Raw genomic sequence first — 72,089 nt, 5'->3', positions numbered from 1 at the left:
AAAATGTAAGGGTAATATCTACACATATATATTTAATAGATGTCATATACAACCTGGGAAATATACATAATCAGCGCATATATTAATTTAATAAGTCAGTTAACATTTTTATTAAAAGTAAACCTCAGGATTATTCTCTATAAGGCTGTGTCTGACAAAGAAATAAACACAAGCTACTTCACTTGTTTGTCAGACATCGAGCTTTTGACATAGCTGAGGTTTCTGTAGATCATATCACTTGTCAGTTCTTTGACTTAAGGTGAGAAGAGGGGAAATAATCTATTGGAGAAAGAGCTGCATACTTTTGTGGTCCAGAATGTGCATCAGTACATTCTTCTTTTTGTGCATTTTTCACCACTTATCTACCTCTTCCCACCCTTCTCTCTTACTCCCCCTTTTTTTTTTTTTTTTTTCCATCTCATGAATATTTCTTTAGCTTCACCTCTATTGTTTTGAGGAATGAAAATTTCTTTGGTTGCTTTTTCTTTTTGTTCTTTGTTTGCTTGTTTCTCTGTTTGTTTTTGTTGTTGTTGGTTTTTTAACTGCAACAGAGATGTAAATTTTTCCTCTCATTTCTTTTCTTCCACTTCCAATATTTGGGATGTTTTCACAATTGAGCATCAGAAGTGGCATGAGAAGTTTTAAATCCTTTGCCTTCTTCCATATGCCAATGAGAGCTACATAATTATTATGAAGCAAGGAATTCAGTCAAGAGAAAAATAAGCTGCAGAAGAAAAAGCGAAAGCATTCTTTAAAATTTTATTCAAGTTGCTATTCTTGCATTGGAGTTAAACTATATTCAGTTTCAATTTAGCAGACTCGAAAATGCCAGGAAAAGAAGTAGATTTTATTAGCCAGATGTAACATTTTGATTATACTTAGAGTCAATTCTAAATATAGGTTTGCTAATACCATAATGTTTACGCATTATATTTCCTTATACTTTTGAGATACCAACTTTTGGTTACAGTAAGCTAGGTACTCAAGATAACATTTTGCTGTTAAGGGCTTATTGTCTTTGTTTGGAATGCCAAGGGGCACAAGGCACTATAACTCTGTTAAGAATCCCTCTGTGCTAGAAAATGTTATTTGAGAAATGGAAAAGAGATTATTATTCCAACCGCCTGCATAGTGGAAAAGAGTTTAGCAGAAAGCTACTGAACAGAATAGTCAGAAAAGTTTCTGATATTAAATGTGTCCCCATACTCATGCCAAGACTCCAGAGATGCAATGCAATTACTTGAAATGTGGCAGACGCAGAACTAACAAATGCAGGGTATTCATACTTTTTATATAAGTTTTTCTGTGTCTATTATCATAGTACTGTTGTTCATTATTTCTGGCATGAATAGTTCTCAATGGTAAAACTAAGACGACATCAAATTTGAGTGGAATGTAGTAAATTTTAAAGTCAGACAAAATCACAGAATCACCAGCTGGAATCAACCTTCAGAGGTCACCTTGCCCATCTTGCCTCTGAAAGCAGGTGTAGGGAAAGCAGACTGCTCTGCATTTGTGCAGTCAAATTTTGATTATCTTCAAGGGCAGAAATTGAACAACCTCTGTGAGTGACCTGTTTCCATAAGGAAAAAAGTTCTTTTTTAATTTAGTTAAAACTTTTCACGTGTATCAACTTGTGCTCTTTGTCTCTTGTCTGTCCGCTGTGTGCATCTGAGAACACTGGTTCCAGCTTCTTTGTACTAAGTAGTTGTAGAAAGTATTAGAGTACACTTGAAGGTTTCTCTCCTCAAGGCTGAACAAACACAGTTCTCTCAGCCTCTCCTTGTATATTCCATATTCCAGATCCTGACCATCTTGTTATTTGCCATATCTTGGAGCTAAAATTAGATCAATGCAAGAATCATGTGTTGTCTGTGTTTAATTCCCCATAATCCACAACTATCAGCTCTTACAGCTTGGCTTTTTCAAGCTCCTGCATTCTGAAACATGTGAATATAGCCAGTTTTTAGCAGAGAACAGTACTATGAATGACTCCTAAATTTCTACCCAAACATATAGACATATATATGCAGAGAATATATGTTCCATGAGTCTAAATATGTGTGAAAGAAGCCCTCTTCCTGGTAGAAGTACGTTAAATGTCCTGCCAAACTCCCCCTGCAGACATACATGAAGGAAAACGTAATGCTATGACTGCAGGATAATCAGTCCCAGCATTTAACAAGCATCACTGTCATATAAAATGAAGTGATATTTTAATTTACTACTTCTAAGTCAGAACCTTGCCAAAGTTTGTTTTTTCAATCATTTTTTAAAAGCGGGAAAAAAGAGCACGAGACCAGAAGCTCTTCAGGCTCTGACTCATGAGCAGCAATCTCTGATATGAAAGAGGTGTTCTGCTATGGTCTGTTTGACAAAACGAAGAACAATGCCCTGCCCAATCTCACTGTTCATTGATGTACTCAGTGACTGCTACTTTTTGATTGAGAATACGTTCAATCATGTAGTAAGCAAAATTTCATCTCACTGAATGATCTGTTGAAGTGGAGATTTTCTGTTTAGATAGATTCAAGAGCAAGTCTCAGGAGCTTTCAAGGAATGATTAACGTGGTTACAAAGAAATTGGTGTGCTGAGAGTGATCTTTCTACCCTTTTATAAAGCAGTAGAAGAATGGGCTATGAAGCGGACAAACTGATGTGGAAATTACATTATGAGTTCATGAACATATGTACTGAAATGTCTATAGAAGAAGCTGATGTTGTGATATTACCAATCCAAGTTTATAAACCCTCAAAAATTTAAAATTTCCATCAACCAAAACCTTGTGGGTTACTAGTAGTGCATGTTTGGAAGTTTGCGTGTCATCTAAATATTCATGCATGTTTTATTTTTCACATGCTAATTTCAAGAATTGTCATTGTTGAAGAAACATAGAAGCCTCTTTTCCTCCTGCAAATTCCTGACAAGTGAAACTTATTTTACCTTCAGTTCCAGGACTACAACCTTTGCCTTTCCAAATCTAAATGCTAAACTCTTTGTGGAGCCAGCCAGGAAAAAAAAAAGAATCTTTGCTTGTTTTTATGTTTGTTGTGTTTTCATACTGAAAAGATAACTTATATTAGGAAATTTGACATTCACGTCTTTCACATCTGAATTAGATATAGCTGTGCAAAGTCATCATTCAAATGCCCTATCTGCACAACTCGCATATATGCTGCTATTGATAAGTGTCTGTTGTTATTACTGGTAGAAGAATTAGCTTTTGCGAATGATTATGCCCACAGACAAAAAGTGTAAGGATAGTATGGGTATTAAAATACAAACAGTGGCTACATTTTGTTAATCTTTTCAATCCACAATTAATTGAATACTTGGAGAAAAAATTTCGGATGAGAAGGATGTTCAAAGATAAACATTAATTGAAACATTATTTTTTATAAGTAGTTGATTTTATCCTACATTGAAAAATGGTTACTTAGAGTTGTGTGTACTCAACTGTGCTTAACTGAATCATGGGAAAAATAATCAGAAGAAAAATGTGAGATTTATTCCTAAAATGACCTCCAAAATGTTAGATTCTCTAGGGGAACAGGGAAAAAGAAGAGAGTGTTTGTGACTCCTTTACATTATCATTCCTTCACTCGGTTTTCGTGCTTGTGTTTCTAAGCATGGTGAAAAAAAAAATTATTTCACTTGCAACTTGGTGCACTTTAATTTGTAGTAGTTGCAATAAATGTATTGTTTAAATACAGTTGCATTTCAGCATTTTTGGACTAAAGGCCTCTTTTCAATCTGAAAGAATGAAAAATAGCAGATAACATGGAGGTACCTCTACTGACCTCTGAAAAGTTGTTCTGTATTAGTTCTGTTAAAAATGAATATGAAAATTTAAGGTAGAGTTTCTAAATTTCATAGAGCGCACTGCCCCTACAAACTTGAATAGTGGCAGAGACAGAGAGAGTTTTAGCCTTCAGAAATGCTTATATTTTTTTCAAAACTTTCATTTACTTAAATAACAAGGCAGAAAAACTCGGGACAATACCATCTGCTCGAATCAGTACTGTCAGTACTGTTTTCTCAAATGTATTCCTCTTGTGTCAGAAATTTCCTTGATTTCTGACCATGAAATGGCTCTCATATCCACAGGTATCCCATGGGTGTATTTGGATGTGGCTGTGCTGCCTGACCAGGAGACAGTGATTGTTGGCTCAAAAGTAAGACACTTTAGTCTTTCAGCCAAGTAAAGTTGTCACAGCAGTGATGTTGCCATGCATGGCATTTATGGAATAATGTGTATTTATCCACTGTTGCTACTAAGCAGCGCAAGCAAGCTAGTAAAGCTCCTATCAACCATAACAGCTGTTAAACCTTTAAAGCATTACTTCAAAATTAGACCCTGTGTTTGCAAATCCAGTGCAATGCAAAAAGTGCCATCTGGCTTAGATCTGTCTGAGTAAATCAACTTCTTTTGTGAGATCACAGAGAGACATCTAAAATAATCCAGAATGAGTTTGTGTCAAGAGGTTACAGTAGTTGACAGAAGCGTTAACTTCTGTGCAGTTGGATAGTGCTACACACCGCACTTGATTATTATATGGACCCAAAGTACTCTCAGCAATAGGAAAGAGATGGGATCTCCTGTAAAAACCTGTTGGGCCTTACCAGATATGAGCATGCATGATGAAGAGATGGAGTTCTACAAGTCATAATAAATTAGAGAAATTTTCTGGAAACAAATGTCCTCACTTTATGTTCTGTAACATCTGAAGACAGAATCAACCACCTTGTGGTGGGAAAAGAATTTTCAGGCAACATAGAAGTCATCTCCAATCCATAAGCACCTAATTATCAAAATCACTGCCCAAAGTTGAGCAGTGATTACAGTTCATGGAAAAGGGAAGTGCTTCTGGAATACTGAAATGGACGTTTTCATCTTGAGGAACTTCACATACAAGCTTAGTGCCTGAATATTTTTTTTCTAAACAATGGTTATGAAAGACTAGAAGTTTAAACTGTTTGTCAGTTATTTTTTTAGACTCTGTTTAGAGATGGGAGACCCTGGACACACAGCATTCAAAGACTAAAGAGACCCAAAGACTAACATTAAAGGAGTGAACAAATAACATACAAGATATTGGTAGCGAAATACTCAAATTTTATGGCATTTTCTACTGATTGAGTAACATCTTAGGATTCAGCCTACACACAAATTAGGTGTGTGATGCACTCATTTTAACTTTTGGGTTACCACGCTCAGTGAGACATAGTGCTACTGCAGTAAGAATTTGTTTTTTAATTTTTACAAATTGCCTGTATAAAGCTCAGGCATAATGTAATTTTAAATCAAGCAATTTAAAATCACTGATTCAAATTATATCCCTACTGTTTTGACTTTTTCTGAAGAGACAGGATTAAATATAAGATTTTTTTATGAGAGAATATTTCATAATGTTTATGTGACTGGTTGGTAAGGAACTTGTGATTTGTAGTATTAAAGAAAAAGAATAAAACATCTTACAGCAGCATTGTTGCAAAGCTTTTAGAGACAGAACATTCAGGGCATGTAAAACTGCAGTTACTATAGTAACAGATCTTAGTCCTTTATATATAAATGTGGAGAATCTGGGGAGGCACAATCTGACATTGCAGGGCTATGAAGATAGTCACATTTGTCACTGTTATCATAAATTTGAAAAAAGCCCCATTTGCAGTGGAGCATGTAGAGAAGGTAAAAAGGAATATATGGGGGTTAGGCATGTGTGTGAGAAGCTCCAAAATTGTTTGGGAGAGCGTGTAATAGAATGGAATCCGTTGATTTTAAGTAGAGAGTTTTTCTTTAAGAGGACTCATAGTTTAGAGTAGTACGTAATGGACAATCGGTACTATTTCCAATAGTTGTACAACTTTCTTGCTCATTTTTAGTCCTATTCTCAGTATGAATGAAATATGTAAACTTTTCGCATTAAAACAGTACTTGAAAGCCAAAAGCAGAGCCTTGTCTGGATTGGCTGCTGGGAATTTTCCTGAAAAGCCAGTCAGGAGATGAATATAAATTACAAGTTTGAAAACAACAGCAATATTGCAGTGGTGTGTCTCAGAGGTAGATATGAGCTGAGATACTGTGATGACTTGCCATAGTTGAATAATTAAAGACACATAATATATGGATTAGCTAATTAAACTGTAATGCATATAGTTTTCTTGGACATCTAAACAGTGATGTATGGGATTATAGAGCCAATTGGCCTTCCTTTCTTGTCTTCTTTTCCTGGCTTTTCTCTAGATAGAACATACCAGCCTGCCATTAATATTTCAGTGCTTGTTGTGGATGGTGAAGCTTTGAGCTGAATTAAAATATCCTTTAGTATCTGGAGCACTTTAGTTATGTGTTTACTAGAAGAAGTTTGAAGAGTGACACATCTTTACCATATAGTTAATGTGAAAGAAGGAGAGAAAGAAAGAAAGAAAAGAAAAGAAGAATTCCCTTGCTACTATTTAGATAAGATTAGGAAAGGTTTAAAGTAGTAATAAAAAAAACATTATGAGCTGTTCTATTCTGACAACACAGTCACTTACATTTCAATATGATGAGAATAGAAAGCTTAAGAAGATAATAAGGATGCTATCTATCACCATAAAGTAAGGATGTGTTGACAGTTTTACAGAACTCAGGTTTGCCACCTATCAGCTAATGAATGCAGTGGGTATTTTAAACCAGCATTAAATTTAGATGCATGAATCGATTGAAGCTGCTGTTGTTACTTGCTTATTAAAAATAATATACAGACAGTGGTCTCTAAGTGTTCTGGGGGGGATCTTTCCAGTACTTCCATTCAAACTATTTCACTTTATATAACTAGAGCACATAGACAACAATTATGACTTAAGCTAATTCTTCAGTTGTCTGGAAATCTCAACTTTACTATTATACATATAAAGGTGATATCAGTCTTAGACATAGAAGGTACAAATAAGAGATTTTTAAGATATAAATTCTGCATTAAAACAAAACAGTAATTTTGAAGGTCTTGAGGAGAATCCAGGCAATCTAGTACCTGATCCAACAAGTAATATCTTCTGTCTTTTAATTCTGTCATGTTATGGATATATTAAGATTTCAAATAATAATGAATACTAGAAATCAGAAGAATGCAACATTTAATTATTCTGACAAAAATGTGATGATTTTCTACAAGAAACATTAGAAAACAAAGACAGTTTATACACATACTTAAAATCTCTACTAGATGAAGTAATGTTAAAGATTACAGCATATGCAGACCAGCTCATAATGAATTTATGATCACATCAGATTGGCAAAAATCTTTATTCACTAAAACTTGAATTTTCATGCAGTACAAACCTTTTGCTGTCTTGACTCAATTTCAAGGAAGAAATTAATGCAAAAGAAAGCAATACATTTAGAAAACAAGGAAAAAACATTACTCAAAAAGGAAATATTCTTTTTTTTTTTTTTTCCTTAACTGATTTCCTAAGAGACCTAGGCGCCAATTCTAGAACTACAGTAGAACTCATATTCCATCTACTCTTAAATTTTCTCAAGATGCGAGAAATATAGATTCGGTTCTGCTGTCTGTAAAACTCAGCAGACAGACAGGAACTTAGCTATACTGCTTTTCCATGTCAAGTGATATGAGGTATTTGAAGATGGGTTTCTCTTAATCTTTCCTATTTAAAGTGTTCCACTTTGCAAAAATAATGAATAATTCATTGGACAAGAAAAAAAGAGAAAGTAAGAACTCTGAACTGAAGCATCAATTATTCATACAACTTTATATCCCATGACTTTGAGTGGAGAGGTGAATAGTAGTCAAAAGTCTATGTCGAAAATCTTCTCAAAGATTATCTTTTTTCATATCTGTATCCAAACTGCATATGTGATATGAGAAAATTATATCATTTCTATGAAAAAGTCAAGATCATGTATTAATAAAATACGTAGTTTGGTGTCATCATTTAGTTGACTCTTTCTGTATGTGTACTTTTAGTTCCCTTTTATTCGTGGTAATATTGAATCTTTCACTACTACCTGCTCTTGCTACCCAGATTTCTTTAGATTGTGCAGTAATTGCTTTTTTCCCCAAGGACATTCTGATTTTAGATGTGGGGCTGATTTAAACAAAACTTGAATCTAAACTAGCGTATCAAAAAGTTTCTTTAACAAGAATAAAGGACAGTGAAATCATACACAACTGATAATTTGATTTAGGTATTCTTTTTCACAGGCTTATAGTAGTTTCACAGCCTACCGGAGCCCCACAGAGTACGTTAGCCAGAATACTATACAATCTATTGACTCTTTCCAATAAATCTCATTGTATAAACTTACCATTTCTTTATGGTGTGAATTAATTATCAACTAAAATGTGGTATGTATAAGAGTTTTAAATGGTAAATGGCAACATGATGCAATCATTTGAGTTGTGCAACAACTTTTTGAATAATTTTTTATACTGATAAAAAGCTACTTGATTTAAAAATGATTCATAATGTATATAAAAATATATAAGTACAGCATCTATAAAATCTTAATACATATTTTATTATGCATTTTTAGTACATTACGAATGATAAGTATGTGACAAAAGGTGCCACTATGAAACTATTTATTAGGCACTCTGTTTTTAGTTATGCTATATGCTGCTCAAGAGCATTCAACAGAAAGTGAATAATGTTATCAAGGTTACAGTAAGCTATTTATAATGAAATATGGAAGCTTATAATTAAGTACTGCAAATGATGACAATAAGTTGACAAGTTAGAATTATACAATAAACTGTTGTCAGATACAGAATAGCCCCCTGAGGTGTTCCATCTTTCTTTGAAACATGGCATATGGAGCACTCATTTCAAATTTTCAGCCTCTGGAGTGTAACAAAATGAAACTGTATCCATCACAAATCCTCTAACGAGTCTTTGAAGAAACATATGTAGTATATTTGAAAGAATAATTTTTGGAAATTCAAGAGCTACTTCTGTTGTTAAATGGTTGATTGATGTCCTACATGTCATTTTGATACTGACAAAACAATTCAAAATATAGAATTCTCAAAAGATGGATGAATTTATTCTCTTTATCCAAGTCTGAAGAATATAGGTTTATGGTGTAAACTTTCTAACTTAATATAATCTAATTCTTCTGGATTTTTCAAACGAGTACTCCCTATTACAGTATAATTTGATACTCTTAAATCTTTCTTTTCTTTAATCTGTTCAAAGAAACAGGCTTTAAGGGAATTTCAGATATAAATGATGGCAGAGCAGTTTTAAAGTGAAAAGAAATGTTGAAGTTCATATTTCATTCGGGAGAATAAACCTGCTCTTGCTTAATATATGTGATTTTTTTTGAGCAATGACTAACAAAATATTTCTTGACATACAAGAATGCAGTCTAGAAAAAAATCAGTCTAGCATTTGATCTACAGATACTAACTTGAATACAGCCTTTGTTACTTTGCAATTAAATGGTGATATTTGAAAATACATTTTTCTTGGGAGAATTCTTATCACTGTATTGCTGCGGGCTCTACAGTGTAGACTATGTGGAAACCTGGAAAGTTATTTTTAAAGAAATGTTAAGATGACTTTTTAATTATAATAAGTGATGTTTTGTTAGCATTTGGAACTGAATTTTTGCTAAAAAAAAAAAAAAAAAAGGTTTTTCTTCTTTTTGGGTCCATTCAGATTTCAACATTCTTACCGAAACTTACATTACATCTGTAAAAACAATTCACCTGACTTCATCAACAGAGTCTGGTGTTCATATTCTCATCCTGCGGGAGTATTGGAAATGTCTATAGTACCATTTAAAAATATTAGGAGGAAGAAAGCGTGCTAAATCAGGAATGTCAGTACAGCTTCTTTTGTTGCAGACATGTGAAACTTAAATGTCATTTCACATACAGGCTTAGACAAGTTTTTCTTATTTTCTGCTGTTTCAGAGATAAAGTCACTGTTACAGAGTTGTAGATTTCCTCACTTCTCATTGTATATTGTTCTGTAAGTCTGAATGGCTATAGATTCCTAAAATATTTACTGTCTTTTTGATACATCAGTGTTTGCAGAAAAGCTGCCCAGAAGATCAGTTAGTAAAAACAATAACGAAATCAGGAGGTCCTTGAGTTGAAAACTGTTGGATGACGGAGAGCATTTGTGCATCAGATAGGCTACTCCCCTTATTTTGTCTACTAAATGTTTTATCTTACACCAGTAAGATAATGGTCTGGAAGATGGTGTTTGTTGTTAATTCAACTTTCGGTTTGGCCAAGCAGGATCCTTATATCCTCCTCATGTCTACAAATGCAAGTAATTTTTAAATACAGCTTTTCCTTCTAGCTGTTGAATCTACCAGCCTTACAACCAACAGTCAGTAGCACTAAAAGAAGAAATCTGCCATGAATTTCAAATGTTCTCCCTACTGCTATAATTTCCTGTTTCTGATTGAGTATAAATTTTTATTTTATTGTTTTACATTATTTTTACTTTATTCACATCTAAAATCAGATAACCTGCAAAAAATAAAATAACATTTTTTAACGATTTGGGTTATGGTCCAGATTTACCTCAGCTGGTTTAAATCATTACAGCTTCTAAGACTTCAAATTATGTGCACCAAAAGTCCCGATAGGGAGATTCTATTTGCTTAATGAGTTTGTAAGCTTCACATGAGGAGAGTTATTTCTTTGAATACTCTTTTTTTTTTTCAGTTTCTAGAAATGTTCGTGAACTTTATTCAGTTAGAAATAATCAAAACTTGTTCTTATTGGTAATCATCTGACATAGAAAAAACATCACAGAATTGCTTTCTGGCACTATTTTCAGGAATAGTTTAATATTCATATTAATGAGTACAAAAAAGTTTTATTTAAAATATAAAATATATTTGTCTTTTTAAAAGGTGATTTCTAGCAAATGTAGGTAAGGAGTCCTAGTGTTCTCTGCCAACTTGAAAAGTAAATACAGCAAGCTAAATTTATATATTGTTAAACAGATTGGCTCTTAGCCATTGCAACAAAATGATATAAATTTTCTGATTGTTTTTATTGCTTGTTTGTTCCAAAATAACCTTCGGTAAGCACTGCTTTTCTTCCCATCCTTTCAAACAAGGAGAGGTTAGTAAAAACATGATTGTCAAATATGTCAAAACAGATTTATATTACTATACCCGTTGAAGTAGATTTTTTTTCTCTTTCTCCACTATATTCTGATTCAGAGGTTAACTTCTCAAGTACATTATTTTATTTATTTATTCTCTTTCTTCTTGACAATGTATACATGAAACAGGTGCGAGTCAAATCTCTGAGGCACAGATTGTTTGAGTGAGTATGAAGATTGTCACTGCTGGCAAAACTGGCTTCAAAATATTACTTGGCCTCAGGTATTTTTGTCAGTTGACTGAAAAAAAAAACATGATATTATTCTGAAATTCAATTCCAGTACAAAACTGGAACATCTGCTGAGGTCATACCACATACCTTGAGCTTCCAGATTTGCCATCTAGCCTAACATTTTAGGAGGATTCCTGCCCTTCTATTCCCTCCTCCTTCATGGGGATCTGGTGCAGAGTCAAGTCTCCATCAGGATAGAACTGGCAAATCTAAGGTCCCTACTTTTTTATGTATTTGTTCCTCTATAAAATTGGAATAACCTATTGACAGGTAAACATAATCCCAAGTGCAACAATATGATTGTGTTTATGAGTAACTGAGATCTCCATGATTCCTCCTGAAGCTATTATAAATATCACCAAGTGCTTATAAACTACCATCCATTCTGAGATGTAAATTTAATTACTTCCTCCATTGTTTCAAATATTTCATTTATTATCAGCGAAAGACCAACAGTTTACAGAAGCTCTTTTACAAAGTTACTTAATTTTAGAGGGAATTTGTCAATTCAGAGAAACTTTTAAAACAGTTACTTATTTTCAGGGGGAATTGTATGTTAAGCACAGAAGTAATTGATACAGCTGCATGGATATTACCTCAACTGCCACAGTGCTGTCAATATGTAGAAGTTGTTTCCTAATTTGCTAAACACAAAGCATTTGAAAATGTGATGTTGAAAAGACTTGTAATGGCAGGTAGTGAAAGAAGTCTAAATTAAATTCTCCCCTTTACTCTTCCTTAGGAGGATCTTGAAACACAAGGGCTAAATGCTAAACTACTGTCAATAGGAACATTTCAATTATTTTCCCCTGGTTTTACTGCTCTTTATTGCCACCTAGAAACAATCTGGCTCATTATCAATTCCCTGAGACCAATGTCATTTTTGCTAACAGAAGTTAAGTATGAGAAAGATAAAACTGTCAAATGGTCAGATATTGGCTACCATATGGTTAGATTATGGTGGAAGTGATCACCTATTCCAACAGAGATTTTTGTAGGTGGGTGAAGGGGAATTTGGCCATTTGTCCAGGGTGTCTAATACCTAAAAGATATCTGGGAATTTAATAAGCAGCTGTTATATATGAGTATATGAGTTCCACAGTTCATGTGCTGTAATGTGCATTTTCACTTGTTCTGACCAGGAAATTCACACAGAAAAATTCTTCCCCTAGACATGCAAAAAACCATATGTTAAAAAAAAGAGAAAAATGCTTGTATCTTTACTGGATGGGACCAGAGGCAGAATGGGATGCTTCATCATTATGTATAGATGAGAGTATGAACACTTAGTGGAGTTGTAAGCAACATCTTTTTCAGCACTTTTAAAATAGATTTTGTATTTCTATAAAATTATTCTTTATGTTTCTGGGGAGCCACCTCGCCTACACTCTGTTGGACCCGGTGAGCCAGGTTTTACATATGCTAGCTATCCTAATATGAGGTGCAGTCTTGCAGGAGCTCTGTGTGGGCTAATTGGTCCTATTGAGAAGCAACAGTGTTAATTATAGCCGGTGCATTTCTCATTGATGAAGTAGTGACACTATATCTGATGTCCGAACTCCTTCAGTTGCTGTCCATCTGGATACACACAAGCTTCACTGTGATACAGTTTAGGTATACTGCATGGCTGCATTTTATAGGGATCATTCCCAGCTCACATGTGAGTGAGCATCTACATTTTCACACCAGAAGGAATGTCTTGAGACCTGGCAGTCGTGATGATGCATTGCAATTCTTGTGAAAAGACAGCAATGTGTTTGGGTGTACACATACATGTTGCAGCGTGCTCTCACCTCTGTGTCTAGAGAAATTTCCTCACATGCTTGTGTATTGTTTTCTTTCATGCTATAGTCATGTTGCACAGCTTCTGCCATTCAGAACAGCTAACCCTCTTCTTATGTAAAAACAACTGATCCCCTGAACAAAAAGTGTACACTGAAGATGTTAACATCTATTGCAGTTAAAATTAAATTTGTTAATCATATTAGTAATGTAACTCAGATATTATTTATCCATGTTATATATACCTATATACACAGTATAAAATAGCTTCTTAAAAATACTGACAGTCCTTACAGAAGGTGCACTGAGAGCAAGAGTCCTTGAGCAGATTTAATAGTAATAGATTTAATTTTGGCTTATTTTTTTACTGACTTTACAAATTTAAGGTAGTAGATAGAAAAAAATATTGATCTGTAGTCATAATTTTTTATATTAGGAGAGATGCAGAAGAAATATTTCAAAAAAACTGAGCTCTCCAACTGCCATCTTCTTCCCAAATAAAACGTGATAAATAGATATGCAGAAAACACATTTGCATACATGAAGAAAAATACAAAGTCAAGGGAACTCACAATGTAAATTAAGTCAGTGTCTCAAGACTGTTTTATTGCCTTCTGTCGTGAACTGCTTGCTTGCAGAGCCTGTAATGCAATGAACATTTCTGTCTCATGAGTGTTCACTTTATGATTATTCCAAGGACTTATTCAGTGTGGCACAACCAGTGACAAAATATATTTTTTGCTTCTTGGGGTAAAAATTTAATTAAAGTAATCTTTCTATGGATTGATGTTCACATGTTGAAGGACAAATCTAATTTTATATAAACTATATAGTATATTTGACACTGTTGTCAGAACAGTATTTTATGGGCTATCCTTCATGAGGTAACTTGGCACATTATGCAGTGTATGAAAATTTAGTGGATACTTTTATTGCACATGACTAAAGAAAAAAAAAAGAGAGAGACTGTAAGATAGACGGTGCTACATGAGTAAAATAATCACTCTGAACTGTGGCGAAACAGAGTCGAGGGACAAACAAGGTCAGGTTTAGAGTAGAATGAATGGGTGAGGGAGTAGATGAATCTGAAATCTGACTTGGAGTGAAAAGTATAACCAGCTGGAAAAATTGGAAAATTTTGCAGCGTCCTGTATGTCAGCAACATCCTTTTGCAAACCTAATAGTCATTCTGAGATAAAAGCACTCAAAGTTAAATCCTCTGCTAGGCCAAATAGAACACATCCATTGACCGCACTGGGATTGTTTATTCAACTGACTTGCAGTTTTTCTTGGTGAAGGGGATCACAGAACCTTATCAGTATTATACATGGTGCAAAGAAGTTAACCCTGATCCTAGCCCAGCAATTTTGATTTCTTCCACCCACTGCTCTTCTCCATTTTTGTATTGGAAGAAACAGCCTGCAATCATCACTGTTCACTGACTGCTCTTCACTCACAGTACTGCAGACCTCTGCATTCAGCCTTCAGTTGTCTCCTTTTCAGAAAGAAAAATACTAATCTACTTAGCTGCTCCTTTTACAAAAGCTAATCCATGTATTTGATCACTCTTGTAGCTTTTCCGTGCACCTTTTTCATCTCCACAGCATGTTTTTGAGGGGAAGAAAACTCCACTTTCTGCAGTGGCATAATCATATTGTCTGTTCTAGTCTTCAATGCCTTTCAAATCAGTGAGTTTGCTTTTAAACCACTACTGAGCACTTTGCTGATGTTCTCAAAGAGGTATTTATTAAAACATGAAAAACTCATTCCTCCATGACTGTCAGTTGAAAGACTATCATTGCTAAAGTTGGGAATGTATTTCTCCTGGCTGCACTACCTTCACTTACCTGTGTGGAATTTTTTATTACTTCCTTGCTAAACTACTTAGTGTACAGGGTCCTCAGCAATCCTTCACGAGCATTGGCTTGGCATCTATCTTAATTATTGTGTAACAAAATCACTCTAATAGGAGCACGTGTCATATTTTGGGGATAAAAACAGTTTAATGGCAGCTCAGTTTATAGAAAAAAAATACTACCTGCTGACTGCTCATTCCATGATGATTCTTTTTATCTGACTGGAAATCATTACTTTAAAATTAAATGAGAACTAACTTGGAAACTGTAATGCAGAACTGTGGCATTCATTCTAACAATGGTAAATGAAAGACAAAATTTCTCTGTGAATCCCAGCCTCATTCCCCATGAATCTCTACTCCAGTAGCTGAAGCAAGAGGTGAGGAATTACAAAATTTGAGTTCGATTCTGTTTTTCTTTGCTGTCCAACGTTTGGATAAATAGTTTCCTTATCACCTGCTTTGTTCCAGCTTGTTGATATATGAGCATTTATCTACGGATCAGTCTGAGGACTTTAGAAAATAATGTATAAAATATGTGTTTCTTTTTATAATATTTTCTAATTAATGCGTTTTCAGTATGCATATATTGGTAATCTATATATGCATCTATTATGCATTCATTATGCATAATAGATAATACGGACATTTGAATGGAGGAAAAAGGTTGATTTTTTTTACTAAGACATAAATTTGTTTGATTAAATCCCACAAAAACAATACTGAGGTACCTTACTGAGGGTGCCCCCTCAGTAAGTTTGCAGATGACACCAAGTTGGCTGGAAGTGTCAATCTGTCTGGGGGTAGCAAGGCCCTACAGAGGGATCTGGACAGGCTGGATAGCTGGGCTGAAGCCAGTCGGATGAGGTTCAACAAGGCCAAATGCTGGTTCCTGCACTTTGGCCACAGCAACCCCAGGCAACACTACAGGTTTGGGGCGGAGTGGCTGGAAGACTGCGTAGAGGAAATGGACCCGGGCGTATTGATTGGTGCTTGGCTGGACATGAGCCGACAGTGTGCCCAGGTGCCCAAGAAAGGCAGTGGCATCTTGGCTTGCATCAGAAACAGTGTTGCCAGCAGGAACAGGGCAGTGATTGTCCCCCTGTACTCAGCTCTGGTGAGGCCGCATCTCGAGTACTGTGTCCAGTTTTGGGCCCCTCACTGCAAGAAAGACATTGAGGCTCTGGAGCGGGTTCTAAGAAGGGCAACAAAGCTGGTGAAGGGTCTGGAGCACAAGTCTTAGGAGGAGCAGCCGGAGGAGCTGGGATTGTTCAGTCTGGAGAAGACGAGGCTCAGGGGAGACCTTAATGCTCTCTGTAATTACCTGAAGGGAGGTTGTAGTGGGCTGGGGGTTGGCCCAGTGTCTCCTGTGTAACTGGTGACAGCACTAGAGGGAATGGCTTCAAGCTGAGCCGGGGTGATTTAGGCTGGATGTTGGGAAATACTAGTTCTCTGAAAGAGTGGTCAGGCAGTGAAATGGGCTGCCAAGGGAGGTGGTGGAGTCACTGACCCTGGAGGTGTCCAAGGAACATTTGGATTTTGTGTTGAGGGACATGGTTTATTGAGAACTATTGGTGATAGGTGGATAGTTGGATTGGATGATCTTGTAGGTCTTTTCCAACCTTGGTGATTCTGTGATTCTGTGAATCGTCTTCCTTTCTTTTTTTTTTTTTTTTTGAACATAAATGATACGTCACAGCTAAAAATGGGAATTTATCCAACATTAAATTAAAAAAAAATCTTAGATTTTGCTGTTGTTGTTGAATGAAGGCGTTTAACATGGAACTCAGAACTTTCCTACTGTAACATCACTGAATCTCTTCACTTGAGCATGATAGAAGTATTGATTTTTCAGTGGTGATTTTGATAGTCTACTGGTTTCTTAAGGAAATGTGCTATTCCTCAGCCTATAAATCCATTTTTAATTCACTGATGAGTTTGAAACATATTTTGAAATGGATGAGTAATAATAAATTCCTACAGATTCTGTGAAATAGCCTAGCAAAGAAGAATAATCCTGTTAATGATGTCTTCAAGGGAAAGCATGAAGCTTGAATTCAATCTATGCTATGCACCACAGAATTCACATTAAAAAGAAAAAAAAAAAAAGCTTGGGAATCTTAGGAAAGCATTCTTATGTTACTTTTAATTTTTTTTTTTTATTTTTAATTTCATTGTCTGTACCAATTTTCCAGTGTTTTATTAAATATTGCAGAAATCAGTATCAGCTGTTATTTTTTCTCATGCATTAGGATCTTGTTTAATGAGAGGTATCTTCACAGCATCTTCCTTAGTTAGTCTCCCATGAAGCATAAGTGCTTTGAAAAACTGGACTCCATTAGTTCTGTTGCCCATGAAACTTCTTGTTATGTCGCATTTTGCAATATAAAATATAGAAAAAAATGGGATGATTAAATGAAAATGAAGCATCTCATCATAGTATTACTGTAGTTAGTCATGAAAATCTCAAATAAACTGCCACTTTGCTAAAAGTATGCAGTAAAAAGTCTCTTGTACATTCAGCAGAAAATTTTTAAACCACATTCTGCAATAATTTTGACAATACTGGCCCTCTCTGCCCAAACAGTGCAATTCTGAGGAAGTACAAACACTTCCCTTGAGTGTCTTTAATGTCTGGGTTAAGTATGGAGTACACGGATAGGAAACATAAATTGATTTTTGGCTCAGGAAGAAGGTAGGCTGCACAAAATTGGAGACATTGAGGATATTGTTATTAAATCAATTTTCCTTGGAAATATAAGGCATTTATATTTGATACATATTCCACTGCAAGAGCGCAGACACAATGGTGCCTGTGAGAAAAGAGGAGTAGGCTCGGAAGGATCAATGAGCTCTGATCAGCCTAAGGAGTCTTTTGCATAGGGGATAGAAAAATTCTTTTTGATTTCCTCATTAAGGTTTTCGTAGTTACAGTGCACAGAATCTGTGAGACGCATCAAGATAAAGTACATGGTCAGTGTGAGTAGGTAAAATTAGATATCAAGCCACCCAAATCTTTAAGTTCCTTTAGGTTAAAATGTTATCTCATGTTTAATATCCACTGTTGTAACTGTATTTTCTTACAGTGTTGTACATATGTATTGAGTTTTCTTATTTCACTTATTTTAATAGCTAAATGTGAGTTCAGTCTGAGCAATTTGAATGAGGTAGCATGATACATTTTGTTCTCAGCTTTGGCATACACAAGTGATGGAAATATAAGGGATGGAAAAAAGACTTACAGATTAAAAAAAATACATATCAGCAAAAAAAATCAGAACAAGCTTTATGAAAAGGGATGTGATCCCTGCTCCTTTCCAGCACTTTTCTTTGTTTATCACCCAGTCTCTAAAAGCTTATAGTCTGTTTATTAAGAAAAGGTCATGTTAATCCTTCCTGGTCACCTCTCACCATGCACAAGTGCTGTGATGCAGTGTGAGTGGTAGAAATATTAATCCTGCCTCAGCAGCCTTTTAATTGAATTTCAAACTTCTAATCAAAACTGGCATTCTATTGCCTCTACTGATTATATCTCTGTTAGAACCAGAGAGCTTTTGTCTTGCATCTTTCGAATGTTTGTATCTATAGGAACAAAAGGCAGTTAAATAAATTTATTAATCAGAGTCACAATCACTTGTGAATGGGTTCCAGTTTGTGATATGAAATACACACGAAAAAGACAGAAATATTACAGTACTTCATAGACACTAATCCCATCAGCAACAGTTTAGAGCATGTAAGAATTAAAACTGTTTACAGCAAGGTGTGTCTCTAAGCCCCAGACCCCATGAGGGTCTAAGCCTTCCCTCTGTTTTCATTCTAGCCTATTCCAAGTTTTTCTATCAACTTTAGCGATACTCAGAAAAATCCATTATGTCTTCTTGCTAGGTTTTGTTTTCTTTTAAACAGACATCAACAATAATTAGGTTCTAGTAAAATGAAATTAGAATGGCTGTTCTCAGAGGGACTGTGACAGCTTAAGTGTGTTATGGTCAAGGTGAAATATAGCCTAAAGAAAATATTACAGTTTAGATAGCCTTATCATCCTTTTCATCCTTACAGGAGCTCTACAGCTGGTAAACCTGATTAAAAAAATTTAACCTAAGAAGCCATTCTAAGTCCAAAATTATGGTCAAGAAGAAAAGGGCTTAGATTTTCTGAAGTCAAGTAAGTTCCCAGGAAAGACAACTAAAGAATTGTAACTAAAAAATTTTGCCAGTTTCCTTCAGACTTTGGCTAATGAGCCAAAAATGCATGCCACAAGAATATCTATATAATTTCCTTTAAACATATGCTTGTGATGAAATATGATGTGCTGACTCTGATTTTCTCTTTTCAAGTACCACAGGTGTTATTATGTGGTATTCAGATTTGCACATGGAAGTCTGCAGGTTCTGTGTTGATCAACATTTGAGTGATTCTCTGAAGGTATTTGGGCCTGCTTCTCGAAGGTGCTGAGCTTTAGTAACAGCCTAGAATTCTCAGTCTTAGAAAGACTGAGAAAATGTTTTTTGTTAGTAGACAGGAATGTGGATTCCGATTCTTTTCTGTATGATTTGCATAGTTAAGAAAACATAAATTGACATAAATGGGTATGGAAAATATACATACTGCTTATGCACCCTGACGGACTGGATGGATTATGTTGTTCTGAATTCCTTGGAGTGTTTCTGTATATGCTATGAATTTGAATACTTGCCTATGCCTTTCTTTAACCCAAGCTGAAGTGAATCAAAGAAAGAATTGACGGTGGTTTAAAATGATTGCCTACTTCTGAAATCCTTGTTTTTCTTCTCCAGTTCATATTAAATTTACCATTGCACTGAAAGTCTGGTCCCTTCATTCCTTGTGTCTATTAAGTCCAGTGTGCAACCAAGTCTACAGTTTTCTCGGGGCTGGAAGATGTATGTTCTATCTGTGTCAGAATTTAAAGTTCTGGCTGATGGTTTGGTACATCTTTAATTTACCATTCAGATAGTTTTGAAAGAGAAGAGCTCCATCAGCTCTAATAGAAATCGCACCTCTTTTGTTTCCTGATATTGGTATTGCAGAGTCACAGAATTGGGTTTCTGATTATTGCTGGGTTAACAAGGAGGCAGGCTGTCTGGCAGTTGGATTGGAACAAGAACTAGCCTCACACTCACAAGGTGTCTCACCCCTGACCCTGGAAGAATACTACGGGGGTGAAATAATCCATCTATTCATTTGGGCTCTGGAGCTTCTTTTGAAACAGCAGGAAAAGCTGCTAATTAGCACTAACAGTGATGGTGCTTTTTTTTTTTTTTTTTCCTCCCGGAATCCTCTTCTAATGAGATTTCCTTTCAACTTGCTACAGTGCAGTGCCTGCATGAAAGTGCTCAGTGTAGGCATCAGCTTTGAACCTTCATTTTGAAAAAAATAGTCACTGAAGTGACATTACCCCCCTCCCAACCATAAGAATTGAAGTTTTGAACACTAGGTGAAATATTCATGGGTTTTAATGCAAATGAATTTATACAGGGAGATAAAGAGATCTTAAAACCATTTGTTTTGGTGATTTTTTCACCAGTTTATTGAAAGGAGGAGGGGTTGTCCAATTCCTTTCAAAAGATCTCTGGGACTTCTCTTTCATGTTTCGCATACTTGCTGTTTCCTGTGATATCAATTATAGAGTGGGTCAGAATATTTAACATCATCTTTTCTGCAATGTAAAATATTCCAAAGAGGAACTAGCTGAATTCTAATTTGATGACCAACATACTGCAGTGTAAATGCTATGGTTAAAGCTAGGATAACAGGAAAGAGGCAGACAAGGAGAGAGTGGTGCAGGTTTGCATAAGGCTTTCCAGGTTTGGCCATGTTGCTGTAGGATGAATGGCCATGTGGAAGGGAGTATGGGTCATCTGCTTATGCTGCCCTGTTGGCACAATTAATGGTGTTCAGAAAGAAGAAACTGTGGAGGTTTCGTATTTAAAGTTCTATAAGATTTTCATATTCAGAGTTTTAACTACGTGACATAAGTCAGATGAAGGACTGGAGTTTGTTGGAAATGATATGACTGTGAGAATGTTGATGTGACACTTTCCATCTAACTTTTGAGGCCGGAGAGCAGGCTATATCCTATGTTATTTTTCTTCAGCATTAAAGTTTTTGTCTAATGATACTGACATAAAAAAGGAAAAAAGAGATGTATGTTTAGTTTAAAGGAATAAAATCATTTGTATGCTTACATACTTACGTGTTCAAGGGTTAAACGCAAAGTTGTCTCATCCAACCACTATTCAGTGAAAAAATAAGTATAAAGATGCACGATGGCATTGAAGTTAGGGATACTAACTGATGGTAGAATAGAATCTGAATTAGTGATCAGAACAAGAGCTTCTTAAGAAGTTAAATTGAAAACATGCATTTATTGTAACAAATCTATTCATATATGTTCAAGGATAAAAAGAAGAAGTGCCTCCTTTTTCAAATAGTAATAAAAATATAGTATATGCTATTATGGGAGTAACACTATTAAAATTAAGACAATAATAGGAAAAAGTTTTCACCTCTTAATTTAAGTCACATTATTTTTTAGTCTTATTTTAAGAAATGTTTTGATGATGCTTTCTCTACATCTGCCTCCTTAAATCTCATTTTTAATTTTTCAAATACAGTTCAACCATGAAAAGATGTCAAAGAGGGCATGATATATTTACGCAGAATGCTGTGGATCAGTGGTTGTCATGAATTTCCACCCCTTATGTAAGCAAGCTGCTCTTGGAAATTGTTTCTTTTTTTTTCAACTGCTGGCACTTCAAACTCAGCTTTGGCTCTAGCAGTCACACTGGCCTCCTTCCATCATGTGCTTGCCCATCAGAAATATTTTGCAGGCAAATTATTCTTTCAGCTACCTTTGCACAACTTCACTGCTTTCAGATTATGTGACACCTGTGCAATTCCATTAGCCTTTCAGTGTTCCAGGTCATTGTCACCACATGCAGTATCTGAAGCTAATGGGATTTCTCAGCTACAGTGTAGAATGAAAGTTCTATGGAAACATTTTTGAAAATAGTAATTATGCATTAGATGATAAGAACTCATTTCAGTTATCAGTCTAGTTAATCTTGTACCCATATTTGAAGAAAAGTATTATTTATAAATGATCAGATTCTGAAGCCCTCGCTCAGGCTGGATGGTATCTTGCTGTACAAGAAATCTTAGTGAGATAGGGTACTGCTTAATGCAAACAAGGCATCAGAATTTGGCCCAAAGAAGATGAGGGTGATACAGAAAGCGGAGATACACAGCACACCTGTAGTCTCACCTGTATTCATTTCCGAATTCTCTTTTTCCAACAGAATACATGTAAAGGAACCAGAGCACAAATTTAAGGAAGTTCAGGTCCTGTTAATTTGTGTGTGTTGCTCCTTCAGGCATGTACTTTGAAGTAACATTCCAATACTTTAAAGTAAGAGATCATTAATAGAATGCTTGATTTTGTGATGTACCTGAATATTGAGAACAGCATGCTTCTCATTTCATGACAAAGGAAACAAATGTATTGCAAGGAACAACATGTCATCAAGTTTAATAGCTGAAGGTTTTTTGTTTCAGAAATGTAAGATAGAATGAACAGAGTTATAAGAGTTATTATTTTCTTCTCTGGTAAGGCTTCCTAATAGATGCTGTTGTCAAGATATCCCTAAAGCAATGAATACACTTTGGAGACCAGTTTCCATATATTCTTTTCCAGCACCATTGTAACATCCTGCTTTCTGGTCAGTGCTGCTGATCATCACCCATTCAGGCAGTCCAGTGACAGCTCTTTCTTGTTACCTGGGAAGAAAAAGGAATTATAGAAGGTATATTCTCAAACAGGGATTTCTTTTACAGTCAGAGTGAAGAGAGAATACTTACTGCTGAGAAAATCAGGCCCTAACTATAAAATTTGGAAAGCTATAAATGATGAAAAGAAAGTCTGAAGCTTATTCAAGCACTACTTCCATTATGCTATGGCTGTATTTTCTGGATGAGCTTGTGCTGGTGATGAGTGATGAGTAGGCAATTTAGCATTCACAGACAGAGCCCTGAAGGCTGTCATTGCTTTGACCTTCCTTAACACCCGGAATCTGACATGTAGGCACCAGGAAATCATTTAAAATGCCAGGAGAGGGGTAAATCAAGCATGATTTTGAGTTGTTGCAAAAAGGATAAGAGTACTAACACTAAACACTAAATAGGAAAGAATACTGCAAATCCTAAAATAAAGCAAATCCCTTAAACAAGACAAATTGGAGCCATGGCAGTTAGATATATGTTGAATTTAAATGATGCCATGTGAAATCAGGCAAATCATTTCTGAGCAGTGAGTGACAGTGATAGGAATTCCTGGTTTCTGGGATGAGCAAGCTGAGCTACATTTCTCGCTTAAACTGCATTATGATTCAACAATTGCTTTAATAAAATCATAGATCTCAAGAAATATTGAAACAATGAGATGTTCAGCATGCTTGTACTTTACCCCCAAAAATGAGTTGTAGATTAGATGCCAATGATCTGCCTAGAAATTGTATTTTAGGAACCTGAGTATCTATCCTATGTGCAACAGTAGAATGAATGACTATCCCTGTATTAATTCCCTTACAGGTAAAAATTACTTTTTATTTAACAAAAGCAAGCCAAGCTTGTGTAAATATACATATGAATATAAAGATTAATTTGTACCCTGAACATATTGGACTAAACAGTTCTGGCCTCGACTCCAGAGGATCTTTGTCTTCACAGCTTACTAATAGGGAAATGTTTGATAATCTGCCTTGCAGAAAATTGATCTTCTGACAGAATTTCTCAGGAAAATCTGTACCAGGAAAAAAGACACTGATGTCCTGCAGTTATCCTGCAGTAATTTCAGAAATAACATAAAATGTTAATAAATTCTATACTAGGAAACAGTATGCAAAACGTCAAAGAGCAGATTGCTTCCTCACCTGGCTGATAAATTACCTCAGAACATGGAAGTAATCCTTTGAGCACTGGACTTAAGCTCTAGAATTCTTTGCCTTTGCTGTCATCCTTTTGTATAAATCACATATCTTCTCTGTGCCTCTATTTTTGTCCTGAACAATGCTACCACTGATTTATCTTTGTGAAATCCTATAAAACTTAGTTATTTTAGCCAACGGAGTTTTCATTCATTCATTGCAGTGGGATTTGGTTTGTATTTTTTTTTTTGCCAGAAGAAATGAAATATTAGCATCAGAGTTAAACCAGGGCAAAAAAGAAACCTGTTCAACAAATACAGGCAGAACATTGCTGCAGGAAAAGCTCCTGGTACTTCCTGTGTTATTTGATATATCTTATTTTCCAGCTGAGATGTTCTAAACCAAGCCCATGGAAGTACAGATAATTCTTTTCTTTCTTTCCACTGAGCACTGGATCCAATGTCAAGTTAAATAAAATGAATAGCTGGTTTCTGTTAGTGATGACTTCTAGGGACTGATAATGGGAAAAAGCGACAACTGGATGGTCCTTGTGTGACAAGGATAAGACAGAGGCCAACTATTTATTTATGGACACTGTTTCTTTGCATATAGCATTCTTTATAATGCGCAGTCCTGAGGCTGTCTATTATACATGGATGATATCTTTTGCATTATGCTTTCATTTCATAAACTTTATATGTACACAATGGCAGTGGAGGGAGATTCCTTCAGGGACTCTAAACCAGTCCTCACTGCTGGAAGAGAGAGGTTATTTCCTAGACTGAGGTCATTCTGCTTATCTGATTCACAGCACAATCATACTTATTGGAGAGACTAAACTGCTAAGTAGAAACAGGAGAGTCCAAATGTCTTAAAGAGCTGCAAAATGAACATCAATGTACACCTGTGGAGAAATTATAAGAGTCACTAAAGGACTGATTGTACCTATTTGCAACTTAGCTGGGTAATAATATTTGGGTAAAATATGTAGAAAATGGTTCTCTAAAGCTGTCATTTGGTGACATTTTATGCCAATCAGTCAAAAAGGATAAAGAAAGAGAATCAAATAAAGAAGTATTAAGCCTGAAAGAAGAAGGAAATAATTTCACTGAACCAATTAATCAAACTGTATAGCAGAACTTAAAAAATCAATGGACAACGCAATTTCATCATATTTTCATCAACTTGACTGCCAATTTTAAATTGAGTTAGGAAGAAAATTGAGCTCCAACAGCTCTCCATATTATCAAAATCATGAAAGGAAAAATAAAATTTCCTTCTGCAGCCCATCACTGAACTACAGTTCAGTGGGAATACCTTGTTGGGAATACAGCAGAAATCCTAAGCCTCCTTAGGAGAATATAAATCCTGAGTGGCCCTAGACACACCAGAGAAAATAAATAATATGCAAAGTTACACAAGTCTTCATAATTTCCCCTCGAGAAGTAACAGTTGAAAATGTCATTTTTATTTATTTAATTATTTATTTATGGCTGGCAGAAGATATTCTGTAATCCTGCTTCTTTAACCAGGCGTCTTTGTCCCAGTCCATCTGAAATACTTTAGAACAGCTTGTGAACAACTGATTCACAAAATCAGGGAGATTTAAGTTCCTTAGTAAGCTTTAATCCTTTGAAAATATCCTCTAAAGTGCATTTGTTTGTCAATTTGCTTATCTCTGCCAGCTTCACTTGCTCTTGTTATTCTTGGATTGCACCCAGCCACTAGTCAGGTGCAAGAAAGGCTCTTTCTGTCTCTACAGAATGGGTTGGTGGCTGATGCTGTCCTAATGTTTCCTCTGCATTCTGAATGCATGGCTCACAAAAAAAGGAGAAATTTAAATGCAATTACAATGAAATTCCTTAAAAGTCCAGTGGTTCGTGGGGAAAAATTATGGTGATGCTACTTTATAGCCTCTAACAAAAGGAGAATAAGCACATTTTTCTTTTGTAAATGAGTATGTAGCAAGAAACAGAACTCCTTCCTTATGCTCATACAAGCAATTTACATAGCATGCACTAGCTCTACCTGAGCAAGCATGTGAACATGAATCTTTATCCATAATTCTTTTTCTAGTTCATAAAATCAAGGGCTCTGGCTGGCATGATATCTCTAAAGGGCATTATTAACTTTTTTTTCTCTTTTGTATACTTCTGATTGCTGCATTGTTTTGATAGAACATCTAAGGGCAAAAAACATTTTCACTGTGTTTTTTAATTCAAGAAATGGAAAAGGAAGGACTGAAAACTTCTGGGTTTACTATTTTTTCTTTTTTTTTTTCCTTCCATTACTTTGAAGGTACAAGATTCTCCTCTGTGGTGTTATCAAGGTTAAGAAAAAAGTGTGCAAAACAATATTCCCATGGGTTTATACTGATGTAAGTACTCCAGTGTACTGTTGTAGAAGCTTCTGAAGTGGAATTAGAGCACAATCTTTGGAGCCGTGGCTAAATAAGAGAAGGAAAACTATTTAAAAAGAACTAAACAAGTAAGGAAGTCAATGATCAAAAAAAGAAAACAAACATAGCACTAATTCTGGGACTGATACTGTCAAATTGCTCATACAGTGTTCGTATACATTCATCATTTTTTTCAATTGCTCTCAAAAACCCAGGGAAAGATAAGGAAGCTCTCTGAATAATTGAAAGCAGTTCCCTTTTCAGTGAAAAGCTCTTTTGTTCTTGTATGTAACTATAACCTCGGAGTATTCATTTTTATATTTCTATGGTTGTGATATAACCATTTCAATGTCTAAAACACTGGGAGAGCAAAATGGAAAAGAAGTATTTGTAACATTTTAAGAAAAAGAAAAAAGAAGGCAAAAATCCTCTAATCTTACTAAAGATTTACAAAGAATCAGGGGATACAAAGACTTCCTTTGAAAGATGTCCATTATTTGGCTGGTCATTATGAACTAATAGGGCCACCTAATGAAGAATAAAAAGCGAATAGCTTTTATTTCACAGTATCATGTTTATAAGGTTGTTTTTCTTCTTTCTTTGATTTACATCAAGCTTCTAAAATGCCTTCTTTCTGAGTATTCACCCGATATGATCAGCATCATCATTTGTATTACAATAGTACCTTAGAAGTCAGAAGTGAAATCAGCAGCCTTTTGTACTAGACACTGTATAAGCAGAACTTGCCTTAAGGGCTTACCAGCTTAAAAATAAATAAATAAATAAAAATAGGCAATTGTAAAGACAGGAAAAAGGAGGTATTGGTCTTCTGTAATAGGAATTGTGTCAGAAAAACCTAAAAGCTTGAGAGATGCAAAGATTGCACCAACTTCTGAAATCCAATTCTATGTTTTGACTAGATTTTTTTTTTCCCTGGGGAAAATTAATCACCCAATTTAGAACTTGCAGTAATTTCCTGAGAAATGTCCCTCTTTTTAGAACCAGACTGCCCTCCATCCTACAGTAATCTTTTCTGTAAATTCAGAACAAGCATGAGGTGACAGGAAAGGGAGAGCGTATAAGCAGTATTAGTAAATGAGATCATTTTTTGTGATAGGTAGTCTAATAGCCAAAGAAAGGCTGTGTGCATGACCCATGGATTCTAATTCTGAGCACAAAAAGAAAGTGCAAGTAAACCTTTTGCAGAAAATGCTCTGACCTATAGTTTGTTTCTTTGATTCTTTATATGTTACATGAAGCAGCACTTAGCAGGTTCACAAATAGAAATTTTGAGGCACAAAGCATCCTGCCTCTCATTTTAGCCCTTACTCCAAGAGCCAAGTCTGTGAAGAGAAATGCAGAAACCGTCATGAACAGAAATTGGGCATAAATTGAGTTATACCAGAAAATAAAAGAGGTAAAATGATGAAAATGAAAATGATTGTGAATTTAGTCAAGCTCAGCTGAGACTTCAGAACAGACATGATGAATGAAAATCAAGGGAGATGGTGATAAGAAAGAAAAGAATCTTTAATAAAAGCAGAAGTTTATGTCTAGGTTTACTCCAAAGCAGCAGCAAGTTGCATGTCCTCTGTAGGTCTCTCAGAAAGTAATGTCTCCTATTTTTTTTTCCCATGGGAACAACAAAAAGGATTACAATATTGCTATCTGATAGACCAGATTCTCAGCTACAAAACACTCTTTTTCAACACAGTCGCCACCATTAGTTGTGCATTTTCTCCAGCAGTGATCAGGAGCCTGTGTGCCGCACTTGTAACAGACTGCACCAGCAAGGGTGACCCACTGTCACCACTGCTGAAATGCACCACTGACCACCTCACTGAGCTCAAATCCAATGTTTAGTCTCCATAAACGTTCAGCAAGTGTTGATGAAGGTCAGTGGGTGTCATTTTTTTCCTGCATGGAGAAACTCACTTTCTATGCACTTCCATGTCAGACACCATTTTGTCAGACTGCTCCTGTGCTGCCACATGTCACACAGCAACAAAATACCATAAAACATTGGTGAGAAGGCTCAACCACTACCGCCATATCACCAACATTCACCTCTGACATCATGTGCCAACATAATTAAATAGAAGGCATTGCTTTCAGAGCAGCCTTCATATCTTGACAAAATCATCATGTATCTTGAGTTGGAATGAACCCAAGAAGATCATAGCAGCACTTATTCTTTGGGTAGATGAAAGAAAATCTATTTTACTCTTCCGGAAGCTTACTAATGAGCTAAATAACAGATGTATTCAAGAGACTGTCATCAACCCCCTGAGTAGCAATGATCTGAAACAGTTTGTTTTATATACTTGATGCTGATTAAAATAAGACAAATTAACTAATTTCATCTTTCTTGATGGAAAACGGATAACTGTCATTCAGTGGTTCTCTCAGTCACAGACTAATTCTCTTTTTTTTTTTTTAATTTAATTATTTTTATTAATTTTTTTTTTAAACTCCCAAACAGATGAATATTCAGCACAGCTATAAATGCATCCCTCTCCTTAACTCTGCTGCAGGCAACCCTGCAGGCACCTCTGTCTTCGGTTGCTTTGATCAGCTCCACCTGTGCCCACACCTGCTGCCCATGGCAGGGGCCTCTTTTAAGCTCCGGTGCAATTTTCTAGGCCTTGCTCTAAGTCTACCTGCTCAGAATTTTTCTGCTATTTGTTATTTAGGACAGCTAGACTTCTGACTTTTTACTCTGCTTTTGTCTGAAGATTGTGGGGCTGTGGTTGGAGATTTTTTGGCTGCTGTGTTGGCTGGGGCACCTAGCTGTACCTGTTGGTGATTTGAACCTCTGCCCATGCAGCCCCGTGATCGGAGACTTTCAATAGGTAAGGTGATTATCTTCTATGAAAATGTGTTTCTTTCACTTCAGGTTAAAAATGAAAGCTTTGGGGCTATGTGTTTCTACAATATAACTGTGAGGAGAAAAGGTAACTTAAATGTAACTTACTGATATGGTTGCATATTTTCTGGACAAAGAAAAAACAAAGAAGAAGGTAGTTAAAGCTTGTGTACTGTCATTGGATTTAAAGTGATTGATTTACTTATTTATTTTAAGAGTGGAACAAAGAGGTGCTGCAGGGAGAGAGGGAAGGGGTAAGCTAGCTCTTACAGTGGAGGTATTTCTTCAGGAGAACATAAGGTTAGCCCAAATATTCATTTGTGACATGGAGTTCATAAAGTCAAGCATATGCTAACAGGCTAATATATCTGTGACAGTGCATTTTTGGATGTTTAGTATTCCATTACTGAATGTTATAAAACAAGAAACTCCTTACCTATATGCTTATCCTACTAATTAATTGCAATAAGGAAACATAAATGTTTCTTTTTCACTTAGGCGCTTACAAGATGGCTGATGGGCCACAAGCAGCCATGTGTAGCACTGAAGAGATTGAATGGAGAGTCTTGTTTTAAATACATATATTTTTGTGAGGAATGTAATATCTTTCTTTTGCTAGAAGCAAAAGGTTAGTTTCTAGCCTCCCTAGTAGTACAGTTTAGGCAGAGAAAATGAGGTGCTGACGTTTGGGAGGATGACTTCTACTCTTTGATATGTGCTGAGCTACCCAACACTTAATGTAATGTGATCTGAATAACTAAACATAATGAAAATAAAGCTGCTGTTCTTTCTTAAGCAGTCTTCTCTGAGGTATCCTATTTTTAGACAGTCTCACAGATAAAATGTAGTGAAAGAGAAATGGGAAATTATTGAACTTAGATGATGAGAAAATAGTTTGTAAAATGCTTAATAATCTTAATATTGCATGTAGTATGTTTGATTGTCCAACTCTCCTTAAGGCTAATTATTTTATATGCCAATGCTGTATGAATATTATAAGAGAGAAAAAAATGGAGATGCTTACTGAGAAATTATAGATATAAGATGAAAAATATCCCAGGACATTGTAGCATATTTCTTAACAAGAACCAGCTGCTGCAAACTCAAGTCTAGGTAGCTTATCTTATAATTATCTCTTATGATTTGCTGATGCTTTCATGCTTCTTATTGCAATCTAAACATGCTGTTAGCAGGTATAAAATCCCTCTTTTGCCATGTTAGCATCCTACAGCTAATATTTGTAACATAACTGACTTTCCTCAAAGGTCAGTGAAAATATCTGCTGATCTTCACAATTGCATTCATGTGCTGAAGAACTCCCTGTGTAACAGACTCTAGGGGAATCCTGTGACAGAATCGCAAGGAAAACAATGTTGTGATGCTTTCCCCAAAATGCTTTTCACTGAAAAAAGATCTTTCTTGTAAGGATGAATTTATGGTTATTGTGTGCATTCTTAAAAAAAAAAATAATACTTGAATTAATTTACAGAGAGGCAATTGATAAACTTTACCTAAAACAACTGTTGTGAAGTAAGATTAATGAAATTTAATAGCTGAGAGAAAAACAAATGTTATTTCTTTGAGGCATGATAATTTTGAATTAGTTTTCCACTGTGAGCTTGATTTTGCTAAATGCAAATCCCTGTGCATTCAGAAAAGTGTAAGCTATCTCATCCTTGCCACAGCATAGAAACAACCCTAGAGGCATATGCTGTAGCTAGCTTGAAGACAATGAATCCGCAATCTAGGTGGCTTCCTCTTGACTTGTCCGTTTAATATCCCATTAGGCTTCCCTCCCTGGCTGCAATAGAGGGACGATGATGTTTCCTTTCTTTAGCTTTTTGAAGCTGAAAGTGATTGATGCCATTTAAGAAGAATCTAAGGCTATGTACTTCTATTTTTAACATTTGGAAGTTATATTTTCATAGCAATCAAGCTTAAATTTAACAGTGCTTCAATTGATCTATTATTCCATCTGTGTATAATCACTACTGGGACAATACTTACAAGTCTCCAGACCATGAATCACACTTAAGCAATCATCAATCTATTGAAAACATGTTGGCTGCTTACCTCAGCCTCAAAAATCCGCAATCCATGTTATTCTGTGGGCCACAGCTTGGTAGCTATCAGTTTAAACATTATCTCGGGTAGAGGGGAACCAGCAGAACATTTTGGTGTTTCCTGTGAACTTTTCAGGAAACTGACTTTTACCACAAAATTTGAAACTCCGTAGCGTTTAGGAAAGAGACACATCTTTTCTCCTGCTCCTTTCCTCCAAATTATCTTTCTCTTTAGTAAATTTATATGTAATTTTAAAGGTATTAGCTGTTTTAAATAGAGTAACTTGAAAAAAATTCAAAATCAGGTTCTCTGCTTAGAGTGTGATCTTCCAGAGATGATGTAGATGTAGCAGTTTGCACTGTTGCTATTTGAAGTAACTGAAGGACATCTGCTCCAGGGGCACGTGAAGAGCAGTTGCCAATTAAGACTAATGTAAAAATGTTGAGTATCTCAGCCTTTTCCTTGACTGTTGTTACCAGCCAGTCTATATTGTTGTGGTGAGTGTGTCCTCTTGGACTTACCTTTTATGGCTTACATACCTGTAAAAGCCTTTTTTGCTCTTTGCACTCCTTGCCAAGTCCAGTTCCAATCTACCTGCATTTATTTACATAGCCTGCATTATTTTGTTATAAATTGAGGGAAGTTGTGATTTAATTGCATATACCATCTTATTTCTGGATTACTATAGAATAGGCTTCTGTTTTTCATATATGCTTCCCTATTCTCAGGGGTGGTGTTTTTTTTTTTTTTTTTTTTTTTTTTTTTTTTTTTTGCTTAGAAATCACATTTTAAGGTTTCATTCCTCTTAGGTAGCATTTGTAATGCATTCTGACTTCCTTTCTATGCACATGACAATGCATACTGCATGGAATATTATTTTGAAACTAGAGCCCCTTTTGCAGTGAATTGGATATTACGCTATTATTTTCTATAGATGAAATTCTATGAAATTCTATTCTAATATGAAATTCTATTGCCAATCACCAATCCTGCTAAAAATAACTCTTTGACTTTTTTTGAAAAGAATCCAGAAATGTTGTGGGAAAGTGCTAAAAATTATTCTAGATGTTAAGAAACTAAAATTCTGATATCACCCAGCAGAGTAAAAATTTCCATTGCTTTATGAAGAGTGACTGAAAGAACTGGGGCTGGTCAGTCTGTTGAAATGGAGACTGAGGGGAGACCTTATTGTTTTCTTCCAATATCTGAAAGGCACTCAGAGCAAGAGCAGGGTTGGTCTCTTCTCACTGGTGACAGGATGAGGGGAAATGGCCTTAAGTTGCACCAGGGTAACTTTAGGTTGGGTATTAGGAAACACTTTACTGAAAGGGTTGTGAAGCTCCCAAGGAGGTGGTTGAGTCACCATCCCTGGATGTGTTTAAAAACTGGATGTGGTGCTCAGGGACATGATTTAGTGGAGGGTTTTTAGAGTTAGGGTAATATGTTTAGGTTGTGGTTGGACTTGATCTTTAAGCTCTTTTCCAACCTGAGTGATTATATGGAACTAAAACCCAACAGTTCGTCAGCACCTTAGCAGCATCATCTATTGTGAGTTATGTACTTTTGGTTAATAAATACATAGCGTGCCAAGAAGCTTCTTCTAGCTTTGTGTTTAGGGAAACTCACAGAAGAGTGAAGACTTCTACCTTCACGTATTTTCAGTGAAGCCAGATTTTATTACATTCCTTTGGGTCACACAAGAAACTGCTTTGTCAAATGTTTTAAAAAACACATTGGAAATTAATACAGTAGGATGACCTGAGTAAAAACTAAATATAGCATTCAAGAGCTGCATTCAACACTGAATGAAGTAGTAAATTAATTTTCTATGCTCATCTGGTGTCATAAATAAAAGTGCTTGGATTATTAATTAGATTTGGGTGAGCAGTTTTGTTCAACTTGTTTACTAGAGAAAGTTTTTAGAGTAGTTTTTTTTTTTTTTTTTTTTAATTAAACAGGGGCTACAAGAAGCAGCATTTAGTTTCACTAATGCAGCCTTGTTCTAGCAGAGTTAGCGCTCAGCTTCTGTGGATGGCTGTTGATAGAAGTAATGCAAAAGGGTCCTCATGTGGTGTGTCTTGCAGCATACAGTTTTAAGTGTTCAAATACCTCTTACATGAAGCAAAAAAAAAGCTGAAGGTTTTGTGATCTGTTTCATGCCCCGAAGACATGGATATTAGGAAGTGGGTCTACAGCCTGGTGTGAGCGGTTTGTTCCTATGTTTCCAGTTTAACACCTTTTTCCAGTTCAGCAGTGCTGTGGAGCTGGATAGAGCAAACTGGAGTTGAACCAATTGCAAGCTTTACTTGATACAGCAGTTTCTCTGGCTTCCTGCTGTAGTTTAGATCAGGCAGGCTTCAGGAAATACTTAATAATAATAATAATAATAATAATAATAATAATAATAAAGATGCAAAGTAACCTTTTGGTGTGAGGCTGTTTTAGCTGAGAAGATTGAACTGTGACAAGTTCCCTTTCCTACCTGCTCAAGTCATGTATTATGGGTACGGATTCACTTTTGTGGATATTCTGATCCTGAAATAATTGTTTAAGATTAGCATGGAATTGTAGGATATTCTTGAATGTGTATTTATGGAATGTAAGATTAGGCATGATGTTTATGACACAAAAACAATTTGAAACAGTCTCTGAAAATAGTAAAAATGAGAAATATAATAGATGAGCAACATGGTTTTACATACAGTTGGGTTAACACTGTCTTTATCATGTCATGCCTAATATTTTAAAACACTGTAGACCAGACTATCTCTTAAATGTGTTAAGAGAAACAAAGTTGCCTTACTGGAAGACAAAAAAATCCACTTCTATTGTTCAACACAAAAGTTTGAAAATTAAAAACATTCTCCAACTAAAAGCACTGAGCAGGTAAGAGCTTAGTGTTTAGCAAATACTAAATAAAACTTCCTCTTGAATTCTATCCAGTTCTCATTTCTCTATACTTTTGAAGTAATTTCCTGTAATCGGGCAAGTGACTTCAGTGTCTCCATGATTTCTAACAAATTATGAAGATAAAAGTTCATTTTGTAGTGCAGTACAGAGACTTTTTTTTCCCCAGTCCCTTTAGCAATTCTATGTCCTAGTGACATAGCATCAGTCTGGCATGTTTAAATGCTGCATGAAGAAGAATATTTATGTGAAGACTATAAGGTAGCTATACATAGCTTGCAGGAAACTGGGAGACTTTAAATCTGTTCAAACACTTCTCAGTCCTTTTTTTTTTTTTTTTTTTTTATCTGTACCTTTCAGCTATGAGTTCCTTATGTGTTTTGGGATCTTCACATATAAGTTCTACAATGTCAATACGGGAAATAAGTTTGGTGGTAGGCAAGTATGTTGAATCTCCTTCACGACTACAGTCATCTCACCGGGTAGCTCTGAGGAGAGAGAAGAAAGGACTAACTCTCTCAAGATTTAGAAATAAAAACAATATATTGAACCTTTGTTTGCATGACTACAGTTTTACAGCCTTCTCTTCTTGTGTGATACAGGTCAGTCGTGGTATAGTGCAGTCAACAGATGATTGCAGAGTGATGGTCAGGATCTTAGTTGTGTGGGATATGCTAAGAAAATTAAGAAGTCTTGTTTCTGAAATCTAGAAAAAATACGTAGTGGAACCTGGGATGTCTAAATGAATACTTCTATTCTTGTTACCAATATTTGCAAATACTAGAGAAAATGCTTGTTTATTGAATTACATGGTGGCTTAAGATGGAGGAGACTTCAGGCAGGCATCACGACATTCCAACCCCATGCCACAGACAGGGTTGCCAAGCACTAGATCAAAAAATAAATGAGGCTTCCCAGGGCCCCATCCAGCCTCACTCTGGATACCTCCAGGGATGGGGCATCCATGATTTCTCTGGGCAACCTGATCCAGAGCATTACTGCCCCCTCTGTGAAAAACTTCAACCGGGTGCATTTTGTTCAACAACTACATGTGCTGGTCTTGCCTTTATTCACTATATAATCAATGTTGTAGTGTGAGATTTCCTGCAGATTATCTGAAATTTAACATCTCTGCCATGTCTGTCATACCATTATGTGATTTTTTTTGTTTGTTTGTTTGTTTGTTTGATTGTTTTGTTTTTTTGAGGTGAGATTATAAGTAAAAATAACCTTGGTTCAGCAGCATTTTCTGTTTAGTGATAAACAACTAAAAAGTTTTTGTATGGGTGGAACAGTGTATGGAAGTCTGTAAGCCTTTCACAAGTAGTCCATGACTACTTCTAAAATCCACATTCATTTCCAGTTAATGATTTATGCTTTCTGATAGAATGTTTAAAAAATAATGCAAAACGCAGGATGATGCGATGGAAATAAAAAAACAATGCCATGAATTCATACATGTCAGCTGAAGATTTTTTCCAAGTTTGTTTTGTTGATTTTTGTTGAGAAGAAACAATAAAGAGTTGAACATTTCAAGCAGGTTAAGTTATGAACAACTTGGTGATAGGATGTTAATGTACACCATTACTTCTGTTTTTCATAAGATTGCTATAACATGTAAACAGAACATTTCCAGTATATTATCCAGACTTAAAAATATATTTTCTTTATGATGTATTCAGTGGCACCAGATGATACTTTTTCTACTTTTGCTTAGAATATTTTCTCTGACATGAATACGTTCAATCTTCTGTTTTTAGTACTTTCTGTGTTAACATTCGGTTCACAAAAGCATATGTTCTTAGCGGAGAATCCTCTCATGTTCTCTCATGTTCTCTTTACTGTTGGTCTAATTTTTATTGATGCTGAATACTGAGCATTCCTATCTGTCAGCCTTTTCTAGACTTAGTTTATTTTTGTGGTCTGCTAGCTTCCATACCTGCAATTGATTTTTTTAAGTAGATATTTTGCAAATGTATCTTCTTAGAATTCCTTTTACTACATATATCAACTGGCATCTTAAGTCTTCCTTACCTACAGTTTATACACTGGAAACTATTCAAGCTGTTCTGAATGTTTCTTTCCCTGTTACTAGGTAGACAATAGCAGAAAATTGCAGTTTATGCTTCCAATTTCATTGCTAATTATTATTAAAAGAAGCTAGGAAGATAGAAGGCTTTGGGAATTTGCTGTTATTGCTTTCATTTCATTTTAATGCAGTTTGATCCATGTTATTTTGTCGGTTCAGAATCCATTTATGTCACTACATTTCTTAGAGGTTCACTGGTTACTATGGTGCTCCAAGGTTAATTGAGTAATCATTAGATACTGGTGTATTGTCTGGTAAAAATGAATTAAAATTGACTGGGAGCCTAAACAAAACGCACATTGTTTTTATCATATGAAAGGATGCAGTTTGGTTCTCTAATATGGACACCTATCCAGTGACCATCTGGTCAGCTTTTAATATTCAGCATACAGCAGTATTTCTTTTCCTGTTGTAAAATAAGCCACGGATCTGTACTAAGTAGAACACATATGTATATATATTTGGATCCCTTGATCTATAGAGAGAACAACCTTATGTTCATAGCTGTGTGATCTCCATGTGTGGTATCTCAGTCCTAGTTTTCCTGACAATGTTATTACATGGTCTCTGAAGATATTTGATTTTGCTAGGAACAGAGAAGAATCTCAGTTACTGTAAAGTGGGTGGTAATATTTGCTTTCCCTTCTATGGTTTTTTTTTTTGTTTGTTTGTATATTAATACGCACTCAAAACCACAATAAGTAAACAGTGAAGCTTCATCAGAAGTGGGAAATCATTATCATATGTGAGAGTACAACTATAAATTGTAAAATTATGAAAGTCTGGGCTGATAATGTTATCGGTTTTGGCCATAAACAGAAATATTTTGTACCTCCAGTTAAAAACTAATGAGGCCATTAATCTAACTTTAAAATTAATGCAAGTCATCCCAGGTAACTGAGTAATATCTATTCCTAGGGTAATCTTAAAAAGTATGAGGAGTCTTGTAATGCGCAGATAGAAGTCGTGACATATGCCACCTGTCAATTCTAACCATGAAAGAAATGCAGAAACCTTATGGCTTGGACACATAATACTTCTTACAGAAGTGTGGTGGTGTTGGCTCCATCTGTCCTATTTTCCCTGTCAATTTTAACAGTCAAAAATTTAAGACAGTCATATTTATTCTCTTGGCCACTAATGTGTCTATTGTAGCTGATTGAGTGGTTAATAGACTTCCATCCATCATAGTTAGCTAGAGAAAAGGTACTTTGGCAATTTTATATGCAGCAAACATGGAAAGAAGCCTTCTTCCACAAAAAGAGAAAGTATTCTAAACTGTGAGGCAGGAAATAAAAGCATTTTGTAGCTCTAATACAAAGATGCTTTATTTCTGACAATGCATATATATTATTGTCTTTATTTAATGTTTTTGTATGGACATGCTTATGCAAATGTATGCATGTACCTTTGAATATGCAGTGTAAATATATACACATAGTGTCAGGTATTGCTGTTGTTTTCTTTTTTTCCCCTTTAAATAATAAAAATGTTTCTTGTCCTCTGGTTAAACAGATGTTGAATGGGTGTTCAGGCTAATTCAAATGTAAGAATATTTCATGCAACAAGTTTACTGCTGTTTATTGCTTTGAGGAAAGACACAAATTATAAACAACTCTTGATTAGCCAGGTATGGCTACATGAAAGATGATAGAAGGACGTAGAATGCCAGCATTAACTTGGAATGATGGAAAAGATGTAAATCCTTCTGTAGTATGCTATTTGCTGATTTAAAGGTGGAAGACAGCTTGATTTACTTCTGCATGTGGGCTAGGAGTAGCAGTAAGAATATTTTGACTAGTAAATGGGGGAAAAAAAAAAAAAAACAACAAACCCAATACATATAGATCACCTACTGCAATATTTTGCTTGCATCTCTTGGAACTTGTTTAGCTGCACAACTCTGGAAGTTTCTTTTGACTATTTGTTTCTGTATGTATGCCATATCTGTCTGTTCTATGCCATTGCACTTTATTTGCATAACATTCTCATTTATCTTTTTCTTGTTCTCATCCTAAACCAGAGCTCTCAATCTATTCTGACAGAATGTGGATGTAAGAATTATAAGAAATGACCCCACTAGACAGGTTTATCACTGCCTTTTCTGAGTCAGGAGGAAGATTTTTGTTTTGATTCACCTGCTAGATCTTCTGTCTGTGTGTTGATTTATTTGTAGCTGGGAAAGTCAAGTAAGCCAAACCCAAATATTTGATCCTTATGTTTATACTAGGAAATGAAGAAAGGCATTTTTCCATTCTTTTAAAATGGTGTTCTACTTCATTTTAGAGCTCCCAAATTTTTATTATGATTTTTATGCTTTGGCAAGCTGTGAGTAATTTCATTATGCAAAATAATTTGTAAGATCTTGAATGAGAGGAAGAGTTCAAAACAGAACAGTTGGAAACGAAACATTTGAAAGCAGGGATAAAAGATAAAATAACTTGCAATTGTACTTTGCTAGTGACAAAAGCTGGGAAATCAAGCCCTATTGGATCAGAAACAGTTCAGTTAGCTAATTAGAAAATCATTCTTCCTCTCAGCTCATTATAATTCCAAAAGGATAATTGATATGTTAGCAAAGACATCAAGGAAAATAGTCGTTTGCCTCAAGTCCGTCTTGTTTTCTCTTGTTAGTCATTTGTTGCCTAGATGGCTGTTACCTCACCTAAACTAGCTGAATGATACAAGACAGTGGGCTTAACAGGAGAGGTTCAGGCTAGATATAATGAAAAACTTCCTTCATAAGGATAACGAGGTAACTGAGCAGATTGCCAAGAACGCTTGCATGGAGTCCAGCCTTGGAGATCTTCCAAACCCAACCAGATAATTTCCTAAAAACACATTCTGACTCTGTTTTGTGCAAGTTGGGCTCCCAGCCTTCTGAGGTTCTTTTCAACCTGAGTTATCCTATGACATAATCAAAGGATGTGAGCACTCCTTTTTCAAATGCAGACTTGGAATAACATTGACTGTGGCTACTCACTGTATATCAGTTCTGTAAGTCTGCATAGGTTTGGAGTTTGTTTAATTACATGAGTCGTCTTTCTGACTAATGACAGTGAGTTCAAGCTCATTGTGAGTTTCTGTTTTCTTATTTTTGTTGTTTACCTAGTGACATGCCTTTGAATATTGAAGATAAAATAAGTGAAAACAATGGCACAAACATAATATAGAAACAGATTCTTAAGGACTGAGGCAGTAAGTGCTTATAGCTAAGAGCAGCACTTACTGCTGGGAGTAGTCCAATTGATTTTTCTGTGGAATAATAGAAATCAATGTGCCTACTCCCAGCAGTAAGCACTATAGGACAGACTCTCAGCCAGTTAAAACTGAAGGCACCAGCTGAGAATTTTATCCAAACTTCAGCAATGAGTGTTTGCACCATTTGGTCTTGAATCTTCATTATTTGAAAGACTTTTATTTTTTCTTTCATTTTTTCTTTCTTGCTGGTAAATCATATCTTTTTTTTTTTTTAATCTGTATTTTGTACCAGCAATACCCTGGGTTTGCCAACGCAGGCTGCAGTGCTAATCATTGTAATGTCCTAAGCAGTGGGGGATTCATTAAAAACTGCTAATATCTTAGCAGATGCTTCTGAGCATGCAGAGATGATGTTCAAATTGCTTGTAAGTATTTATTTTGATAGGTTTCAGGAAAGACAAGATTAAAAAGTCTTTTTTTTTCTTCCAGGAAATAAATAGTATTACACAACAGATTCCCAAACAAATTAACCTTTAGGCTGAGACCAAGCATGGAAATATGCAGTCCCACAGGGGGATTTCTGAGAAAGTGATGAGCTCTTATAAATATTGTGTATGCTGAGATACTAAATAGTAATTACTTCTCCCACAAAAGGAGATGAAATAACACTGGAAATCTTTTCACGTGTCTACTAACAGGTTAGCAATTTTTACAAGAGACAGTGGATACATTGCCATATCCAAGACCATGTTGTCATGGCTTTGATTTTAGCTTTAACTTACTTGCAGCTGTGGCAATGTGCTAAAGTTCTAGTGCTTACAATTTCTCTAAAATTCAGGCGTTGAGACCTTCCAGAATTGAAGAATGCTTACTAACTTTGGCTTCAGTTAATGACATAGTGTTGTATTTGATACTTGTTGTAAGAGGTCTGTGCTTCTGTAGCAGCAGGACCTAGACTGATCCACCCTCACTCCAGTATGTATGAGATCCTGCAGGGGCTGGCACAAGTTCATAATATCTGAACTGATAATATAGTGACTCTAAATGCACTTTTGCAGATTTAATTTCATCACTTTCATGCAAGAATGGTTGAAAATGCAGATTGGGGTTTTGCAATTGCATCTAGTATTTAAAAAAAAAAAAAAACTGGTTTGTACTGAAGCATGAGGTTATTGATCATAAAGCTAAAGGTTAATCCAGTAGTAATGACATGCTTGAATTAATTACTTAATCAAGAATCCTGCTTCCTAAATTAAGGACGTTCCATCTCTTTACCACAAGAAATTACTATGAAGACACACAGGAGACCAGTGGCAGGATTCATATTGCCTTCTGATATTGTTATGTTGGACTAATGGACAATTACTGTGCAACTGCAAACCATATAGCGTGTCAGTGCCACATTTAAACTAACAGATGTGACTTGAAAGTTCCACCATGTAGCTATGTTGCTCAGATGTAGCTATTGATGGCATATTCTTTCACTTGAGGACAAATGGCAGTATTTAATTTGGACAGCAAACTGAGATCATTTAAAAAATAATTGAAGACAAATATAGAAAAATTATTTCTAATTTTTGTACAGTTTCGGTTCAATTGAAGTATGATTACAGAGTATGTTCTGAAATTACAGGTTTCTGGGTCAAAATCCAAATTGAGGAAAAACAATCAAAACTAAAGAGACTAAGTCTTATAGAATTATAATCTTGTCCTGTTTTCCTTTTAAGCACAGGCAAATATAGGCATTTTTGCTAGTAAGTGGAAGATAGCAGATAAACAAACTCAGTTTTAGGAATTGGAATCTGTCATCTGCTACTGAAGTCACCTTTTTAATGTTATTGAGCTTTATGCACAGGTTTGCAAATTACTGGAATTAGGAAGGATACGTTAAAACCTGGAAGTGGAAAGCTTTTTCCTGGCTATTGACCATAAGTACTTGTGATGTTGCCATTGTTTACCTTGTTTCGTTCCAAGGTGATGAATGACAAAAGTGAAAGATGACAGGTCCTCCCATTGAACTCGATCAATTATTACCTGCAATGGAGCTGAAGTATCAGTTTTACTTTTTAAGGCAAGCAACTAATTTTTCTGCTTTTGCTGTCAGTTATCTGTCAAACACTCTTCACAGCTTATATTCTGGCCCAAGGATAATTGAGCCCAAGGAAAGAACAGTAAGCCCCGATTCTCCTTGATAAGTCAACAAACCTGAGGAAAAAAGATCAACAAGAGTAAGGGAAAGCAAGAACATTGCCAGAAGACACATTTTTGCCCTTTGTGTCAGAGCCCCCTTAGGCACATTTCCTTTTTGGGGAAGCTTTGGTAGCTTGGACCCAGGGCAAGGCCATGCAGCTGATGGCAGGAAGAAGAGCTGCTCTGCTCACCTTGCCTGGGGTTGGGAGTACTGGATCCTGGCTGGTGAGGCTGCTGCCCTGGCTGCTGTGTTACCTGATCTCTGCTGTGCCAAATATTAAACACTTGGATGGATTCATGACCCTCTGCAAGAAGTGTTTTCTTCTAAAATCTACTATGTATGTCACTATGAAAATAATGTCTCCTTTTTATTTCCATGGAAGCTGCAACAACTTCAAAAAGCAGAATAACACTATGTGGTAGAGCAGTTTCCCAGCTACAAATGACAATTTTTCAACAGAGCCATCACCATTAGCTACACATTTTTGCCAGCTATGAATCTGTGTGCTATGCTCATTAAAATTCACCAGTGAAAGTGACCCACCGTCCCCACTGCTGAAATGCACCACTCATTGCTTCTCTATGCTACATCCACTGTTTGGCTTCCAGAAGCATTCAGGCAAGTGTTGATGAATGTCAGTGAGTGCCATTTTTTCCATGTGGAGGTATTCAATAACACAGCTTTGCTTCTGAAGCACTTCTATGGCATCGTTTGGTTAGAGTACCCGTCTGCTCCCATATGTCACATAGCAGAAAACAATCACAGAATGTTGGTGGGAAGGTTAAACCCCTACTTCCATACTGCAAATGTCTGCCTCTGATGTTGTGGGTGTCATAATTAAATAGAAGGCATTGCTTTTGGAGCAGCCCTCACATGATGATGAACTGCTGGAAAAGAAAACACGTATATTGATATATGGTAAGCCTGTCATGAGGAAGGTGTTCATGTAAGCTTCTTTATTTACTCACGCTTTTTTGCTGAATGGAAAAAAAAAACAACTTTAAGGTATGTTGTGGAAATTAATGAACTATATTTTAATTAGTATGCAGAGCATATTTGAGTAGCCTATATAGAAATAAGATACCAAGTCTTGAAAGTACATGAAATCAAGAGAAACTGATTCTCAGTTACTGTGGAAATTTGTTACTTTAATGCAGTCTAAGACTCATAGAGAATTTTTCTCTGTTGTGGTATTTATCAGATAAGTACTTTGATAAACTGAGATACAACCTATCAACTGTTATGTTATCAGTGGAAGAAACTATTCAAAATGGCATGAAATGTTGAATGAAGGACTTCAAACAGCATTTAAAATGATGCGTTTCAGTGCTAGGGGCTGTTTCAAGTGAGTTTGGCTGATTAAGCAAATGTGGCAAAGAATACTGGAGAAAAGCGGCTGCATAAAAGTAATGACAATAAGAGGTGTCTATCTTGAATTATGAGCACTAGGTGAAAGGATATCAGACTTGGAGAGTTCTAAGCATGTAGTTACTTTACAGTGCTGTTATGTTTTCATCTCCAGGAAGAAACATTTACTACTGACGTCAATGAAAGAGCTTGTATTTTTTTTTTTTTCATCTTAAGTATTTCACACATTTCACTAATTGATCAAAGGAGACAATAGATCAGGTGTAGAAAGAATGTAACTGAAATGTTGAATTTTAGAGATACGCTGCAAAAAAGAAGGCAGTGAACATTATGTATAGGTGAGGTGGTAAGTAGGGGGGAAAAATGCTTGGATTCAAGGATGCTGTTCAAATGCTGTTGTATATGTTATTGCAGTGATAGGACGCCCAAAATCTGTTAGCTACACTGGGCTAACTGCTGGATAAAGTATGTACATGCACCTCAGGGAAATGATGTCTAGATTTTATGCACCATTGAGGCACTCTTGAATCAAATTCCCTCCAAACTTGGCACATTCTTTTTATTATCAATGAAATAGCACTCACGTATCAAGTTTTCATTTGTTTCCTTAGTAAAAAAATGCACTTCATTAGACTCTTGTCATGAAAAGACACATGAATTCACTTTCTTGAGGTTTTTGATTATTAGCATTCACGTATTTGTTTTCTTTAACTGACAGAATTCTGATTTTTTTTTTTTTTTTGGGGGAGCTCTCAGCATGTTCAAAGTATATCTGCTGGGCCCCTGATTTAATACAGGTTCTGTTGTCCATATATTTTTCAGTTGCTTTATGCAAATTTTTTCACAGGAAAAAAAAAAACTTTTTTCACAGGACTATTCTTTCGGAACAAGGTTATATTCTAATTTCCCAGCTAAATTCAAATGTTCTGCAAAGCAGTTGTCTTGTTTGTTTTTTTTTTTTTTGAGGAGTATATCAATAGAAAGAATTGACATACTTTCCTAAAAGTCATACTAACATAATGCTCTTGCCTCAAAATCAGAATGATCGTTGCCCAACAACATGAAATCCTAATGCTTTTTTTAGAAAGATAAAGTCAGCTGATGGTTTAAATGCACGGTCAAGTATTACTCTCATTAAACTAAGATCATAAGCAGAGAAATGCCTATACAAACTTTGTTTTATATACTCCTTTTAGAAACAGTGTGTATTTTTTATACATTCCATTTTTATGCATATAGAAGATATTTAAAAAAACAAACAAACCAGCAAAAACCTTATATGTTCATTTCAAGATCTAAGGCTGAATGTACTATTGCTCAAGATTTTTTAGTAATGAATAGAAAATACTAAAGAAAATAGGCAGCAGAGTAATTGTTATGCACAATCAGATATGATGGAGATGAACAAAAATCACTCAAAGATTTCCAGGTAGATATCTGTATTTGTTGTGAAAGCAGTTGGATAACTTAGAAAAACCAGGTGTGGACTTTAAAACACAGTAGGAATATTGTGTGAGCTCCTTCTAGAAAGCTTCTGTTTATCCACGTCTTGTATAGTAATTGCACTGAAAATCCTCTTAGGTTCTCTTTGACTGGTCTACTACATCACTTTTGAATTAAATTGGATTGAGGATTCTTTTTTGTCACAAGATAATAATCTATTCCCCTTGTTTCTCTACTGCGTACTTGTACAGCTGACAGCATTTCAAGCTGTGCCAAGTCTGATTTTCACCTCCATTTATTTATTACATGTTTAGTAAGACATGTTTTGAGACATATAAGCATGGTTTTAGTCCTGCTTACTATCTTAATTATTGCTACTTTGCGTTTTTCAAACTCAGTACCTGATTAGCTCTTAGATCCCAGAATTTACTTTTTCTAGAATGGTAAGACTTGATCTTGTAGCTTGGGACACTTGATACAGCTTCTGTTACTTTTATATTTAAGATTGACTGTATGTTTGATGTCAGAACTTTAAGTCTAGATTTATACGCTTACTGTACTTTGCACCCTAATGCTGGAACAAAATGAAGCCCAAGTGACTACTTATCCATTTCCCACCAGTATGTTTGTTGGGCTCACCATGTGAGGCTGTTTTTGGATCAGACGAGATCCAAATTGGTAAACCCTATTTTTAAGTTCCCAGTGATCATTTCTTTTACATTCATTGGACTTCTATTTTTAAATTCTAATAAATATTTCTTAAGCCATTTCAGACAGGGAAAAAATGCGTACCTGTTATTTCTGGAAACAAACTGCCCAACGTTAGCTTTTGATGATGTAATCTACGTTGCTACTTTTCCTTTATTGCTTTTAATTGCATTGCTTTTGGCTTGTTGAGTTCTGACCTACAAGCATGCCAAAGAGCCCAGATGCTTCATACCAGGATAAAAGGAATTCTATTTGTACTGCTCTCCAGCAGGTCTTCTCTAGTATTTGAATGAAAAGTTTAATGAATAATTATTTCCTGTGTCCTCCAGGAACCCACATTCTTCTGGCACAGAGAATAAACTAAGGCACCTGAAAATATCTAGTGAATACTTGCTGATAGGCTATTTTTAAAATTTTTATACTTCTGTCAGCACACTTTCAATGAAAATATTCTTTACTAATAGATCTTCCTATAATAATGAAATAAATTTATTTAAAGTCATGTTTAGAAAGCATGTTTTCCAATTTCAACAAGTCTAGGTCCTAGATGACAGTGTTGATACTTAGCTACTGTCTTTATAAAAAACCTCTTCTGAAATGAAAACTTTTTTTTTTTTTTTAATGAACTTAATTTGCTTGTTATAACCAGTGCTTCCTCCACAGTAGTGCCTGGTCTGGGCCAATTCCTAGGCTGTGAATTGACTGGGTTATAAAACCATATAGTATTTTTATGAGAAATTTAAAAAAAAAAAAAAAAAAAAAAAAAAAAAAAAAGGGAAAAAAAAATGTGGTCGTCTCAATATTAGTTATGAAAACAAGAAACTATAGCGGAGAAGGGATTCTTAAAGGTGAGTTAGTAGTTCATGAAGCAGGAACACAAAGTGCTTGTCCTTGCACATCCTAGGTTGGGTAAAGAAAAACAACCTAAGGATAAGGGTCTTGATGAAGGGTTTGATTTCAGACAACAAATCCATGTAAGAATCCTAACTCATCTTCTGTTGGCTGAAACAGGCTGTCTGAAAATAAACAAAAGATAGTTTTTATTTTACATATTTCTACGCTACTTGGTTCAATCTTTCTAGCTGAGAGTAACATCAATGTATTGCTGTAATGATCATTTTGTATTGAAAGTGAGTTCAGGGTTCTGGAACCTGGTTGTTATTCCTTTTCTAAGAGAATGGTAGTATGTGCATAAGGTAGAAATCTGCTCTTAATAGATCCCATAACTAATATAGGATCTAAAAATACTGCAGAGGCAATGATGTTTTTTGCCATTAGGATCTCTGATAAGATTTGAGTATTAATTTGGGAATCGTTTTTCAGTAGCAGGTGTTCAATGAATTTTTTTTTTTTTTTTTTTTTTTTGTTTGGCACATAGCAGAACGTGAGCAAGAGCCTGCAAGCATCAAGGTAACCAGAGTACTAACATATGTATGGACAGATCACTTTTAATTCTAAAAGCAACAAGGCTTTGGTTGGGAGCAATCTGTAATTTAGACACATACTTTGTTTACTCTTTTTTGACATCTGCCATGTTATATGAAAATAACTTTGATAAAATGTCCTATGACAAGATTATATATTGTTTTCCTTCCCTGGAGAATTTCCATGTTTTTATTCCTCTCCTAGCGGAGAGGATTCTCCTTCTGATCTCCTTCAGAATAAAGTGGGATAGAATCTATCCTGTGGGCAACATAAAATTGTAAGGCTATTATGGGGAGGGGGTAAGGGGGGGGGGGGGGGAAGTATGATAATGTTAATTGAACGTAGTGAAATATACTTGTAGCTTGGTTTAGAGAGCTGAAATATATATGGTTATTCTTATTTAGTCTGCCAGAGTCAAAACGCTTTTCTGTAAATCATGTACAGCAGCTTTCCTGATTAGGGCCATGAAAAAGTGCACTGACTTTTTTTTTTTTGTGTGTGTGTGTGTGTGTGTGTGTGTGTGTGTGTGTGTGTGTGTGTGTGTAAAGCCAAACCTTCTGTTTCTGGTCTTAGCTCCTTTCAAGCAGTGGGTACACTGTTGCTCTATCACTTATTCCTTTCAGTAATTCTTCATTTACTTTCAAACTTGGTAGAGAAATTTAGAAGAGTCTGGAGGATTCTTAAGAATCTCTTTTTTCTTATGAATCAGTTTTTCTTTGACATTCATCTATATTTTAGCGGACAGTTTATTCACAGCAATAATAAATAGGGAAGTTTTAAATGTTTTATTACTTTTAGAAATTGGATAACTCTTATGCATCTCCCTCTTCTGAATGTAATTCAGCATTATTTAGCAAAAGAAGTCAGACAAAATGCAATGTGTGCTCTGCGTGGTTGTAGCTTAGAGATTGTTTAAACTAGGAGAATAGTCTTTGTAACAGCACTTCATTCCAAAAGATGGATTTTTGAGGTGACTTTGAAGGAAACTCTAGGGATTGAAATGAGTATTTTCTGCTCTGCATGTGGGATAAATAGTCGTTTAATGGATGTCAACAAATTTGCAATTAATATTCCAGTACAGTGATTGTTCTTTAATTGATGAATACTGATCTTAAGCCTCAAGGTGCACTTTGAAGTCATAGCCCATTGACTAGTAGAGAGAAAACACCCAGCTGTCTGATTTTTTTTTCTTTTGTTTTGATCTTATTTCTAAGAATATAATTATGAAATAATACATATATTTCAAACATTTTAATCAAATAGCCTTCATGTTCACATATAGCAGCAAAGCCCAAAAGCAACATTTTTACTTGAAGTTCCATTGTGGCAGATTTTCAGAAAACACTTGTGAACTGATAGTTTATCTTAGGGTGCATAATTCATAAACAAGCGGGCCTCTGTGGAAAACATCCACAGATTCTATTAGAGAAGGCCTACCCTGGTGATAGAATAGATGATGAAATGTTACATTAATTCGTGAAGATGTTTCAGTCAAAAGCAAAGCAAGAAGTAAGTAAAATCCACGTGGGAAGGAAACTGTTTTACTCTTAAGAAATAGATTGTTTCCTCTTCTACATCACTTCCAGCTTTACGAAAACTTTACATTTTCTGCAAGAAATAAGGATACTAAAACTTCAAAGTGACATAAATTCCACACCTTGCTTTCGCTGACACCATTGTTACGCAAAGAAAATACACTCAGTTCATAGAAGATTTGAAGCTATTGCATCATTAGCAAAAAGTAAAGAAGAATAGGTTTGTACAATTTTTTTAAAACATTTTTTACTGTTACGTTTTTAATTATATTTTAATTTAGATAAGTAAAGGTCAAGAAACAAAATAGCAAATAAAAAGTCAAATTTTCCCAAAAGTAAACCTCCCTCGTGCTATGGGTGAAAGAAAATGGCTGTTGTCTCATAGCTTATAAAGAAAGTCATCAGAAACCTAACTCTGCACGGAACAGAAAACACAAAAGTATAACAATTCATTTAACTGAATAGCGAAAGATGATCAGAGTTTCTTGACAGCTGAAAATATTGAAATCATTAATAGAATTCTCATGTAGCCTTAAAATTAAGTAACATCTTAACAAGTAACAGTAAACATCTTAAATATTTGGGAGGGGTTCTGTACAGTTTACTGACTATGAATATTGGTTAAACCAAGTTTTCATTCTGATAGCTAAACTTTATGATATACGTTAATTGGATTAAGTTGACAAGCAATTAAAATGAGCCTCCAATAGCCTCTAGGCTGCCTGCTGACTGCTGTACATGCCCTTAAGTACCTGTTCCAAAATTAGAAAATGCAGTTTCTGAAGGAGTTCAATAATTTAGGACACAAGTGAAAAGTAACTTCAAAACAAGATTTCCCTCTCATTTTATCTGAAGTGCGGACTGTGGGACATGGAGTACTATCAGGGTTAAATTTTGAGAACAAATTGAGGCAAATTGAATTTTAGTATTGTTCCTAGTCTAATTTAAGACCGTTTTCAGGCAACTTGTACTCACATATGGGGCTAGTTTTCCTTAATGATCTAGTTCACATTCAGTGCGCTGGGAGTCTTGTTTGGTGCTGAATTGTAAATACTTGACAATCTGGGAAAAATAATGGATGCCTTTTGTGTTCTGGCTTTGTGTAGAAATGACAAACTAATTTAAGTCTCAGTTTAGGACCCAAATTTCATAAGTGCTTCTCTCCAGTGAGTGAGAGTAGTCCCTTGTTTTATAGAGCTAATTCTCCTAACATTTACCCAACTTGATGAGCAGCTTTTCTTTTTTTAGCGTTTACTTTGCTGGTTTAAACAAGTAAAGCCCTCTCTCATAAGAATCTTCCTGCCTGTCCCATGTTCCTGTCTGAATTCATAATCTTTGACAGTGGTAATAAAAAAGAGGTGTGAGTCCCCAAATGAAGTGTCATCTGAGATTTTTAAAAAAGGGTATTTTCTATGTATCTCTGTATTCATTGTCTGAAAGAAGTGATAGAGACTGCATTGACACTGTCATCTTGTCAGAGAAAGAATGTATTTGCCTTCCTCAGTGTTTCCTACCAAGGTTGTTAACTTCCTGTAGGCATTTTTGTTGTTCCAAGGATATGGTCTTGCATTTTGCACTGATTTAGTTCCATTTCTAATATTTTCTCAGTCATTCAAGTAAAAATATCGTGATTCATTAAACCCTCCTATGTCTCAGTCAGCAAATCTTATAAGCAAATTTTTGTTACCTTTATCGCTGAAAGTATTTAATAAATGATTGAGTAATTTACTTAGAAATGTCCCCCTCTGTCCCAATGTCCTGACCCTTCAGAAGCTTCTTAATTATCTTTTCTTCAGAATGTGTTTTAGGCTGGTTTAAAAGGCCTATGTAAACTTGAACTATAGTAATTATGCACTCTTGACAGCCAGGCAGAAGTCTAGTTAGTCAAACTGAAATGGCATCTGTCTTTGGAAACTGATTTTTTTGGTTTATATTGTTTGTGCTTCAGCTCTCTAATCAGCCTCTTTTTTTTTCTTTCTGTTATTTTACTTATTGTTTATGGCCTAGCTGAACCTGAAGATTAACTACATCACCTGTTCTTAAAATGACATATTTCCTGTTTTCTACCAATATGGTACCAGTGTCGACTGGAAAATTTTGTTAGTTTGAGATTATACTTATTGTATGATTAAATATGCTGAATTATTTTGTACTTTTTACTTTTTTTTTTTTTTTTTTTTTTCCTCTTTGTGCTTAACCCTTCTATCTTGAAAACTGAGACTTGAATTACTTGGTTTTAGGGCAAATCTAGATTGTTTTTTTTTTTTATTTCTAACTCATCCTCTTTTCTTAGTTTCTAGCTGTTCGTTTCTCTGTTTCTGTATAAAACTGAAGAAGATATTTCTATTAGCATTTTTTCTAATACGGTAGGACTCATCTAGATTTTTTTGCAGTTCCCAGTTTATCTCTGTCTTCTGATTTTAAGATGTTCTTCTTTGTTGCTGATTGATACTTTTCTAGCACTCGTTAAGATTTTATATTCTTGTTTATACTATTTGTATTTATTTAGATTTCTTTCCTGTTTGCTTGGTGCTTCCAGCTGTTAAAGAATTCTTCCTAAACTAGATAGAGTATTTTTTTTTTTTCTGTAATATATCAGTAGATAATAAGCAAAATCATTTTTTTTTCTATTCCTACATATTTTCATGCTGGAAATGTATACACTGATATACAACTCACTGATTCTTTTTATTTTTTTTTTCAAGCCAGTGATGAAGTTTCTTGCTGTGCTTTTGTGTATCATACAATGCCAAAGGTAAAAGTTCTCATTTAATCTTATTACTAGTGCTAGGGGATTAATGTCAGGTGGCACTTGTGGTGACAGTGAAAAGATTAAAAAATAATTCCATTAAACCTGTCTACTGCATTTGATATTTGAACCATTAATAAGAGGGATTATCTTCTTTGTAGACTGTGGTAAAAATAAGCTCAGTATAATTGTCTTATGAACCAAAAGCCTGCTTCTAATATGTAAAAGATTCTATTTCATAAAGATCTCTGATTAAGATGCTCATTGAGAGTTTAGTCACATTAAGCTAACGGGAAAGATCAGCATAATAGTTTCTTCATACTCTAATGGTGAACATCATGAATTTTCTGAAAGCGCCTAGACATAATTAAAACGTACTCCATCTTAAATTTCTGTGTTTCCATAGGGAAATAAATAGCACAACTTTTGTAGAAGTTGTCACTGTAACTACCGAATCTCAGTTATTCAAAAAGCACTACATAAGAGAAATACAGTAAGCATATGGATGACAATGATCTCAATTTGAATGTTCAAAGTGACGTTTACAGGGTCTTTAGCAGATTTTCTTAAATTTTAAAATAGATTAGGAGGCAAAGTCATCTTATAAATTATCTATTGTTTAAGAGAGAGAAGGAGTAAATTCCCAGTATTTTACAATTGGAGAACACCACTGAGGATCTGAGGTCATGGCTGTTCATGTGTGAAATAGGTGAGTAGAGCAGTAAGAGAACTTGCTGATACAGAAAAGTTAAAACCAATAGCACTACCACAAGCTGCAGAATGATCTTGGGTGCTGAGAAGCTAAGCCAGTAGTATGTCAGATGAGGATCACCACCGGAGTTGATAAATATCAAACATTAAAAATGTTTGCATGCATGCATGCATGGTTGCACTGTTGTCATTCCTTGCAGTGGATATAAATTAACACTCAAAAAAGAATATTTGTTAGAAAGCAACACTTCAGTCCTTAGTGGTGATCGGAGATGTTACAAACATTAAAATTACAGAGGTAAAAGTGGAAAATAAAACAAAATGTGTCTTTATGGTGTGATACTTTCAATATAATAATATAATAAATAGAATAATGTAGTAATAATATTATATATGATATAATACAATAATATATAATATAATTTATATAATATAATAAAAATGGAAAAAATGTGGAATGCAAGGATAACCGGGAAAACAGGATGGCATTTTGTATGGGAAGAGACTGAGCAGAATAGACTTTTCTGATTGGTGAAGTGAATAAAATAAATTTGAGTGACATTATTAAAAATCATTCAGTATTACTATTATTCAACCTTTTTTTTTTTTTAGGGGAAAAAAAAAAAGGAACAAAGATACTTTCAATTAAACTATGAAACTTTGAGGTAGAAAGTTTAGAAGAAACAAACAAAAACTTTAATATTGGAAGTCAATATCATGGGCTCTTTGTGGTGTGTTTAAAAAAAAAAAAATGGTTTCAAAGCAATTCATTACTTCAAAGAATATTTATGAAGAACTGTCAAGTGCAATGAGGAAGGCTAAATCAAATTTAGGAAATCCCTAAACTATAAACCATCAGATGGAAACTGATGAAATGCATGCATCAAATCATGCTATATGTTTTTGATTTTTTTTGTTTTTGTATTTTATCTTAGATTTTTGTTTACATATCCATTTCAGACTTTTTGGTTGAGTTTACTTTGATTTCAGACTCTACTTCACTGCACCCTAGAGCAGGACCCAAAATGGTTAAAGGAGCGAGAGTTTGTGTGTGATTTTTTTTTTTTTTTTTTTTTTTTTTTTTGTAATAGATCACAGTCTATTTTAAATGGGCATACACTGTGCCAATATAGCAATGACCAGTGAAATGAAATAAATTCCTTTTGTGAAATGTCTGTGACTCAGTACGCTGACAGAAATCTAGGTTATGAATGATCAACTAATGGATTAGAATGGAAAATATTAAGAAGAGTATTTTATGTTCCCCGATAAAATTCAGCCCATAAGATGTTTTATAAGCTGGCATTAAGACTTTTTTGGGAGTCTTCATTACTGTAAAAGAATGATTTAAATCACATCACGGTATTAGTCCAGTGCTAATTACTGTTTAGTTCACTGCTTGGGATACACTAATAAATTGACACAGATGTTAGATCTATATGTTTTTATGCTTTCACTGTAGAATAAGTACAATAGAGAATGCATTTCTACACACATTGAAAATCAGCAAAACTTCCAGTGAATAACTTTGTTAATGTTAGATTTGAGGCAGTTTTTGGATAAGCATTTTAGTTAAATTCTGTCTCTCTTGCCAGAACATCTGCCACTCAGTCCTCAGTAGGTGTTTTTTGTTACTCTGCATTTTACCTTGTATTGCCTAGTGAAGTGTGCATTCCAGTGATTTACATCCTGCAGCCCTAATAAGGGGGAATATTACAGACCTTTTGCTGTTGGAGGCTATTTGTTAATCATTGTTAAACAAATATGATTACTTTGCATTTACTTCTTCTTATGTGATGGCCTTCTTGAAATATGCAGCACCCAAGTTTATCCCCAGCAGCATATGAAGAAATGCCTAGAACAGAAAACACCCAAAAAGCCAAAGCATGGGGGGTGCACAGTGGGAAAAGGAGTGCAGTGGGAAGAGCCACTTCAGAAGAGGATGACTGATCTTTGAGAGAGGCTGAGAAGTCTGCAAAGAGCAGGAAGGCAGTATTTGAGATAGAAGATCCAAGATGTTTTGCTATGACTCTGTTGGATAATAGCTTAAGAAAAATGCAAGAATATCAACTACAGGTATAATTCTAAAACATGATGGTCTCTGTGAGGAGAAACACCATAGAGTTATTATGTTCTAACCCAGTTTATAGTTTTATATTTCAAAGACTCTGTAAAATTAATAGCTTGTGTTACTTTTTGAAAACACAGTTAGAGGAAAAGGTATAATGAATAAATTACTGGTTAATTCTGACTCCTGGAATTTGAAAAAGAATTGTATTTATGCTGTATTTTGCCACAGGTTTATGCTGGTTTTTTTTTGGGGGGGAAGGTGAAAACTGAATGTGAACTTGTACTGTATGTACTTGGCTGATAACAGAAAAAAAGGACAGAGATGAAATCAAGAAATGGTCACTCCCAGTTTTTCTAACAGTTTATAAAGATTTCCTTTGATTAAAGATACTCCCTGACCACCTTTATGTAACCTATTCAGAAATGTAAACTGCTCTTAATGTTAGAGAGCAGTTTCAGAATTTTATATCTCTGGTAGCTTCTCATTTAATTCTGTCTCGATGTTTCAGTTGATTTTTCCTTTCCTAGTGATGTAAACCCTGTTATTTACACTTTCTAGCTCTTTCAAGCTCACGTTTGCTATTATCTCGCTTCTTCATACAGAAACATATCTATTATCAAAACATCAGTCTTAGATTTACTTAACTCTACAAACCATACTACTTTGATATCATTTGTGAAGTCATAATCCAGTCCTGTGCTCACTGCAATTGCTATTCTGTATATGTATTCTAACTTGAAGCAGTATTTTTGAGCACTGGAGATTCAAATAATATTTCTGACATTCAGATTTAATATCTGGACAATATCTCACCTATGCCTTATACAAGAGTATTGATCTCCCTTGCCTTTTCCAGAAATACTTTTTCAAATCGATTCAATATCCTTTTCCAAAGCAGATGCTCACTGATGATTCATAGACATGCAGTGACAGAGTAATATCAGTGATTTGCTGCAGATGAGCATTGTTGTTTTTTTTTTTTTTTTACAGAAATTTTATCAGTCTCTAAGTGCATAGTATTGCATTCTGTATTAATGACATTTTATTCCATTTTCTATATTCCATATATATTTGAGTTCCCCTTGTTTTTCTGATCCTCTGTATTGATAATGCCTAAAAAGTCCAACCACCTTTTTTGGTATTATTATTAGTGTAAATATTAAAATTAGGTCTATGCTGATTCCTGAATAATCTATTTACTGAGTCTTGCAGGCTCATAGTTGACTTTTCAGTATAATTTTTTGCTGTTTTCCATTTAACTATTTTGTTAAGTAGAGTGCTTAACTTACTTAAAGTATATGCTTAACTTTATGCACTGAGCTTTATGACTGATGTCAAATTGAACTTAAATGTACACTTGGTTGATTTTTCACTAGAACTGTGCTAGAACTTAACATCTACTCTTAGTACGTATTTCCAACGTTTCCAATAGTATGGATGATTCTGAATTTTCTTCTAATGCTAATATTCGCTGGAATAAGAGAGGAAGCTAAGGGGAATTATGGCACAGGTATGGAAATACAGACATTAGCAATCACACACATCTGAGTTTCATGCTCAAACAGCTGAAACTCCAAATTGTCTGCTATTTCAGTTACTCCACCTGCATATTTCAGTCATATTTACAGAAAATTCATTTCTGAACTCTGCCAGCCAGATTATTAAGTGATCATGTTTCCACAACACTAATACAAGTTTATTTTCTAGATGTAGTTCTATATTGATTAGACTGAAAGAGCAGTTAGTTTTTTCATTAAATATAATGGAAGGAAGTTATGTATGGAAATACTATATGCTAAGTCAAATCTTAAACCTTTTCTTTGTTTTAAAATCCATTGAGCATTCAGGTTTTACTTGTCCTTTCCATAAATATTTGACTGTTGTGCATTGCTATGTTACACGTAATTAAAAATAGCTAATACAAGTCACTATAATTATAGTACACAGAGAAGACAGCAGGCCAACAAGTATTAAGATTTTTTTAAGATGTGGTAACAAATGTTGATCTAATTCTAGCCAGAAATCTGTGTGTACACTAGGCAACGTGTGCATATGGAGTCACAGTGGACTGCTGTTTGATTTGCTTGTATAAGGGTTAACTGAACTTATGCTGTGCTCTTGCTCCAAGAGTTTGGAAATAATAAAAAAAAAACAAAACTTTACACATTGCACAGAGATATACTGTTAAGAATGTAACAGTCCAAATAGCATCCACACTTTTAGCTCCTTTAAGCCGATATCCCACATATGCTACATTAGGAAGCGGAACAAGAGAGGCGATACCATGAAATACCGAGGAGATGTGATCCTTTCCCAAATATTGTCATCAGATTGTGTCATTTTCAGGATAGTTTTCCTAATTAAGCAATTATCAATTTATAGTCATCTTGTTAAGTGGAACCTGTAGCCTGGTCTGAATTATGCTGGCAGCACACGACACTCTAGTTCTCTAATGTAGTTTCCTGTGACAACTTCTCTTGAAATTTGGGAACTGACATTCCAAAATAGGCTTATCTCCAATATACAATGAGACTAAAAATAGTTTCAAAAGAAATACAGTGTTGATTCTCATAATCCTGTTTGTGTCAAGCTTCTTCAAAGATTAATGTTGACCACTACTGACTATTTTGTTAAGAAAGATCTGTAGGAAATAAAAATCAAGGAAAGGCACAAGAGACTCAAGCAATGTGGGAAAGTAACTTCATAATTCTATTCATAAATTCTGGAAGCTTCATATTTTGAAGTGAAACAAAGTGAAGTGGGAGCCAAGGTTTTATAGATAGACTTGATTCAAGTTCTCATATCTTCTAGTTAGAAGATATAACAAAAATTCATTTTCGCTGTTCCTGCCAAAAGCCTGAACCTGTTTCATTTTCTTTTAGTGTAAATGAATGGTTTCCATTTTAGTAACAAAATTCTATAAGTACGAAATTCTAAAAAGGCTCTAGATCTTAAGAATTTTAAGTTCGTAGCGAGATGGACAAAGAGCTTTGCCTTCTGAAAGCACTGGCTACTCTACAGTCTTCCTGGCTTGGATATTACTTCTGTGTACTGACACACATTTATAATTATGATTGAATATTTATCAGACACAGCAGTCTAGACTTTTCCTCTGATTTTTAAAGACAGAAAAATAAGATTTTTTTCGTTTTCATAGCCAAGATGTTCAGCTTTTCCAGAGTCATTATACAATTTTCCTAGCCTGAGGAAGAATGACCGCACCGTTAAATTAAATTCATGTAGTCATTTCATGGTTACTGTCACTTCCTGTTCTTACCTGAGCTTTGTTGAAGTCAGCTTGGATATGCATTGAAGGAACAATTATTTTAAAATTAGGCATTTTGAAATTGAAAATCAATTTTTAATTCACCTCTAAGACTGTCTTGCTTTTCTTAGGTAAAGTAGCAGTTTCCAGGTTTTCTTCAGCTGGAATTCTTTTTATTACACGCCTAGATTTTGAGACTTCCTTTTTTCCCTTAACGGCACAAATAACCTTGTTTATTAAATGCCAGTAGCCAAGATCAAGGCTACTTAAGATTTGATATTCAGATGTTGATGTACTCCTCGCACAAGTCAATGAACTTATCCTGTCAATGTTACTTAAAAGAAAGTAAGCATGCTTCCAGTTCTTGGAGATGAAAAAATTGAGACAATCACAAGGTAGATGAAGCTGGGAAGAACCAAGTCCAAGACAAATGGTTCAGGTCTTATACTGGAATGTCTGAAAGTATGTTTCCCATGCTTTTGTCTTTTACTTGTATTTTAACATGAATGAATTTTAATATTTTGATTGATATTGGATCTCTAAGTTAGGAGACTTTAAAACTAGGTAGGAAAAATTATACTGTCATGAATAATTAATGAAATATGACAAGGAAGTGCATTATCTCATAAGCTAATGAAATTACACGGAACTTCGCAGGCAGCATTACATTGTTTTAATAAATTTAACCTGATTCATATATGTAAAGAAACCTAAATATCTTTTCATGACTCTACTGTACCATTTATTCCTGTACTGATACAAGAGTGTCAACTGAGAATACTTATTTACACTTTTAGTGTAACTTAACTTTTAACCATCCTGATTGAAGAATGGGTACTCTCTTAGAGACTTAGTGACTCAGAAAAATTAACTCTGATTTTGCAATATTATTTCTAAAGGAAAGTATGGGAACTGATGTGTCATGGCCTGAAGCACTGATTGAGCACCTGGGGAAAGAACCTGGTCAGCCCCGGGAGCACGGGTGAAGGTATTCAGCTGTGAGACAGGAAGGGGGAAGCCTAGCTACACCTCTCTCAGACCTCCTTTTGAGGGCTGACTACCACTGGGGAAGGATGTCTTCCTGGAGATCCCTTCTTGGTGAAGCTTTCCTCTGAGAATCTGGAATTTTCTGATACAGATGCAGATTTTCTGATACAGAGCAATCTTCCCCTCCTTTATAGCACATTTCTATTGTGCGTGTCCTCTGCCATCACACCTTTGTTGTGACACCTTTCCCACTGTGCTGATCTGTCCAATAGCTGCAAGGAAGTTCGGGTATTTTTCTCATTTTGATTTTAAAGGTACTAATTTCTGTTAGAGACATCTTTTTGTTGGAAATTCTGAATTAATAGTATAGAACCAATGAAGGAATGACATTATGGTTTGTCAAGTGGTGATATGGGAGGTGAATCATAACAAATTTTGAGATTAATTCTGATTTTTCAGTTTTGCAGCCTATGCAAATAATATTTGCACAGTATTTTTGTATAGAAACCAAAGCTTCTCTGATCCTTTTATTCCTTCCTCCTATTGCATTCTTTAGCCGTGTCAAAAAAAATAACTCCAAGAACAAAATCATTCCCCTTTTAAAATTTGTGTCAAGGTGTCTTGAAAATGCTTTTAACTTTGTTATTAAGTTTGTACGTACAAAATACAGCTTACACTATGAAAATTGCCCTGCCTTTCTAGGCCTTAATTGTTTAATGTTGGCAATATCCTTTCTTTTAGTTATGACTTTGAAGAAGTATTAATGCATTTAAATCCAGTATTGGAAATTTAATTTCAAAATTAAATTTTCGTATTTGAATGTCACCGCGTATAAGCGTAGACGTTAGCTCAAGTTATTATAACATTTCAGCACAATTGAAAAGTTTTTATAATTGGAATGAGAAAATTGCTTGCACTGTTATATCACATAGCTTTATGATCAATTTGTGTAAAATATAGCAAGATCTTTACGCTGAATGTTGTTCTTGGATCTGACTTTTTTTTACAGTGTTGTAGAAAGATGAACACTATTTTTCTAATATATTTCTAAATTTTTCTAGTTTTTTTCTTTTCTAAAGCTAATATGTGACTATGGGATGTATTTATTCCATTAAGAGGAAAACCTTGTAATGGTTAAACAAACATCCAATCTGCCTGTTTGCATGTACAAATCTCTATTTTGCTGAAGTATATCTCAATTTTAGCTTGCTTGCAAATCTTCAGTAATTTTAGTAGGCTCAGAGGGAATTTCAGGTGGTAGCTTGTTTTTCTTGGATTTGTTGTTTCTAGTGAATTCAAGCATTGCTGTGCTGCTTCAATTTTCCCCTGTGAAAGAGCGTCTTCCTAAATATGAATATTCTGATTATATTATAAATCTTATGTTTTTTTTTTCCTTCAGTAGCAGCAGTGTTGCTTATATCCATGTTTCTTGTGTCTTGCGCAAAGAAAAAGTGGAAGGTAAAATGGGTGTTTCAGGATACCTGTAGAATAGAAGGCCTTGGCTTGAAACACTTGTACTTTCAAAGCACGGGATGCAGTCAAGTGATGACATTCAGTGTATATTCTGGCTATTGTCTTCACAGAGAGGATGAGAAATCATTTGCTCCGAATTGCTCAGGTAACCCTTTGTGGGCTCAGACATCGGCGTGTAGAGTTTATTGTGCAATTTACAAAATGGTAAGATGACTGCAGATGCAAACCTCTCTTGATGGCTCCCTCAGAGATTTGTTTTAAGTGCTTGAGGCAGGAAGGGGAGAGGGAAAAAAAAAGTAGGCGAAGCATCACTAGATTTTTATTTATTTACTTGCTGTTGCTTAGAGTCAAGCAGGAGGCAGCTCGACAAAAATATAAAGCTGAAAGTTTAAGCAAAATATGCAGTATTTTTGCAGGAAAGGAAGGGAAATAGAAAATAAAGTTAGACACCAGGGCCTGCTCAAGCACATTGGGACCCACTTAGGTCCCTGGTCCTGGCCATCCTGGCTTTGCCTCCCTCAGCGGCTAAGAGACAGGGATGGTGGGGCTCACTGCTGCCTTGTCTCTGGTTGTGAAGCTGCCATCAGCATGGCACAGCAACACTGATGAAACGTTTCCCTGTGCTGTGACAGGATGCATAGCGGGTGAGATCTGTGAGTGACAGGGGCAAGCTGAAAGACCAGGTTACAGATTAGGAAGCCAGGCCCTGGGGAGTCATGCTATGTTGCTGCAAGCTAGATGAGATTTTGTTGCAGCGTACTCCATAACTGTGATAGTACTTGGGCTGAAAAGCTGTTTTAATTTGATCTGCAGGATTAATTCCCTGGAAGAGACACCCTAGCCAGCACAAGTGTTAGGCAACACTCTCCATCTGTAACCCAATATGTTCTCTAGTAACCAGGGTTAGAGATGCTTCATGACAGACTACATTTGTCCATAAGTAAGAGTGGTCAGACAAAAGCAATTTCTATTGCTCTGTCCTTGCAGTTTTGGCATGCCCCAGTGTTTCACTAGGGAAGAAGTACCATTTGTGCCTCCAACGGAAGCTCCTGACCAAGCTCAGGAAAGTCGGAGGTGCCTGGTTATGAGAGAAGGAGGCAATTGGCAATCTACTGAAGGCAGAAATAACAAGGAGAATCTCCTTGGAAAGCGGCAGCAGAACTGTGCCTAAGTCTCCAGGTGTGTGTGTATGTGCAGGTGGGGGTCGCTTCTTTTAGGAACTGCGTTGAAGGTGCCAAAATTTTGGAAGGTACTGCTTTGCAAACATAAAGCCAGCAGATATACCTAAGATTTTTTTTATTTCTCTACATTTAGTATTTCTAAATGTTCTCTATTGGAAGCATCCTTTGGTTTTCTCTGTGTTAATCCCCAGGAGAATATGGGGCAATCAGAGCTCTGACTGATTAGGGGTTCTGCATTTATTACTGTTCCAAGTGGCTACCTCTTAGCTCAGATAGTATCTGTAGCACTGGCAGAGGAGAGGAAGTGTGAAAATCTGTGCACCTCATCTGTAAAGGCATTGAAAGTGTTTACATTTGATTCTTTTTCCATTTTCTTTTCCCCCAAATCAGCTTAGGTTTATTTTCCATATACCTTTCTCTTTTTCCTTTGTGTTGGACTGTGTTGCATTGATTATTCTCATTGCTAGTTTTATTCTCTATGGAAATGAAACCTGTTCTAGACCTCAATTATTTTTTCATTTGATTTTTGCCTAGTTTTATTAATGGTTTTATAGAGGAAGATCCAACTCATTTCATTGTATTCCTCTGGAAATCCAGCTGCAATCTTTCTTTTTTTGCTCCCCCAGATCTTAAACTGTGCTATGGTCACGTGACTTCTCTCTCAACTGGATACGCTGAGTAGCAAAACAAATTTCCTGGAAGTAATCGAGTCAAAAGCATGCATAGTGATTTCAAGAAATTGGTGAGTAGAAACTTTACTGTTTTGTTGGGTTTTCTTGTTTGTTTGTTTTTTAGTACTGTGAAGCCAGGTATTCTTTATTGGCAGCACTGGGGTAGCATCAAGGTAACTCTCCAAGAATGCTCGTCGGTCCAGTCGGTCGTTTGTAAATAGGTTATATTTTCACATGTACTGCATATTTGTTACATTCCCAAATTCATTATCCTATCCACCCCCCCTTGATTGCCCACCAGACACAGCCTTATTCTGCAATTCTCAATGTCATCTAGCCTTCTAGCCTCGTGATGGTCCACTGTTGGTTCATTGTTAGTCCTTGGGGGGGTGTTTATTTCTTCCCAACCCTTCTTTTGTCTGAAAGATTGCCGTGGAAAGCAAGTATGAACGAGAAGGCTCTGCACAAGAGATAAAGAAAACAAAAGGCAGCATCTTGATTCTGACTGTAGGCATTCCGTTATTTCTTTTGCCTTGTTTAAGCAGACTAGCCTTACGTCTCCTCATCTACAGTACTACATCACAATTATCATCCGCAATATCTAAAGACTACTATATTGTTGTAACAGAATATTTTGTGTAATTACTTCTTCAAATCAGTAGGTAATCATGAGGAGCCCCGTTCTTGTAAATTAGGTTATCACGAACAGAATAATTTGTGCCGCTTTATCTCTGCTTATGAAAAAATTGCAAGGGAGCTTTGCTGCTTTTTTTCATGTTTTATTCTCTTAATTCAATGCCATGTTTTTTCATTTGTATTGAAATTGGGCATAGGAGGAAAACTTAGTTGCTCTCTTTCTGCAAGTCTAGTTAAAGCCAAAGAAGACAACATGAAATGTGAGAGAGGTTTTTTTGTTTGAAATCAACAACTTTTTTCATATTTGCAATGTGCAACGCAAAGTAATACAGTAGTGACTGCAGATTTTGCTAGAATAGGACAGAAGATTCAAGTGTGAAACAAGTTTTCTGGAATCTAGGTGCATCTTACTGTAATAGGGGTAGACATCACAACATGAGTTACTCTGGAGAGAATGTGTACTGCTTTCTGTTTTGATGGGTCAAATTAGTAGTAGACTGAGAGCATTTCATGTGCATTGAGCCAAGTAATGTGTTGTAAATGGGCATCATGCTTTGCAAGCTAATTCAGTTCTATAGTTAGATAATGAGAAACAGATGTGTTCCACCTGCATCTGGCTTGGGTGTAGTGTCATGTATACATTTTAAAAACTCTTTTTTTTTTTTTTTTAGCTGTTCCAATGCAAACGGATTTAGTCCACTAAAGTTATTGTAGCTATATAGAATCTCACATTTTAAAGTGCAGCTGTGAAGCTCTAGACACTTTCCATTGAAATTCTGACCTCTGTTTCTAGAATCCACTTACTTTATGTAACATATCAAAGTGGTGGGTAAGTCTATTAGAGGCAACATGCTTATTAAAGGTCCTCTGAAAAATTTCTCTTTAGATAGTTTCTGACAAAATTAGATATGACAGGTCAAAAATATTGCTTTCAAACTCAGAGTCAGTGCAGTGATAGTGCCAGTCTTTTATGAATATTCAGATGTTAGTGCTATCACGTCAGACAGAGAAAATTGTAGATATTGCTTAACAATTATAGGTTATAATATTTTGAATTTATTTGTAAATATTCTGTGCAATTTAATGTCAGCTGCTCCAAGTAACTGAATTCATTTTTCACGTAGCAAAAGCTGAATGCAGATGTGTAAGAAGCTTTTAGTGATTCACTAGCTGCTGAAGTTGATCATCAGCTATGAAAATAGCCTGAAATGATCTAGCAACACTGTTATGGGCAATCCTTAGCATGTTGTCTTCCAAGACTGCTCAGCATCTTCTGCAATGTAGTTTTAGTTGACAGATCACAGTTGTGTTGCACATGGATACTTTGGGAAAATGGGGAGCTTAAGCTCTTCTCTTGCATTTGACAGTGTTTCTTCATCTCCTAAGACACCAGTCTTTTTCCACCACTTTGAAGCAGTTATCTGGCTTGTCCTTTGAAATACAGTGTACAGAAAATGCTACCTACTACTGGGTTACAGAAGATCTCACCCTTGTCTCTTGGATTGCATTACTTAAAGTTAGCTTAGATTCAGTAAATGTAAGAAAATGTGTGGCCTAATTTTCAAAAACAGGCTTTTTGGTCTTGATTTAGTATCAAAGTGTATGTTTCAATTCTTACAAGATGGTACACGATGTAAGCTTTTAGTTTTTTCCACTGGTGCAGTAGAAGAGGGGAAAAAACCGTTGGGCTCAATTTAGGACTCTGTCCGTGAGTATGATGATGATAACTATTGAATTCTTGTCATAATAAACCTTCAGTTTGCTGTTTAAATGAACTGTGAGATCTTTTGAAAATTTGACTGCAGATACTGACATTATCTTTAAATTTATAACAATTTCATTAAATTTCCTTCTGATAGCTTCCATACATAGTCAATGGTGAATAATTGACTTACGATAGAAGAATTCACAATTAATTCTTTAACTGATAAGAAGGATGAAAGATTGAAGTAGTAAGTTGAAGAGCTTTGCAGAGAGCAGAAGCCTGTCATTTCACAAGTAGGTGACTGGATACAGGGCAGTTTTCCTGGCAATATTTATCTTCAGTGAGAGAAGAGAAATTTGGTTCAATAGTGCACTGAAATGATTGGAAAGCTTCCAAAGCACTGTAAGTCATTGGCTTACAACTTCTTCATCTTATGTGCTTATTTTTTATTATTTTTTTTAAAAACTTCTATCTAAATTTCTTGTTTTAGTCTAAATACTTGTTATTTGCGAATGATACAATTTTACTGTGTATTTTGAAAGTTAAGGGTTTCTTTGCAAAAGTATATAGGCATTGCTGCTTATTTTCCTGATTATTTGGTGAGAGTTAAGTTCTGTTTTATTGCCCATCCTGAAGTGACTTGCCTTGGAAAGTCTTCAGCAGAGCAATAACGCCTATATCCAGTCTGACCTGTCATCTATTTGTCCACCAAGACTCCCAAGTAAAACTTATTTCTAGGAAACAGTGACAAATGTTATTTTTTGTATAAAAAGCACAACTCATCTGTGCAGGAGAAAGAAGCTGGTAAATTATCTGTATCTGCATTTTGTGAACTGATTGTACTAGTTGAAAGATTTATACTTTAGGAAAAAATGGCAGGTAAATCTAAAACACCTGTGTCCCTTAGAAACAGCAAGTGAATTACAAAATAGTCCTACTGTATATAACTTCCTGCTGTGCACATAAATTCTCATTTCCACTTCCAAAACTCTAATTTCCAAAACATTAGCTTAATCTTGTGCAGGTCAGATTCAGCCTACAATTTCCATAGTACACGACAAGAAAAAAAAAAAAAAAAAAAAAAGCAATCATACAGATCAGTTCTCAAGCTATGTAATTTTCCATTACTTTAGGTAAAATTCCATCAAATTCATTTTGGATTTTTAAGCATCCTTGTGGCTAAGGCTTGTCATCACTGAAATCCAACAAGATGTGATATAAGTTTACTACTTGAACTGTACCAGTTAAGTACACTGCATGTTTACTTAATATTTGTCCTTGGTTTAGATTATCCACTGGAGATATTGTCTTCTCCAGAGGATTCACTGGCAGACATAAATTTAAAAATATATATATATATGTAGAAATATGTAGAAATATATATATATATTTCTACAGCCTATTTTAATAGCATATATGATGGCGAAGCGCAAAGCAACTTTTCATACATAAATGCTTTTTTTTTCCCAGAAGAAAAACGAGGACCATATCAAACTTTCCTACTTGAAAAACAGTGACAGGTTCTATAATACAGATAAAATCTTGACACGTTATTACTTACCAAAAGAAAAAGCATTTATGAAATATCGGAGTCTTAAGATCTGTGTAGCCCCAACTCTAAACCATCTCAGTGTTCTGTTTTATTTCCCAGTGTTTTCACTTGTAGTGGACTGCTCCATGGCTCTGAGGAGCTATTTTCTTCCTCTGAGTTTTAAGGAACGCTCATCATGTAGTACATGTTTCTGTTTACTGACATACAAGCATCTTTCTCCTTCAAAAGAAAGCTATGTTGTTCTAATTATTTTAATTCTCATCTAAACATAAGAGAAATTGTAAAATGTTGCCTTCCGGGTTCTAATACTCTTGAATTAGTGTTTATATTAACTACCATAATAATGACGCTCCTAGGAGATAATTTTTCTTCTATGGATCCTTCATGCAGTATTTGATATCTAGTCTGTGGTACAGGCTATGTACAGTGGATTTGGCTGAGATCAGGTTTCTGGGGAAATGCTTCATGGTTTCTCTGTGATTTTATTTAAATGGAGAACGCCTGAAGTGATATTCCCATTGAGATTAGCATTATTCGTTCAGAAATTAATATATTGCTCTTTGTAAAGAAGTCGGAATCTGGCCTTACTAGAAAGATTTGAAGAGATATCCTTTTCTTGGTTAATTTTAATGGTGGAAGCCTTAGCTTTGTACTGTTAGGTGCGTGGTTCTGACTTTTTAATCAGCTCATGCTATGCAAGTTAATGGGAATTATGTCTCCACTGCAGAAGGTCTGTAAGACTTTTTCTGTCTGTACTACATGGAAACACTTATTTGATATAATTTTACAGATTGTTTTAACAGATTTTGAATAGTACTTGGTATATGAACTAAGACTTTCTAAAACAATTTACGTAAAATTCTGCTTTTTCTTCTGCTTTAAGGTTATTTCAAAAAACAAAAATAATCCTTGTCAATACCAGTGCTTTCCTGATGGGTGGCAAGAAGAGATATATTGCAAATGAATAAGGAGACTACCCTTTACTTTTGTTTTAAAAATGTTTTAATCTATAGTCTGTTTTTCTCCAAACACTTAGAAAGATCAGTTATTTTCATAGGCCAAAAGGCTTTTCTCAGGAGATCTGATTGGCTACTGTAGTCATCAGTATTTCAATAAGACGATCGTTTACTGAAGAAGCCGAATGTGAAGCAGTCTGCAGTGGAGACAGAATTCCTATTCTGCCACATAGTTAATCGTGGAATCAATAACGTTGGTTGTACAATAAAGAACAAATAATGACTTGAGGTAGTATTACTGTCACTGCTGCCATTCTGGGGAAACCATAGCATTTAGTGTTTAAACTACCAATGTATATCAGTACCCCTGTTCAGACCTTATCTCTGTTACAAATATCCAACTCTGGAAGAGTGGGGAGACTGATGAAGAACCATGAGAATGTACTTCCATGTTACTTCCATGTTTTCTTATTTCTACCCCCTTCCCTGTCTCCATCTCTGATTTATTCCTGGGGGAGAGGAAAAACATCCAAAACAGAAGTTAGATTGACATGATTTTCAGAAGTATTTGATGAACAGGATCCTAGTCCATGGTGAACAACTAGTTCCTAAAGTAACATTTGACAGAAGTATATAATAAAGACTTCTGTCTAAAGTTAACCAGAATAGCTACAATTACACGCAGGGAAGATTCAAACATTTTATATGCCTTTTCTAGGGAGAAATGTGATCTCTTATTTATGGTGATACTTTCCCTATAATTTTTATAAATTCTTTTAGAAGGAAATTCTTTTATATGAAGGAAAATACATATTCATGCCCTAATATTCTAAGTTATGGTATAGCAGAGGAATTCTGCAACTACAGAAATCCAGTGACCTAAACTGGGTACTGCATTGGCAAACAGAAATGCCAAACTGTTACCAAGTGTTGCTTTCATGACACTATTATGTGGCAGTGCTTTTAAAAATATGGTTAGTTTTGCATACTGCAAATAATCAGTTATTACATGAATGAAAAATAATTCTATCTGTGAATGTGGGATTTTTGCTGTAAAAATTACAGAAGAACTGGTTTCTGGAGAGGTTGCTGCCTGTGCAAATTGGGTGCTTGAAGCCATTACAGCACAGCTAGCTGAGAATATGAAATTCTCATTATGAAGTGACCGATAGCACAAAAGGAAACCAAAGCTAAAAGGTAATTGCTTTAAAATTACTTTAATGAATAGAACTTGTAGTTCACTTATGTTGTATTTTTTGTTTAATGCTTCCATATGTAATTCCTTTTTGTTTAGCAGATAAATATGTGGGAGGAGAAACACTTTGGAATATAGCTTACAACAGAATTTTTTCATTCTTAGCTACTCTATTGCACCTTCCAAATATTTGTTTCATTTTATCAGTAAGGCTGCAGAGGTGGAAATGTTTATGATTTCTTCACTGTTCACAAAGTTTCGTCTAGTAGGAAAAAGACTGTTAATTTTCAGAAGGTGTGATGTTCTGTATTTGCTGCATGGTGATTTATTAGCTCTATCCCAGCTAATGTTACACAAAACCCTTGTGTCCATGTTAGCATTTTCTGGATACGTTACTCCCCTCTATATTGCAGGGTTCTAGGAAGCATATTCAAAAAAGTCTGATTCCATGAAAGATCGATGGCTTTAGTGAGATTTTCAGCAAGTATTTTTGATGTACAGTTTGTATTATTCTGAGGAAGTATATATAGGAATACACACATATTGCTTTGGAATAACTAGATAGAAGTGCTGCAGTGAATCCTTTTGTTTGACTTCCTGTTAGCTGTGCTTAGTCTGTTCCTTAAAATGCCATCTACTTTGGAATGCTTTTTCTAGCTAGCTTGTTTTTTCCGTTTAGTTTCTAGCTGCACGGAATGGATTTGAAGTGACTTAGTGGTAGCAATGGTGATGAGGAGATGGTTGGACTAGATGATAACAGAATCACAGAATCACTTGGGTTGGAAGGGACCCCAAGGATCATGTAGTTCCAATCCCTCTGCCTAGCAGGGCCACCAAACATACACATTTAGATCAGGTTGTCCAGGACCCCGTCCAACCTGGCCTTGAACATGGTCCAAGGACAGGGCATCCACAACCTCCCTGGGCAGCCCATTCCAGGGCCTAACCACTCTCCTAGTAAAGAACTTCCCTCTAACATCCAACCTAAATCTTCCCTCCTTCAACTTGGATCCATTTCCCCTAGTCCTGCTGTTGTCAGCCCTTTTGAAGAGTTTACTCCCCTCCTGGGTGTAGGTTCCCTTCAGGTATTGATAGGCTGCAATGAGGTCACCCCGCAGCCTTCAAGGGAAATGGATGATCTTGTAAATCGTTTCCAACCTTGTGATTCTATGATTCTATGACTTTATGATCTTACCCGTTAGTTTTCTAAAGAACTAGTGATGTTATACCTAATAGCTGATTAGGCAGCAGATCCTACTTAACTATCAAATAATACATTTGTTTCTTTTTTACACTCCCTTTGTTTTTCGCTTAATTTATGTGCCTGTTCGTGTCACTTCATGTGCCTACTCCACTTCCTGCTTTCAGATGCTATTTGCACATGAGATTGAGAACTGCAGTATGCTACAGTTACCTCTTTCAACTTTCACTACAAGCTTCATTTTCATTACTTCTTCAGACTCTGAATAATTTCAGATATCCTCTAAACTATTTCATTTGGTGTAAATGTCTTTTAAAATAGGTAATTAGTTTGAGGTTGTGTCCTGATTTGTGATTTTATAAGACAGTAAGACCAGCAGGTGTTATTTTTGTGACTCTTCATACATTTATCAACAATACTTTCAGCAAGTGAAATTGTTACCTACCTTTAAAAAGACTTAGGCTCAAATTTGACTGAGATTAATATATTTGGTTTTTTAGTGAAAACACCTAAGGTCAGATCCCTTGAGGCCTTGCATCTCTTGCATTTCTACAATATCCTGTTAGATCAGTGTGTATTCTCTGCTGAGCTTACATCCTTTTTCATAATGGTGCTGCTGATGTCTGATTTAGGTGAAAAAATCAGTCCTTGATGTACGTATGTCTCAACCTCCTGCTCTGACAAACAGATGCATGCAGTCCAACTTCTCCGACTTCTCACAGTCTGTTTGTTTCTCTGTTACTGCAAGAGAGTAAGTATTAATAAAATAAGAAATAGAATTTGAAATAAGATTATAGTCTCTCACACTGTTTTAAGATGCTGAATTTGAAATATTTTTATGTCTCTGGAAAAGAACATCAATCTCAAATTTGAGGGAAAGTATATATAAAAAGAAATTTTTCATCCTATAATTTTATGCCATGTCGTGTCGTATGCTTATCAATGGGAGAATTTATATTAACTACAATGTACATAGCATAAGAAGTAGTAGAATTTATCAAAGCTTACAGCTTGTAAGAGGAATGGAATTTTGTACTGAAAGCCCAATAATGTTTAAGTAATCTGTAAATATTTAAACATGAAACTTTTTGTTGTAGAAATTGTCTGATAGTAATGTTTGGGGGAGAATTCTTTTGTCAAGATAGGTAAGTGAAAAATAAAAATGCCTTGACAGGTCAACCAAACATATTCAATGACCCTTCAGAACAATATGTCCATTACACAATTTACATGAGCTGATCAATTAAAAAAAAAAAAAAAAAAAGGGAGTGGTTCTTTAAGCATAACTGCTCAAAATGAAATTGCTTTTCAGGATGTACTTCAGATTATTTTGTATGTTCATATACCAATTATTTTTAAATGGACCTTTATAATCAGAAAATAAAACTTTTCTTGCATATTTACCTGATCTCTATTGCTTTCAGAAATGTTTCTTGTATTACACTTTAAATCTACCTGAAATCAACTTAGTGTTAGAATTCCCTTAAGATCATTAATACCTTTCTCTTTAACAAGGGTTTTGTATCTGTATCTGCATTTTTTTCATGTTTGAATTTTCACAGGATGCAGTAAAATGATAACGTGATGTAGGAAATGTAAGTTTTAAGAGATATCATTCTAAGGATAGAGCCTTCTCATGACCACTTTTGACTGATGTGTTTATTTCTGCATTTCCAATTAAAATAAAGGTTATGAACTTCTCTAAACCTGTCTGCAGGCACTAATGACACGTTTGGCTTTTTAAACTTTCATTGCTGTGTGATACTCAAACAGTTTGATTCCAACATTTTACTCTTACAATTGCCTAATTTTATAATACTTAAATACGAATATCTAAATGCCTGATATAAATTTTAGACATATTAAAGAAACCTTTATAGTACCAAAGAATGTAAAATGTTATAATGTAATTCTAGAAAATTGGACCGCTCTGATTTTAATTGGATTGATCTGCTGATATATTAAGGCTTTGGAAATACTCTCAATTCTGCTACTGGAGAAGGAAGAAAAAGAAAAACAAAAAAAGTGAGCTAGTTTCAGAGATAGAAGGCTTCTGATAGAAACCTTGGTGGGTATGGATGGTAAATGATTTCAGTCTGTCTCCTGATATGTGTGTACCTACAGTTCTGCAAAAAAACATCTTGTCTGCAGGAGCTAGCAGACAAACCTCAGTACTTAAAGTGTAAAGAAGAAGCAAGAAGAGCTGAAAGCTGATTTGTAATGCTTGTTATGCACTTGTGATAGGCTTGCCCTAAAGCTAAAGCAAGCTTCCAGTGGCACTAATAATATTTGGTCAGTAATGGGCTATAGCACATAAACATGCTGAGTACATGCTGAGCTGCCTCTTACTGTTCTTTCAATTGGTTCATGCTACTCGGGAGACCTGGTGCTTTTTTTCAGGGCTTTTGTTGAGCAAATAACATAATTGAACCCACTGACATCTTTTTGAAGTACAAGTAGCTATTTATGATTTTTCACAAAATGGCACAATGACAGGAACTGATTTCATTACAAATCGATTCCCTTTCTAAATTGGATCTCCAATTTATCAAAAAGTGAGATGAATTTTACAGAAATGTATTTTTTAAATAGAAGAGTAAAACCTTTGTCTTCCCTCCACAGGAATGAACTGACCCATAATGTGCATTTTACAAGTTAGTATCCCTGCATATTCAATGTTCTGCTTGTCTTGACTCCTAATGTATTGTAGTTTAAGTTTGGATCTCTTATTTGTGAATGAACATAGGGTTTCTTAAGTGTTGTGCTTTTTGGGTGAGAAACTGCATTAGTGCCTTCCTGTTTTGCTCTTGACCTATTTTCTCTATTTATGTTAAACTTCAATTTAATCAGATGTTTTAAATTATAATGATATTAATTAAGATACATTACTTGCTACTTTTTGGCATGAACAGTATCTGAAACCATCACTTGAGATCACTAGGTTTACAGCATGAAGATGTGAATAGCAGAATGATTAGGTTGTGCCAGTGAGTAATATTGTTGTTTGCTGACAGGCATACTGACCCTGCAGCACTTCATTTTGTCAGCACTTTCAAGAAGTACAACATTTGGAAAATACTTGTACTCCAACAAATGTAAATATTTCAGAATATTTACATAAGCTCTGGTGGAAACATTTATTCCAAAGTAGCCCTGCTGCTTCTTATTCTATTCTGTGAAGAGAGCTTGAGAGATTTTAAACGGTATATTTTTTAAAAGGCACAGATACCTATACCTATGCTTGGATAAGTAACTATGGATATGCTCTTCAACAAGAAGTTTGAACAGTAATTGACCAAATTATCGTTGTTTTTCAAATTGAAGTGACAGTAAGAGCTGAGGAAGGCATATAGAAATCATAGAACTGCCTGGGAGATGGGGTTAGAAGCTCAGTAAAAGCAGTTTCCTGAAAAAAGAGCCTGCTCATTCCTCAGATTTTTTTTTAATAGATGCAATCCATTGTTAACATTTTGATATATTGCAATATATTGATGACTACATTGCTAACATTCAATCTTTTGCCAGCAGATAATGACAATTTGGGCACGTATTCTTTTGTTTTAACACTGCTTGCAGCTTCACTCTAAAC

At 35.3% G+C, this 72,089-nt stretch overlaps 1 long non-coding RNA gene across 4 annotated transcripts; it reads left to right on the top strand.

Moving 5' to 3' along the window:
• Positions 1-28,917: 28,917 nt before the first annotated feature.
• Positions 28,918-63,948, top strand: LOC125694141 (uncharacterized). Of its 4 annotated transcripts, none has more exons than XR_007377424.1 (4): positions 28,918-29,202; positions 50,857-50,902; positions 61,211-61,326; positions 62,563-63,948. It is a non-coding gene; the product is annotated as an uncharacterized LOC125694141 (long non-coding RNA). The 4 variants fall into 4 exon arrangements; XR_007377421.1 differs by having other exon boundaries at positions 50,853-50,902; XR_007377422.1 differs by lacking the exon at positions 50,857-50,902.
• Positions 63,949-72,089: the final 8,141 nt, after the last annotated feature.

This window comes from Lagopus muta, chromosome 5 (genome assembly GCF_023343835.1).
Source record: "Lagopus muta isolate bLagMut1 chromosome 5, bLagMut1 primary, whole genome shotgun sequence".
NCBI classification, from domain to species: Eukaryota; Metazoa; Chordata; class Aves; order Galliformes; family Phasianidae; genus Lagopus; species Lagopus muta.
This window is presented reverse-complemented; position numbering and strand designations above follow the sequence as displayed.